Genomic DNA, 72,089 nt, shown 5'->3' on the forward strand with positions numbered 1-72,089 from the left:
TGCTATTTTAATTTTATTTCTTTATTTTTTTAACTTTATATACTTAATTATTTTGAGAGAGACAGAGACAGTGTGAGTGGGGTAGGGGCAGAGAGAGAGAGAGAGAAACTCCCCAAGCAGGCTCCATGATGCCAGCTCAGAGCCCGAGGCACGACTCAAACTCAAGAAATCCCCAGATCATGACCTGAGCCGAAACCAAAAGTTGGATGCTTAACCGATTGAGCCACCCAGGTCCCCTGCTATTTTAACTTTTATTCCCCTTATTGTTGATATGACCAAGCATTCCTTTAATCTAATTATTGAGACTTCCAGTACCTTCTCTGAGAATTTCATGCTCATATTGTTTGTCCATTTGTGAATTAAGCTATTTTTGTTATTTTTATGAATTTTTATATATTTCAGATATGAATATTTTGTTGGATTTCCAGTTTCTATTTTTTTTATTGATTACTAATTTTATTATACAGGAGTGAGAGAAGATATTTGATCAATCAACTCTGGTTCTCAATTTTTTTGGGTAGTTCTGTTTTGTGCTCTCTTACATAGACAATTTTTACAATGGTCTTGAAAGGATTGTATGCTCACGAACATTGAGTGCAATATTCTATGCATGTTTGTTAGAGCAGGCTTGTTCTGTGTTACTGAAATCATCTATGGTCTGCATAATTTGACTGCTCAATTTTTTGGAGAGAAGTGTGTTACAATTTTAAAAACCATACTTGTTGATTAGTCAATTTCTCATTGAAATTCTGTCAGTTTTTGCTTGACATGTTTTGAAGCTATATTGTGAGATCTCTACTGAAAAAAATTGGGTTATTTCTAAATACTTACTATTACCAATCATGCTACACTGAACAGTCATACACCTAAATTCTCGGACATACATGTATGTATATCCATAGGGTTAAATCCTAGAAGGAACCAGATCAAAGCATATGTGTGCATTTTTAATAATCAGAGAGACTTTACCAAGTGATCCTTCCTACAGTTTAAACTGAAGAAACCGATTGGAAAAAAAGTGCCTCATTAGAGCTGCATAAATTTTGAGTTAATAATGACTACCATTGGAGAATAAGGACCTTAGTCAAACTTGGTGAAATCTTTAGAAAGTTTTACCTTCCACTTTTTCAACTCCAGCTCTCTTCTCTGCATCTTGATAAGGTGGCTGCCTTTGCTACAGAATCTTAAAATAAATCCATTTCCATTTTCAGAAAACTTTGATTTTGTTCTAATACCTATATATATATATTTTCACCTGTTTCTTTGGCATTCGCGGGTGTCACTGTTATATACTTGGATGAAAAGACTGAACAGTCACATCTGCTATCTTGCGAATCAGAGTATACTTCTCGAAATGAGAGCATTAGAGATAAGCTGCCCCTGCTTTGCCAGCCACTATGAAAAACACATAACAAAAAAGGAGCCCAGAGTCTTTGAAGAATATTCTTGATAAATTTTGCAGGTTCCAATTTTCGTCTTCTTGAAAAATGTTACGATGTTCCCTCTGAATCACCGATAAAGTTGTTACCAGTAAAATTAAGCATACATTTTGTCTACTTGTTAAAGCTAAAATGCAGGCATCCAAACTGTGCACAATGGCTATGTCTTTCTTCAGAAGACACACAGCTGATTTTTTTTCCTTAAAAACAGGATGCAAAAGCGTAGGGAAAGTATCATTGGTTTATTAGTAGATGATACTCACTTTCAGGGAAAATTATTTCTTCCGGGGGAGGCTTCCATGGGTTGAGGAAGAGGCAGGAAGTCAGACTGAGATCATCGGAATCCCGACTTAAGACTTAAAACATGTGTGCTCTTAAATAATCAATTTCTCTCTGCTTTGGTTTCATTACATACAAAATGGGGATAATCAGTTTACCTCAATGGCCAGTGTGTGGTATAAAGTACCTTACACAGTACCTGGCTCATATCAAGACCAGAGAATTTTATTCTGTTGCTGTCAATCATGGAAAATCAGCATCAATAGTGGTGGTCGTATAGCAATTGTCGTGTGACCCCATCTCATCTCATTGGCCAGTTTGATAGACAAAGATGGAATTACTACTCCCCTGTAACAGAAGAAGTGAAATGCGGAAACGTTAAGTCATAGGCCTAAAACCACAACTCTTATTATTTGATAGGTAGACCAGGAAGCTCTAAGCCAGGTGTGCTGGTTGATGCCTAAGACAGAAATAGTTAAACCAGACAAAGTTCACTCAACTAGATGACTTATTTTAATGAACTCAGGCTTACTGGTGGAGGTTCTAATGGCAAGAGAAATGTGAAATTTTTATGATTTCTGATGACACAGTAAAATACACACACACACACACACACTTACACACACACACACACACACACATACACACACAATCTTGGACACATCCTTTAACCACGCTGAGCCTCACATTTCACACTTGGAAAATGAAGGTAATACCTTTACAAAAACCCCACACTCTACCTGGGTGTCTCAGTCCAATTGAGCATCTAACTCTTGATTTTGGCTCAGATCATGAGCCCAAGGTCATGGGATCCAGCCCCACATTGGGTTCTTTTGTACTGTACATAGAGCCTTCTTGAGATTCTCTCTCTCTCTCTCTCTCTCTCTCTCTCTTTCTCTCTCTCTCTCTCAAAAAAAAACAAAAACAAAAACAAAACACACACACACACACACACACACACACACACACACATTCATTGTGAAGGTCTATGTAAGCACCTAGTCTTTGTAAACTCTACGTAAGGACCTAAAACAGGGCAGGCATCGTTTTAACGAGAACAGTGACAGAAACGGTTAACACAGTCACAGTTGCTAGTGATAGTAACCAGAAGTACAGTCACACAAGCAGGAAGCTAGAGGGGCTGGGAGTGAAGGGGCAGCCAATTTCACACCAGCGGTAAACATGGAGCCACACCCCAGAGTCGTCACTGGGTGCCATCTCTGAAATGCCACGTGAACTTCTCTGCGCTTTCAAATTCTTTTCTTCAAGCCCTGCTCCACGCTGTCTATTCCTTGAAGCCTCTTGGATGAATGACGGCTTTTTTTAACCCCACTAATTTTTTCTCAAAGATAATCCATCTTGTTTCCAGCTCTCTATCTGGTATCAGTTAAGCAGAGTGAAGGAGAGTGGAACGGAGTAAAGGAAAAAGGCACAGGTCATTGCTTCTCTCCTGGACTTTACAGTCCTGTCCTCTCAAAAGCATGTGCCTTCCTGTACTCTGCTCTGAGTCACTATTTCCTGCTTACCCTTTAAAAATCATCTTAGGAACCAACTCCACAAACTTGTCTTGATGCCTTACTCCTCTTCTGCTCCAAGTTAGGTGCTTTGATGGTCAGTTTCATGCTTCAATTTGGCTTGGCTACAGTCCTCAGTTATTTGATCAAACACTCTTCTAAAGTGTCGCCATGAAGGTATTTTGTAGATGTGATTAAAGTCGTAATCAATTGACCTTAAGTAAGAAAGATATTCTAGATAATCTGGGTAGGCCTGTTTCAACTAATTAAAAGGCCTTAGCAGCCCAGAGCTGGGACTTCTCTGTGAAAGACATTAGGCATTAGTACTCTCAAATTATAATTCTTCCTAGTGTAATTACTTTTTGGATGCCTAATAGGTAAACTCTCTTTAATAGGAAAACACCTGCCACATAGTAAACCCTCAGTATGGGTTTGCCTAATTAAATTCAATGTCCGATGGCGCGCCTGGGTGGCTCAGTCAGTTGAACCTCCGACTTCGGCTTTCATGGTCTCACGGTTCGTGAGTTCAAGCCCTGCATCGGTCTCTGGGCTGACAGCTCAGAGCCTGGAGCCTGCTTCGGATTCTGTGTCTCCCTCTGTCTGCCCTTCCGCTGCTTGCACTCTGTCTCTCGCATTGTCTCAAAAATAAATAAACATTAAAAAAAGAAAAAAAAAGAAAAAGAAATAAATAAATTAATTAATTAAATGTCTGATGACAACCCGATTTTTGGTGTCCTCACATGATAGAAGGAGGAGGGGAATGCTCTGGGGTCTCTTATATGAAGACACTAATCCCATTCATGAGATGTCTGCCCTCACGACCTAATCACCTCCCAAAGGCCCAACTTCCTAATAATATCATCAAACTGGGGGTTAGGATTTCAACGTATGGACTTGGGGGGATGTAAGCACTTAGTCCTTGGTGCTCACCTCTCTTTCTGCAAAAATGTAATGATTATAGTGCCTACCACATAGAGTTGTTTTGGGTGATAGAGAAGTGCATAAAAATCCCTTAGCATACTGTCACATATTAAGAACTTAATAGATATTTTCTAGTCTTGTTCTTGCTACTTGAAATTCAGAATAACTCTTTTTAGACTTTTCTTGAGACATGTCCAATTAAATATCCAAAAACAATTAGTCTTCATAACTCTTCCTCACTCCTGGGGCTGGAATGCCTCTGGGAGTAGCAAGCGAGTTTGGCCGTGGTGCCTGCTGACCTAAAGCTCTGAGACGGGCAGCTGATGACTAACAAGGTGTAGATTTCTCTTCTAGACCTTTCTCACATATAGATGCATCCAGAACTCGATGAAATCTCAAGTCAGTATCTTTGACTTTTCATAAAAATACCAAATTCATACAAGATTATGCAATGCCTTGCTCGCTCAACTCTTCTCTGAAAAAGCCAGAAAGGAAAGGCACTGCGACCAAGGGTACCCACATCTGTGTGGCCCTATCCCATATTAATATAACTTATGTATACCTTGATCCTCATAGCAATCTTATAAAGCATGTAGAACATTTGCAGTCTCCCTTGGACAGTTCACGAAACAAATTATTTGCATATCGATCTATCAACTGCGTAAAGGAATTAAGAATCCATGCAGCCTAGATAAAACATTGGGGACACTTCCTACTTACAGATTTTGTTTACTAGTGTCTCTGCCCTGCGAACCTAGATCTTATGTACTCGAAATTATTATTGGGCTTCAAAAATATAGGGACAAAATATTTCCCTTTTTTTGTGTGCGAGTTCCAACCCCAACATTATGAGTTGTCCCTTGTTGAGCAATCCACTTTACATTTTCTGAGCCTCAATTTTTTTGACCATAAGGTTAGGGATAGTAATACCTCCTTAGAAGATTGTGACAATTGCTAGTAATAACACAGAAAGCGGTTCATAGAACCCTTCCATGAAATGTCAGCGACATCCTTTACTTTCAAGAGGCCATTGTATGATGTAAGGACAACAGACTGGCCAAAATGCTTGTTTCCCCAACCAGATTCAATAGGGATATATAGGCATATCAAGCAAAATAGCCAAACAGTAAAGGGAGAAAGATTGTGGGCCATCTTCTATGTTCTTCAGTGACCAGCATGGTCACTGGGTCATTTTTACTTTACCAACTTTCATCTGTGATTAAGGAAAGCAAAATGTACTTCTGTTGTACTTTCATCAAAATATCAGTACCTACTCATAAGGTCTGTATTCTGCTGAACACAGGGTTGTCCTTCAGGAATATCATTAAGAAGAGAGTTATAAAATAGTAAAAATCATCAAATTTACAAATTTCACTTATTTCCTCTATCTCCTTTTTTTTTCAATATATGAAGTTTATTGTCAAATTGGTTTCCATACAACACCCAGTGCTCATCCCAAAAGGCGCCCTCCTCAATACCCATCACCCACCCTCCCCTCCCTCCCACCCCCCATCAACCCTCAGTTTGTTCTCAGTTTTTCTATCTCCTAAATTATAACCCTTTTTCTCAAAAGACGGATGCCTTGATATATTATTCATAAAAACAGATAAAACATACTTAACCCTTCTCTGCTTAACGATATGACCAACACTGCCACTTGCCGAATTTACTTCTCTGCCTTATACCCAACCCCAACTCTGAGCTCTAAATAACTTAATAAAAATGATTTAAAATGTAAGTTAATGCTATTTATTTCCCAGAACCAACAGCATACTTTATGTCTCTCAGCTGGTGTAACATATCAAAAATTCTGATAAAATTCTTAGGATCCTAAAACATCTTTATGAGATAGAATATTGGGCACTTTTATTAGTCATTATGTCTCAGGCACTTTGGTTTTGTCTCATTTTGGAAAGAACAGAGCACTCATAGAAGGACTCCCAGACAGAGGCTGTTACTTCTCTCAGCGGCAAAAAGAGAAGTTACCACCCTGACATTAAAGCTACCAACTCTGTTTACTTCTATGATTGCAGGAAGCTCAGACACTCACTCCTTCTGTTTCTTATCTTCACCCTTACCCCAATCTCCACACTTGACCATGCGTTCCACCAATGGACCTGATCTCCCCCACCTCCCATACCCTTCCACTGTCTCCTCGGATAGCTACCAACCGTCGTTTAAAAAACTGAAATTAAAAACCTCAATCTTAACTTCTTTGAAGTTTCTATTAACTTTCTTTATTTTTTTCTTTTTTATTTTTTTACTGGACTGAATGTGGGCCATCCCATGAAGATATCGCTTGCCTTGAGACCTTCTCAAGTGGAGAATGATTTTTCTCACCCCCCAAATATCTCAAAGTCATTTCCCGTTTCATTTCCAAGCCATTTATCATCTTTTTCCCATAAAAAAATCTTAGCTCTTAGATTTTCAGGTTGTAACAATCACTGTCCTTCCTTTTAAAAAAATGTTTGGGGTGCCTGGGTGGCTCAGTCGGTTAAGCGTCCGACTTCGGCTCAGGTCATGATCTCACGGTTCGTGGGTTCGAGCCCCGCATCAGGCTCTGTGCTGACAGCTCGGAGCCTAGAGCCTGGAGCCTGTTTCAGATTCTGTGTCTCCCTCTCTCTCTGACCCTCCCCCGTTCATGCTCTGTCTCTCTCTGTCTCAAAAATAAATAAACGTTAAAAAAAAATGTCATTTCCTCACCTCCTGACATTCCTCTCATTACTTTTAAGATGTTAAGATGCTCATCATCTCTGTCTCCACCCCTTATCTCATCACTTCCCTGAAGACACTTGAGATACTCTTGGATCATCCATCCCTGACTCTGATCGCTTTTTTTCTTCATTTTCACATTTACAGTTATCTTTGCCTCCATCCCAATTCAGCCTTCAGTTACCATCACCGATGTCATCCTCAATATTTGTGCCTTTATAAACTGCAGCTTACTGATTCAAGAAACTCCACTCAAAAACTCCATCTTTTCCTCTACTGCCCAATCATTAATTCAAATGTTATTAAGGTAAAATTTTATACATCACAATATGTAGATCTTAAATATTTAGCTCATGTAAGTTAGGAAAATGAACATCCTTTTTTTTCCCACTTGGCCATCATTTTTTCTGGGTTTCAAGTCATTGTAATTTAATTTAATGTCTGGTTGTATTTCTCCTCCGTGAAAGTCTTATATTACATTCCTGATACTTCATTGTTTTGTTTTTCATATATGGGTCTTTAATCTCCTTGGCCCTGAGTTTTATGCATGGGATGTGCAGATACCCAATTTTCGCAGCATAATTTTTTATAGTGCTATAATTATCTTTTTACGGGGGTAAAATACATATGACATAAAATTTACCATTTTAATCATTCTTCAGGGTTCGGTTCAGGGGCATTAAGTGCATTTACATTGTTGTGCAACCATCACCACTGCCCATCTCCAGAACTTCTACATCTTCCCAACCTGAAAAAGTACCAGTGGACCCTAACTTCCCATATTTTCCTCCCACCAGCCCTTGGCAATCACCATTCTGCTTCCTGTCCATATGGATTTGATTCCTCTAAGTATTCCATTGGAGCAGAACCATATAATGCTTGTCCTTTTGTGTCTGGCTTCTTTCGCTTAGCGTTCACGCTGTAGAATGTATCAAAATTTTCTTCCTCGTTAAGGCTGAATAGCATGCTGTTGTATTTTTATACTACAGTTTGGTTTTTTTTTTATCCATTCTTCTGCCACTGGGCATTTGGGTTGTTTCTACCTTTTGGTCACTGGGAACAATGCTGCTAGGAACCTTGGCGTTCAAATATCCATCACCTTTTATTACGTGTTAATATACATGTATGGGTGTGATTCTAGATGTCAATTATATTGCATTGACCTATCAATCCCTTGACTAATATCATACGTTTTAAAAAATCTTGCAAAAATAAGTCTTTGTATTTAGTGGAGAAAGTTCTTTCACCTTCTTGTTCTTCTGGAAAAATGGTCCAAAAAATTAGCCTTTCTCATTTTCACATAAATTTTACTATCATCTTATAAGGTCCTTCCCCCAAAAATATTGACGACACTGATTTTGCTGGGATTACATTATACCTATCAGTTAACCTGAGTAGAATTTAATTAAGTGATTGAGTCTTCAAATGCATGAATGTGGTGTGTTACTTATTTAGTGATTCTATAGATCTTTAATAAAGTTCTGTTATGTTCTCTGTAGAGGTTTTGCATATTATTGGACTTATTCCTAGATAGTCACTATTTTTGTTGCAACTGTTAAGAAAATGGTTTTCGCTTTTATTTCTACCTAACATTTTGCTGTTGTATTGAAATTCAATACATTGTTGTACCTATTGCAAAAATTGGAAAAAGATGCACCTAATTGATTTTGTACCTGTGGCTACTGCTAAGCTCTATGAGAAGTTATCGATTCTTTTGTATTTTCTATATTAACGATATGTAACTTGAAAATAATGAGAAATTTGTTTCTCCATTTTTTTTATTATTTTACTTTCTATTTGTTTTCCTCCCTCGCTCTAATGGCCAGGATCTCTAGGTCAATGTTAAATATTTATCCTCAAAGGGAAAATTTCACAGCATTAGCATTATTTATTATGTATGTTTCAGGTTTTTTGAATACATCTTTCCTCAGTTTAAACAATTTCCTTTCTTTAGTTGTCTAAAATTTTTAAACATAAATAAATGTTTAATTTTACCAAATATATTTACTTATTGATTGAATAAGATTTTTGTCCTTTCACCTAATTGCTTTCTAATAATTGCTTTTGTAATGTTAAATTAAACCTATCTTTCTGCAACAAATCCGTTTTCATCATGATACATTAATCTTTTATATATATGAGATTATATATATATAATAATATATACAGAGAAAAGAGATATATAAGAGAAAAGTAATATATATTACTTATATATCTATTACTTTTCTCTGTATATATTATGATATATACAACCACACAGTCTCTTTTTAAATTAATTAATTTATTTATTTTGAGAGAGAGAGAGAGCAAGAGAGAGAGAGAATCCCAAGCAGGCGCCACACTGCCAGCACATAGCTCTGACGCGGGGCTCAAGCTCACGAATTGTGAAATCATGGCCTGAGCTGAAACCAAGAGTCAGACGCTTAACCAGCTGAGCCACCTAGGCACCCCGTTAACCACACGGCCTTAATGATCCCATCAACTGTCTCTACAAACACTAATGTAGGATTCACAGTAGAAGAGAAAGTTGAGAACTATGGGGATGCCACATATATCACCCTAAATAAGAAGACAGTACTTTGCTGTATGAGAATAGGGCTTTATATGATCTCTGGAATAAAAAGCATCTTTGGAATCTGTTATCTGCACGCTTATTTCTTTAAGTGCTGCTTCTACTCATTCATGTAGAATATGGAGTCTGACTCATCCCTAAATTCTATAATCTTAGCTTTGAACTTCACCACTCGCCCTTTATAGACTGGCCATACCCATAGACTTTGGTAAAAGTTCCTTATTATTGGAATTTTTTGATGTTTGGTCCTTCGTATTTGGTCATTTTTAATTCTCATATTATCATATTTGATGTATTTCTACAAATTACTCCATACTGGAATACAATGCAGTCGAGGATGGGAAATATTCTTCTGCACTATGCCATCAACAAATATTTACTGGATTCCCAGAAGGGCTGGGAACCACAGTCAAAATGAAATACTTTAAGATATCCTTCATGTGTTTCTCCAGTTAGAAGGAAAAAGTTATATTCTCACATGTACACCTTGACACAAGAAAACAAGAGTCCAGTGAATGGAACAGATGAGTGTTTCTAAACATGGCTGGTCATCAAAATCATTGGGGTAGTCTCAATTTCAAACGTCTGGGTCCAGCCCCCAAAGACTGTGCAGTAGGATTGCACGAAGCATAGGATTGTATGTATGATTTTAAAATAATTTTTGAATACATCGGCTACACATCCAACATGAAATTTAAAAACCACAAAAGAATAATCAAATGAAAGTTTTTCTCATATCCTGTTCCTTTGCTTGTCTTCTCAGAAGCAACCACTCATAAAAATGTCTTAGTCCTTCTGGACTGTCTCTCTGTCTCTGTCTCTGTCTCTGTCTCTATCTCTGTCTCTCTCTTTTACAAAAGCATGCATTATATACACATTGTTCTATATTTTGCTTTTTCACTGAATAGAACTTGAGATCGCTTTATATCCTCAGGAAAAAAATTATCTAGACAAAGCATGTCAATATTGAGACCATTCCTTTTACATCCAAGTAATTGAGAAACAAATTGCCATGCTAGAATGATTCTCTTTTAAAAAAAAAAAACTAGAAATATCAAAGTATGTCAGTTTTTAAATTTTGACTGCAAACTACTTGTATACTTTAGGAGTTTTCAGCAACAGCAAAATGCTATAGCCAATACAGCTGTGACCATTCAGTCTTGGGTACGAGGTTGGATATGAAAACGACAAATAGCGCGGAGACCTTCCCACTAAACGTGAAGTTATTCACTACCTGTTTATTTTTTAGAATTCCCATAAGGACCCTTTTATTAGTTATAACACAATTGTTTGCAGCCAAAGCAGAAAGGATACAAAACTACGTTTACATCAAGAGAAGAAAACCTGGACTATTTGAAAAAGAATATAAAATGAATCAAAGCAATATTTAACCTGAAAAGAAAAACGTGGAAGATCATGCACTCTTCTACATTGAAGACAGTGGTCAATGAAAACCGAATTCCATTCCTTTCTGGTTGGCACAATCTAGTTGTCTTAGTCTTTTAAGTTTTGAAATTAAATTCCATTTCATCTGAGAGGCAAATAATGGTGTTATTGTTATTACCTCCGACTTTAGACCCAGTTTTTACGGTAAAATGAAGAATTAGGAATCATATCAAGGGAACTGGCAGGAACTCCAGCTTGATTTATATGAACTTACCTTCAGCATCCCAACTGACAGGGAAGATGGAGGAAATGTAATGCTTTTAACAAGAAAGACATGTGCATGGCATGCAGAATACTTCTTTTTTCTGCCAGAGTTTTAATTTTCTTTTCTATAAATTTGCAATGTTGGACTAGATCAGAAAACCTTGGCTCATGCCCCAAATCCAGCTTGCCACCTGCATTTGTATACTTGTATATAAAGTTTTATTGGACCACAGCCACATCCATTTGTTAACATATTGGTTATGGCTGCTTTTGTTCCATTTGTTAACATATTGTTTATGGCTGCTTTTGTTCCACAACGTCAAAGTTGAATAGTTGCCATGAGACTATATGGCTGCAAAGCTAAGAATATTTGCAGGAGTAGGGGTGCCTGGGTAATTCAGTCAGTTGAGCATCTGACTTCAGCCCAGGTCATGATCTCATGGTTCGTGAGTTCAAGCCCCGAGTTGGGCTTTGCGCTGACTTTGCAGAGCCTGCTTTGGATGATCTCTCTCCCTCACTCTGTGCCCCTCCCTGGCTCACACACAAGTTCTCTCTCTCTCAAAAGTAAACAAACATTTTTAAAAAATGTATATAAAGGAAAGAATATTTGCATAAGTTTACAAATCCTTGAACTTGATAATAATGACTAATAAAACTTCACATTGGTGGAGCACCTCCTCTATGCTAAAAACTTCATATGCTTTACTTCACTTACATTTGTAAAAATGTTGGAGACGGATGCCGAACTTTGAGTAGTCCCTAAACTCACTTGGGGGAACTGATCTAAACTCAGGTTCAATAACTTTAAAGTCCTCATTCTTAAACAATAAACGCCCATCTAGTTCTAAAGACCAGATATATTTGCGGAATGTGTATAGCCTATGACAAGATATGAAGGACGTGAGAGGTAAAATGTAGATTTATCAAATAGGCTATTTGAGGACAGGCATGATATCTTCCTTTTTGTTTCCCTAGTAACTGTCGCAGAACTGTTATATAGTTAGCACATACTAAAAATTGTATGAATGCATCAACTCTGCAGGCTTGAGGGAAATTAATATTGTATAAGATGGGGAGAGGCAACATAAAACCATGATAGAAGTCAGATATATTGTGGAATATTCCTGTAAAGGACATAAGAAAAGTAGCATGTTCTATTTCAAGCAGGAAAGATCAAAGTTGAAACTAGCCTTAATACCTTTGAGTGAGGGAGCAGATCAGAGTGGAATGAAACTTGGACCCAGCTGAAGAAGATGTCTTCCAAAGTACAGCTTGAAATTCCAGTTTCTTCTCCAAGGCATGGAATACTTATTGTCATCAATCTAGAGAGAGCTGTCAATACAAGTTGTAACTCTTTCTGCACACTTTCTTCTGTGAGCAGACTTCCTAGACGAGGGGTTCACTGTCTAGCTGGAAAATATCATGATTATTCCTCTGGTCACACCTCATTCAAAACACATCATTCAAAACATTCGCTTGAATAATTCCTAACTTCCTGTAGTGGGTCTCTAACCAGCCCAGCCCAAGAAAAGTTAGGTCCTAGCCAGCAATATAAGTGATGTCACCTAAGTGTCAACACAAAGCGAGCAAACATTTTAAAATTTCTAAAAGAGAGAGAGAGAGAGAAATAAAGAGAAAGAAAAAAAGAAAGAAAGATAGAGGGAGAGTTTTATTTAAGTGGGGACAGCTCCCCAAATACAACCTTCACAAAGAGTGCTCCAGAGAAGGAATGCTTAATACAGGATTATCCACGTTTTTTTGTTACATCAAGCATTCGGAATCATCTGGCCAAGGACATTTCATACAATTACAAACTTTATCTTCTGCTTTTTGCATCTGTAAGGTTGCAGGCTTCAGAATATTCTCTTTATTTGAAATGTTTCCTTTAGGTTATTTGCTAACAAGGCAGATGTATAGTGGGTGCTCGGTGAAGAAATAGAGCCCATGCTTTGAAGTTTGGTGAAGTCATTCTGATCTTGATAAGAGTATAGCTTCCCTGGGAGCCCAGGAGAAGAGCCCACAGACATTAAAAGTTGAAAATTTCCTTTACTGCAAGTATCATGTATCAGGGTGGGAAATCGCCAAGACAACCCAGAGAATCTAGGGATGGCCAAGATTGGCCCAGTATTTCCTTTCATGCAGCCTCCAGGTTTACCCACCTATCACCTTTAAACGTTTTAAACCTTCATGAATGGAAGGTGTCTGTCCCTATCTGCAACAGTCACCCTTCGGTGACTTGAAAACTGTTTACCCTTTATTCCTGACACACAACTCAGCTCGATTCTTTTATACCGAGGGGCATATGTTATGAACACATTGTTATGGAAGGTAGAGACCATTTATTCTCTTCTGTCCAATCTCCAGAATTTTCTCTTATGTCTAGTAGTTAACACAGGAATGAAGGCCAATGGTCACTGAACTGCTATGAATGCTGGAAGGAGGAACGACTATTGAGGGCCCTGTCAGCCCATGATGACATCCTAGGATCATAAAGCCTATTGTTTTAAAGGCAGGATGGGCTATGCTTATCAACTATTATACATGTGGAGTGAAGATAGAGCCAGAGCAAATAAACAGCAAGCAAACAAACAAACAAAAAAAAAAAAAAACAGAGCCATGTAAATGATTGACCTAAGAAGCCAGAATACAAGTGACAAACAATGACTCCCCACAGGGTCATACATTGAAATGGTGGAGGGGCACCTGGGTGGCTCAGTTAAGCGGTCAGATCTTGATTTGGGCTTAGGTCATGATCTCACAGTCGTGAGATCAAGTCCTGAGTAGGGCTCTGTGCTGGGTGTAGAGCCTGCTTGAGATCCTCTGTCTCCCTCTCTCTGCTCCTCCCCACTCACTCACTCCCTTGTTCTCTGAAAAAGAAAAGTTAAAAATAAAAAATAAATGGGGATATGAAAGGCTTTCATTCCTAATATCCTGAGACAATGGAGGTCCTGGATTTCACAAAATAAAGCACAGTCAGTTACAATATATACACTTGGATGAAAACCACATCTCATAATGGAAGAAGTTCTAGATTAGTTTTAAATCTTCACATATACCTGAAACATCTTCAAAATGGATTTCCTTTCTGGTCGTTCCCTCTTAAAACCACATACCATCCCAATATTTTCAGGCTCCTTAAAACAAAATGGCATTGTTCGTCCCCTACACTCAATTTTGAGAGCTGAGACCACCTTCATCCACACAGCTTTAACTGTTGGGATGGAGATCTGAAGCCACTTGTGTCAACATGGCATTCCTCTTTGTTCCAGGAGATTCCTGGCCAGGAAGATAAGACTGTAAACCAATAAATAACATTACCATTGGTGCCAGGACTTTTCTAAAAGCCAAAACATTTGAATGAATAGTTTGCTCATCTGAACAAGCAGCCCTGCTGTGGGAACAACGGGTTGTTCGTTTAGCCAAACAGCTCACTTATCAAACATCTGTTTATTTATCAAAACTCCCTGCAAGATGCTTGCTTCGCTGTGCCCACCAAAGCGAACATACTATATCAAGAACTTGACCCAATCCCAGTAAGATATGTGCTTTGAAAGACCTGCCTTGAAGTACTCCTACCAAACTCCTACCAAAGTCTACGCCTGGCCTCTCCTTCCCGAGACGCTACCAAGACTACCGAAGTCATGCTCTATCTCATAGTAGGTTTAATCGGCCTAGCTTTGTTTGAAGAACAAGGTTTGCCGGTGGTCTTTTGCGGAATTGATAGTCAATCCGCATCTATATCCAACTGTCAGCTGCAGTGTCTCCTGATCTTTAAATGGATAAACCCCAGGGGCGCCTGGGTGGCTCAGTCGGTTAAGTGGCCAACTTCGGCTCAGGTCATGATCTCGCGGTCCGTGAGTTCGAGCCCCGCGTCGGGCTCTGTGCTGACAGCTCAGAGCCTGGAGCCTGTTTCCGATTCTGTGTCTCCCTCTCTCTCTGCCCCTCCCTGTTCATGCTCTGTCTCTCTCTGTCTCAAAAATAAATAAACGTTAAAAAAAAAAAAAAAAAACTAAATGGATAAACCCCAGTAATCATGGAAAGAATACAGAAGGACACATGTCTGGAGAAATATGTATGGGAAACTTACAGAACCCTCAAGCATTTTAAGATAGCTCGTCAAAAACAAATAAGACCACAATTTTATCTATGGTCCAAAGGGAGTTTGTTGATATATGTATTTACTATGATAATACTACATATACTAATAGTATACTATACTATACTATACTATACTATATACTATATATACTATACTATATATACTAATATAATCATTAATCATGAATCATTAAATACCTTTAAAAGACTATTGTGAGATTTTCTGATTCACATTCCAGATTCTTCAATAAGAAGTAATAACATCTGAAGAGATAGAAAAAAAGAGAAAGAGATAGCCCAAGCACAACTTTGTAATGTACATTATGTTATTTCAAATGAGTTCTTCAACCCTTAATCCCACCCTCTCAAGCCTCTTCCTTCTTCTCTTGGTAAATGATTTAATTGACATTCTAGTATTCCGCAATGCTGCCCATGTTATTTCAGGACTTTGAATCCCTGATGTTGGCTCCGTTGTGTCAGCAAGAAAATTTCCTTCCTTCCTCTGTTCTTTCCTTTTCTGCCTTGCCTTGCCTTTCTCTTCCTTCCTTCCTTCATCTTCCTTCCTTCCTTCATCTTTCTTTCTTTCTCTTTCTTTCTTTCTTTCTTTCTTTTTACTTGAATTGCCTCTTCCGTTGGTTGCAGTATATAAATAGTTCTAATGATGCGGTGTGATTCTATATCTATGATTACCTGGAGATGTTGTGTCAAATATACAGCATTATAAATGATACACTGAGAGACACCCAGGGGGCTCAGTTGGTCAAGCATCCAGCTCTTGATCTCAGCTCAGTTATTGATCTCAGGGTTGTGAGTTCAAGCCCCATGTTGGGCTCCACACCCAATATGGAGCCTACTTAAAAAATAAATAAGGAGGGGTACCTGGGTGTCTCAGCAGGTTAAGCGTCTGTTGATTTCTACTCACTTCATGATCTCATGGTTCATGGGTTCTAGCCCCACATCAGACTCTGCGCCGACAGCACAGAGCCTGTTTAAGATTCGGTCTCCTTCTCTCTGACCCTGCCCACCCCACCTCAAAATAAATAAAAATTGTAAAATAAGTAAATAATACATTTACAGAGGCATTTTAAATTTTTTTCTGCTCATTTTTGTGTCATTTGATCTCACCATCCACTATTACTCTCCTACTCTCCTGGTAGTCGCATGTTCTGAGTCTAAGAGTTCTTATTCATGACTAACGAATTGATCGATTATTCATTTAAGTCTTCCTACCCGATCCAAACTATGGAATTAACTGTGTCTTACTTGCAGCTGTTCAAAAGAACGGTCCATAAAAGCATCTCGGCGTTAAAAGTCTACTTGCTTTGTCGCGTTTTAACAGTGGGTTTTATTATTTTCAGGCACGGTGAGGCCAACATATCAAGAGAAGCTTACCATTGAAAACACAGCTTGTTAGTCACAGTGCCCCAGAGAAGGGAGCAGGCCATGCCACACAGGGCCACAAGAAGAACAGGAGACAGAAGGAATGAAGGGAAAGTATCTGTGGAAGCCCTTATTGCGGTCCCACGGGAAAGTTTTCGCACAGCAGGGAAGCAGGCGTGGGATCAGTTCGTTTGAATCATTTCTGGGTATAGCTCTTCTGGTGCACAGCAGCTATCTCTAGTTGTCTGCTGCCTGGCCTTGGGATAATGAGGGCAGAGAAATATTGCCTCCTGCAGCGCAAAAGCCATCTGGAAGAGGTCGTTCAGAATATAGACTCTGGGTTGGTCTGCATATGAAAGTAATGCTGGGGCATTCATTTGCCATCCCCAAGAATTTTGAGGCAGCCTCTCCAAGTCAGTGAGGGCTCAGATGCCAGATCATCAAGAATATAGGTAATAAAAACGTAGAGTTAACACATTGTATTGAATTACAATTTGCATATGGTAAAATTCACTAAGCTTAAGCATACAGCCTAATACATTGTTTATATTTGGATACACTCATGTAATCACCCCCCAGATCAATGTTAAATCATTGCCATTGCTCCAAAAGATTCTGTTGAGTCTCCTTCCGCTTAATACCTGCCTCTCCCAGCAAGGAAGGCGATATTGTGACTTCGATTAGAATTCCCTGATCTTGAACCCCATAGAAACAGAATTGTACATTATGAACCTTTTTATGTCTATTTTCTTTCATTCAAATTCTCTTTCTGGGGTTTATCCATACGGTTGCACTTACCAAGTTTGTTACTTTTTAGTATTGTGGAGTCTTCTTAATATGAATATAATGAAACGTGTCTATTTACTCTGTAATAATTGAGTTGCCATGAAGATTCCTGTACATGTCTTTCACGGACACGTGTACTCATTTCTCTTGTGCATACCTAGGAGTAGAAGTGATGAATCATGGGACTGGTATTGTCTCTAGTTTTAGTGCATACCACCAAAACGTTTTCCAAAAGTTAAAATAATTAACCATCCAATCAACATTATATGCGAATTTCCATTTCTCTGCATCCTTGACAACATTTGTAATTGACAGTCTTCTTAATTTTACCATCCTGTTGGTTGTGCAGTGGTTCCCAATCATGGTTTTCACTTCCATTTCCCTGATGGGCAATAATATTGAACACTTTTACATATGATTATAGGTACCTCTTCAAGATCTTTGCCACGCTTCATGTTGAATTCTCTGTATTTTTCTTATTTAATTAGTAGAATATCTTTATGTATTCCAGACATCAGTCCTTTGTCAGATAAATATTTTGAAAATATTTCCTCCCAGTCTGAAACTTGTCTTTTACCTTCCTTAATGATATATTTTGATAAACAGAAGACCACTTTCTCATCTTTAAACTTTCACTATTAATGCTCTTTTGTTTTTAGTAATTTTCACGAATCCCAGGATTAGGAAGATATGTCTTCTTCCAATAGCTTTATTATTTTACTTTTCAGTGATTGGTCTGTGAGTCACATTAAATTGATATTTGCGAATGATGTGGAATAGACTCAGTATCACCAAAACTTTCTTGCTTATGTTCGCAATGCAAATGAACAATTTCTTCTTGAATTAATTGTGAATTCGACTGTAAACCTCTTTGTGTTACCATAATCAATAGTTTCTATGATTAGAGGAAGCCAAGTTTTAGAATTTTGTAATCACAATTTATGCATGCAATTCAGAACAAACCCAACAAATAAATTCATGAAAATGAAGCCAATAACCTAAATTTATGATTCAGATACGCTGAGACATCTAATTTACCAAGCTTAAACCCTGCTCCTTCTTAAAAGTTCCTTTTGGAGTTCTTTAATGCAGTTGTCTACATTAGCTCAAAGTTTTGTTTTGTTTTACAACATTTGTTTTTAGAAAAAGTACTGTGTAAGCCCCAAATCCATATACTTTCTTCAACATGGTCAAGAAATATGCATCTCATTTACTTTATGCTTTATTTATAATCAAACAGCCCCCTAAAGGTTCCCCCTTAACTGTAATAAGACAAACCTTAGAAAATCTACCTAAATTAACTTGCTAGTGTCTAAGAAAACTACAAAAGTAAAATCATGTTAACACAAGAGAAGGCAAAGTTGTTTTTGATTAGAGAACTTGAGATTTATCTAGTAAGCTCCCCCTGACATCGAGAGGTGAATATGATGACTTCTGCATTCCAAGAATCTTTGGTAAGGACTAAATGTGGTTCATGAGAATAATACAACCACAAAAGAAACCTACATGGCAACTGTTTTCTCGTAATCCTTCATTCTTCAGCACATATCTATTGAACATTTAATATTTCTCTGGGACTATAAAGCTCAACAAAAAAGCCATGGTCCTAAACATTCATGGAGCTTCTAGTGCAGTTGGATAAATAGGTCAAATCACAGACTGGGGGGAAAAAAAGTAACTGCATATTATAATAAGGCGAGGGGAGAGAAAATGCTTACACAGAGAAGAAGGGGCCAGATGAACTTTCAGGTTAACGGTAGATGAGCAGAAAAGGTCTCTTCAAGGAAGTATAGAGCATCTAGAGAAAAACTAAGCCAGCTTTACAAACCATGCAGGCCACCTCGTGTGCAAAGTGCTCACAGAGACAGGTGAGAGAGCAAACTGACATGAGTTAGGTCTATTACTTTGCTTATGTTTCTGCCTTCGGAAGTAGAGGAAAGAAGACTAGAACCTACGAGCAGATTCCCAAACTACTGCAAGTGAAACCCCAAGATAACCTGCCCGTGGTTCTCAACAAGAGAACCAGATATGCCAATGTCGCCAAGAACCCTCTAAGCTTGCTTGTCCCTCAATATTAATAGATAAAATAGAATTCATTTCCAGCGGGCCGTGGAGACCCAGCCCATAGCCTGAGAGAAAATGTCCAGAGGTCCAGAGAGAATGTTTGCCCTTGTGGGCTTGGATTTGCCCTTGGACTTGGACATGGATTTGATTATTTTAACCTTTGCCACTGATGTGGTTCATTGTCCTTAATGTGTTCCATGCAAGAGTATGACATATTCTTCAGACTGACAAAGTCTTGGTTTGCTCCACAAGATAATTCTACTTCTTCAAGAGATTCTGCAACATGCTCAGCTAATATAAAAAGAGCTTTGATAGCTGGCACACTGCATTATCATCTAAACAGTTCATATTTACAGCGTATAGACATTTTCCTCCTGTAGAGAAAACACCAAATTTTCCTTTCTCTTTGATTAGGCATAAAGTAGAAAAATAAACACTTCTAAGGAATATTTTTTAAACTTTTTCAGGTTTTTTCTGTGAATTTTCTCTACTTCTTCTCTCAGAATTAAATAGAAAACAACACAAATATTTTCCATGAAGACTCTGGATTCTTTTCGCCAAAGATACCCTGAACTTAATGCTTTTCAGGATGTTGAGATATATAAACTAGGATCTCTGTTGACTAGATCTCATGCCCCTGGGATCAAAACGCAACAGAACTTTTACAAAACCTGCTTGGGAAGATGGCATCTTGGTGTCCAATATCCAGCTATAACAGATAGAAAGAATGCTAGATTTCCCTTCCACTCCCCATTTCTTTCTTCAAGGGTAGAACTTTGAAGAAGTATCATTAAATAGATACTCTTCTTTTAGAAATGATACTCTCAGCAAAGACTTCAAATCACTCTTTGAGAATGAAAACCAAGTGTCTCAGAGAATGCAAGAAGAGATTTTGGAAAACGTGTCTATGGAGCTAATGTCAGCCTGTTAAATTGCTTAGTCCTATCCTGGTTGGAGATTATATAATATTATATACAATCATATTATATATATGAATATATAATCATTATTATATATGAATATACATTATATATGATTATATGATTATTGTGTTACAGGATTATATATATGATATACATATAGATTATATATGATTATATATATATATATATACAAGATTATATATAGAATATAAAATATATGGAGAGGGAGAAAGAGAGAGAGAGACACTCAGTTATGTGCTGAATTGTTTCCCCTCAAAATTCATACATTGGAGTCCTAACCCCAAGTACTCAGAATGTAACTGTTTTTGGACATAAGATTTTTAAAGAGGTAATTAAGGTTAAATAAGGTCCCTAGGGTACACCCTAACCCAATATGACTAGTATTCTTGTAAGAAGAAGAGGAGATTAGGACACACACACAGAGGAAAGACCAGGCACCATATGAAGACACAGCAAGGAAAGAGCTATCTGCAAGCCTAGGAGAGAAAAAGAGAAGAAACTAGCTTAGCTGACACTTTGATCTTGAACTTCTAGCTTCCAGAATTGCAAAAAAAAATGAATTCCTATTGTTTAAGCCACCAGTCTGTGATAGCTTTTATGGTGATCCTAGTAGACTTTTTTTTTTTTTTAGATGTATATACACTGTGGAGGTATACATATCTCTCTCCAATACAAACACAACTTACACAATATCTACACACACTGTTTTCTAAAGGTGGTGGTGTTTGTGCGAAACTTATGGGAGATATCAATTATGTTTACAGCAGCCCCTATTTCTTACAGAATATCTGGTAGATACTCTGGAATTTTTAGATCTTTGGTAGTTTTTCTAGATACTGTTTGAAAATTGAATAATTCATTTTTATTATTATTTTTTTTCTTTTTTAGATCAGTTCTCTATATCCTATCTTATAACACTCAGATAAAGGAAACCAGCTAACCCATTTGACATTCTTCTGGGACTATACTCAGCAAATCCAGAAGTTCAATGACAATATTATCTACTTTTTACATTCCTATAGGTGACAATATTTGAGGTTTTTAAGTTGCTATGTAACAAGGGTCTCCTTGCCCCCAGGTTCCAATAACATTTTGCTCGGTCTTCATTAAGCCCTCACCAATGGCCTTCTTGAGGCCTGTCAGTCGTCCACTACCAAACTCAAGACCTTCCAGGTTCCGCTACCATGAATCTCGAAGCCACGTGTCTTCGGTTTTTCTTACGGCAGCATGATGCTTCTGATATCAAATCGTGTCCCCTTTGCTACTTCTGCATTCAAAACCCTCTCCAACTGTAATGGAAGAAAATAACAATTTCATTATGCTCACCGATTCTGTGGGTGGGTCATTCAAACAGCACAGTGGGGATGACTTACATTCCAAGGGATCTGGGGTCTCCATTGGAGATGGAGTCTTCTCCAATTGAGTCTTCCGGGGACGGAAGACTCAAACAGCTGAGAGTTCTAATAACTGTGACTAAAGGATCCATTTCCATGGTGCCTTAATTGTTGATATCTGGTCCCGGAACTGGGGTTATTAGAAGGCTTAGCTGAGCTCAGACTGTCTTGTCACCTAGAGTGTTTGCACGAAAACCATCTCCCTATGGCTTGGGCTTCCCATGGCGTGGTGACCAGGATCCAAAAGGGAGCACCCAAGAGGCACCTTCTAGAGAGAGAATGTTCTAGAAGAACCAGATGGAAGTTTCTGGTCTTTTATGATCCCACCTCATCAGTCACATAGCATTATTCTTACCCTAATTCATTGGTCAAAGCATTCATGAGCCCACTCAAACTCAAGAAAACAAAAATTTAGATCACCAGTCAGCAGTCTGGGCAAGGCAAAAAACTGGGGTCATGTTTTAAAACTGCCACATGGTTTCTTAAATTCCTTACGCCACAAGTCATTTCTCTTACTAATATTCATATAATTTGATATTTCTGATATGGGGAATACATTTTTTTTTAATCTGTTCATGACCAGTTTGAAAATGTACCCAGTTAATCTATAATGATCAGTAGTTAATTAAGCCAGGAATCAATGCCTGCTTTGTAGGTGAGAAAAATAAAAGAAGCAAGCTGAAGTGATTTATCCATGGTAGAATTCTGGGTGGTGAGAATAGAAAGTAGAATTCCTTACCTGTGGGGCGCCTGGGTGGCGCAGTCGGTTGAGCGGCCGACTTTGGCTCAGGTCGTGATCTCGTGGCTTGTGAGTTCAAGCCCCATGTCGGGCTCTGTGCTGACAGCTCATAAAGATACTGTGCTGACAGTATCATAAAGATGCCAATTCTACAAAAATTGATCTATAAAATCAATAAGATTTCAAACAACTTCCTCAAAATGGTTTTTATGGATTCTGTGTCTCCCTCTCTCTCTCTGCCCCTCCCCTGCTCATACTCTCTCTCTCTCTCAAAAATGAATAAGCTTAAAAGAATTAAAAAAGGGTTAGAGTGGGAGAGAGAGCCAAAGCATAACAGACTCTTAAAAACTGAGAACAAACTGAGGGTCGATGGGGGGTGGGAGGGAGGGGAGGGTAGGTGATGGGCATTGAAGAGGGCATCTTTTGGGATGAGCACTGGGTGTTGTATGGAAACCAATTTGACAATAAATTTCATATAATAAAAAATAAAAAATAAATAAATAAATAAATAAACACTAAAAAAAAACTAAAAAAATTAAAAAAGAAAAAAAAAAGAATTCCTATTCTTCTCCTCCTCCAAAACATCCAGTGCTATAGTAAATACGTTGACTGATCATACCACTAATTTCTAGTTTAATGGCATTGTTTTTAAAAATTCTGTAACTATTTTTTTTCTTTTCATAATAAATTGGGTCATATGAAAAAACATAAACATGTGGGCTTTCAGAGCAAATAGACGTCATTTCAACAACTTACAAGTTACCCTTTTGCATGTTATGCCATTATGAATGTTTGCATGTTATTCCCATCCTTAATGCTTATTCCATCTATAAAATGTGAATCATAATAATAATAATACATCTTCTATAGTAGTGGTGTGGAAATTAGAAATAATATATGTAACATATTAAGCAATAAGTAAGTGCTTAGGAAATAATTACTTCTATTCTTTAAAAAAAATGCTTTGAGGTCAAATTATTTTATTTTGCCCTGTGGAGTGCATGCGTATACCGTAATTACTGAGTTCATTCAGCTTATTTTATTCCTTCGTTATCATGCAATACAGTGACTAAAGCATGATTTTGAAATCAAACTGCCTAGGAATTGGTTTTGAAATCAAACTCGTGGCTCTAATAGTCAGAGACTGTGTGACAAGTTACTTAATACCACTGAGTTAGAGTCTTCATAAAAGTGTTATTATCTAGGAGTTAAATAAAATATCTCTCTAAACAAGACATTACAATTTTCAATAGTTTAAAGCATTTATTGGCAAATGATAAAGATATAGTGGTGCTCTTGCTGAAGATAAATAGATATATTTGTCCACCAAAAGGCCCCTGTCCTCGAAGAACACAATTCCTGGGCATGTCTAAAGCAAATTAGATACTTTGATTAAGATTAAAATTCCTTTGGCGAAGGAGTGGACAGTTCAATTGGGAATGGGAATGAGAAAAAGGACACCGAGTAGGAGACCAGGAAATCTGGGTTTTGACGTAGTTCTGCCACTTATAGACTCCCCAGTCCTGAGTAACTCACTTTGCTGCTCTGGGCCTCAGTTTCTTCATCTGTAAAATGGGTATCATAGTATCGCCAGATTTATTTCACCAAAAGTTATGAGGCCCAGATGAGATTGTCGAGAGAAATATGCCTTGAAAATCCTAAGTCGCCACAAAAATATAACTTACATTTTTTAAAAGTTATCGTTTGTGCCCGAATAGAGAAAACAAAGCTCATTAAAGCAAGTGCATTGTTTTTGTGCAAAGGTATTTACACTTGGTTCACAATATGATCTTGTTTATACCAAGAGCATTTTCAGACTGGAGGGAGGATACTAATTAACTATCTGCAAAAATGAAAGGGTAGACTTTGCATTTTATTATAGAAACTCTGCAATTTAAACCTCCACAAGTACATTTATGTTAAATTCCTACCAGCATTGTGTTCTCTGATTTTCTGCTCACCGATTGTGGATTGTAGCTACACAATTAAGATAAATGTGTAAATGCATACTGTTCAGAAATAGTTTATTTCTCATTTAAGGCATGGTGTAGTGTGACTTTCATTTTCTTTTGGATATAGCTATTAAATTTGGATTACCCCTTGTGTTACTGAGAGGAAAAGTTTTTTTTTTACTAGACGAGAGGCGTATTAAGCTACAGAAAAACATAATAGCACGTCCATGTAAGAGAATTTTCCAAGTTCTTATTTTCCATTAACTAACTAAATAAACAAATAACGATACTTCCTCATACAGAATTAAATAAATAAATAAATAACGATAAATAACGTTAAATAAATTAAATAAATAAATAAATAAATAAATAAATAAATAACGATACTTCCTCATATAAAATTCACCCAGCACGTAGTCATGAAACATGCTGCAAGTGTCTCCACAAAGCCCTAAATTCTCCAATTTTGGACAAAAATGATGATTCACAAATACATGGTGAAACGATCATCCTAATTAATATTTTGGATAGATGATTATGTGCCAAGCACTGTTTCATTCCCATGCCTTCACTCAGTGAATCCCCAAAACAAACCTACAAGGTGTGCAATATTAAGATCCGACTTCTACTGATCAAGAAATGGAGTTTAGAGCGTGTCTCTGTCAAGGTTCATCACAGAAAACAAACAGAAGCACTCCTGGTGTTTCCAGCAGAAACTTAAAAGAACATCCTGCTAAACGATGTCATAGGTTAAAAAAAAAGAAATACTAATGGACATTTTAAATACTAATGGTCCATTTAAATAAAATGGACATGTTTAACAGCAAACATGACATATTAAAATATGTGGGATGTTGGGGCGCCTGGGTGGCTCAGTCGGTTAAGCGTCCGACTTCGCTCAGGTCATGATCTCGCAGTTCGTGAGTTCGAGCCCCGCGTCCGTCTCTGTGCTGACAGCTCAGAGCCTGGAGCCTGCTTCAGATTCTGTGTCTCCTTCTCTCTCTGACCCTCCCCCGTTCATGCTCTGTCTCTCTCTGTCTCAAAAATAAATAAACATTAAAAAAAATTTTTTTAATAAAACATGTGGGATGCAACTATATGGTTGTTTGAAGGCATCTAGAGCCTTAAATACTTGCATGAGAAATTTCAAAAGCTTCAAAATTAACGAGCTAAGCATTCACACTGAGAAGTTACGTGGTCTACCCTAAACCACAGAATACAAGGAAAGAGATAACAAATATGAAAAACAGAAATTTATATTTTGAGAGGCGCCTGGGGGGCTCAGTCAGTTAAGCATCTAACTCTTGACTGCAGTTCGTGAGATCCAGCCCCAAACTGGACTCTGCTCTAATAACATGGAGCTCCTTGGGATTCTCTCTCTCCCTCTCTCTCTCTGCTCCTCACCTGCCCACACGCTTGTGTTTTCTTTCTTTCTCTCTCTCTCAAAATAAATAAATAAATAAACATTACAAAAAAGAAATTTATATTTTTTAAAAAGTTGGTTCTTTTCACAATTATATAAAAGAAATTAACCCCTATTAATTGTTTGAAAGAAGTAGAAGCAATGTAATGAATGAGAAGGGGATATAATCACATATAATGCAAAGAATAAAAAAATGAAAGAATAGTGTTGTCAACTCTGCTATTCCGGCAGGGAAGGGGACGTTATTCATCAAGAAGAAATTAAAATCGTAACTAGCTGTATAATAATGAAACCAAAACAGTGGTCAAAAAGCTTTCTGGGAGCGCCTGGGTGGCTCAGTCGGTGAAGAGGCCAACTTTGGCTCAGGTCATGATCTCGTGGTCCGTGAGTTTGAGCCCCTCATCGGGTTCTGTGCTGACAGCTTTGAGCCTGGAGCCTGCTTCAGATGCTATGTTTCCATCTTTCTGCCACTTCCCCACTCATCCTCTGTCTCTTTCTCTCTCAAACATAGAAATAAAGATTGAAAAAACGTTAAAAAAAATCTTTCTTTAAACTTAAAGCCAACCCCATTGGTTTTAAAGGACAAGTTCTACCAAACTTTCAATAAATTTCTGGACCTATGTTCCTAGACTAATTTCTGTACCTATATTCCTAGGCAGAATTGGATTTGAATTGACAAGTAATCCCTCAAATCAAACTATAAGCCCAATATAATGCAGATACATAAACAGCAAATCATTATCGGCCTATTTCACTCATAAATACAGAACCAAAATTTCTGAAACACAAAACAAAACAAAAAGAAAAGAAAAAGAAATCCAATCGGGCATTGAGAAGCAATACACTATTACCAAACTGGTTTTATTACAGGTGGGCAGAAATAATTTACATTATAAAATCCATGAGTGTAATTTTCCATTGTAACAGATTAAAAGAGAATATTACATAATGGTCTCAATAGATAAAGAAACTTGATACAATGCAAAACCCATTCATGGCAACAAGCTCTTAGTAAATTAGGAATAGAAAGGAACACCTGATCTGATAAAAAGTATCTATAAAAAAACATACCTTATTCTAAAGCATTTGCTTTAAAATCAAGAACAAGGCAAGGAAGCACATTTACCACAAATTCTAATCAACAATAAGTCGACTGTTCTAGCTACTACAATTAAGCAAGAAAAAAAATTGTCACGAGAATTAGACAGGGTAACATAAAACTGTCAGTAGTTGTAGATATTATCATTTATCTATGAATCCCAGAAAATACACAGAAAAAAAATGTTGAAATAATAGCAGCAGTTAGCGAAGTAGATGGATATAATCTTAACACAAAAGTCAAATACATTTCTATTCTCCAGCAGCACCAATCTAGAAAACATATTTAAAGACAGGACTCCACTTACATCAAATAAATATCAAATACATAAAAATAAATCCAAAAAATAATGCCCCAGAAAACTATAAAACTTTATGACAAGGTATTAAAAATTACCCAAATGAAAAGAGATATAAGCCATGTTTATGGATAGGAAGACAGGACCATAAAGATGCCAATTCTCCAAAAATTGATCTATAAGATCAATAAAATTTCAAACAGCTTCCTCAAAATGATTTTTATGGGACTTTAGCAGGATCTTTATAAAATCGTATGGAAAATAAAGGGTCAAGCCTAGCCAGGACACTTCTGAAGGGGAGCAAGGAGCAAATCTTACCATATATCAAGGCTGATTATGAAACCATGGTATCATGGATACATAAAACAACCATGATCTTTGGTATGACAGATATATTATGTAAGATCAGTGAGGAAAGCAGAAATTGGCCAATAAGTAAAGCAGGAAAAGAAATGATTTATTCATTTGGGAAAAGAATGAAATTGGATCCCTCCCTACAATACGCAAAAACCCATTCCATTAGAAGTAGAACTTAAATATCAAAAATAAAATAAAAAATATAAGTTACAACTGTTTAATCTTTGGGATATGGAAAAACTTCTCACGATGTTTACTGCAAAACTTTTAATGGATAAATTATGTTACATTAAAATTAATAATTTTTGTTTGAAAAAGAAAACGAGTTTTTTTTTTAAGAAATTGAAAATACAGTTCACAAACATACACAGTGATTTACATTGTACAAAATGGACCAAAGTCAATGTCAAGAAGGTATGGTACAATATAAATTAGTACTAATAACAAAATTATAGAAAAATGGGAAAATAAATGTTAAATATCTCACAGAATAGGAAATGTGCGACCAATATACACTTGAAGATCTGTTCATTATATCGGAACTATGAAAATTAAGACCACAATGAGACGGCTTTACATTGCTACAATTCACAAAAATTAAAATGTCTGAACACTACAAGGGTTAGAGTGGATCCTCGGCATCTCGAATTTTGTAATGGTAGGAGCATAAGTAAGCACAACCACTTTAGAAGAGGTTAGACTTCGTAGTCTGATATTGAATACCCATAAGCCCGCGGTTCAGCGATTAAACTCCTATTGTATACACAAGAGCATCTGTTACACAGCTACAATAGAAGATCCATTCCAGAATATCCATAGCAGTACTGCCCATGATACCAAAAACCTAGAAGTATCCCAGTTGTCCATGGGAGACTGTATAAGTAAAATGGGCTATAATCAAATGATAGAATCTTATATTGCAGCGGAAATGTATTAACTACAATGGCATGCAGAAAACTAAATGAACCTCAGTCATATATTAAGTGAAATTCTAAGTCTCAAGTGACTACATGAAGCATTGTATACCTTATCTTAAAAGCTAAAAAGAATGAAAACAGACAAACGGTTTTAGGAATGACTATAGGGGCAATAAAAATGAAAGCAAGGCATGAATTCAAGAGTCAGAACAAGGGGTTGACAAGAGGATAAAAGGAAAGAAGTAGCCCATGCACTTGGATATAGATCATTCTCAAGGTCTTAGCTTCTGTTTTGCATGGCAGGTGCACACATACTTATTACATCATTAAAAATAAGGAACTAAATACAGTAAAACCTTGGATTGCAAGAAACTGGTTCTGTGAGTGTTCCACAAGATGAGCAAACATTTCTAATAAATTGTAACTTGATAAACGAGCGACGTCTTGCAGTACGAGTAGTCCGTGATTCCCAAATGTCACATGATCCTAATCATAAGAGCCAACGGTTCTGGAAATGGTTCTTGAAATATACGAGTGCTTTGGACTACAAGCATGTTTCCAGAATAAATTTTGCTCGCAAACCAAGGTTTTACTGCATATAAATAAATGTGGGGCATACTGACTAAAGAGTGTATCAGAGAATCAAGAAAGAAAAAAATAAGAAAATTGTGCTTGGTCCCAAATACTCAGCAGAAACTCTCCTTTATGAGACCACATGAACAGCCAGAATTAGAACAGCATAGCAAATAACAATCACAAAACATTAATCGTGATCTAGATCTGTTCAAAAGCTATTTCAATTTCTAAGGAATTTTGCCAGAAAAGTTTTTCTCCCTGGGCGCAGCAGCCCCCTCAGCTGCCACACGCACTTCAAAGGATCCCAGCTTATGACAATTTAAATAATATATACACAAAAAGTAAAGCAAAGCATGAAAATTTTAAGGCATCTGAAATCATTTTTCAGGTTGCAAAGCATAATAAAATAATCTAAGAAATGATTACATGACACCATGGGGGTAAATGAAGCCTAGCTAATGAATTCTGATGTCTCTATCCTTTCTTAGCTCTCTATCAGAAATTCTGCATTTTCAAAAGTTAAATAAAGGAGAATTGAAGCTAAGACCTCAGCAAAATTCTCTTCTTGGGTAAATGGATTGGCTCCTGAATAGATACCTGACATGAAACAAAAAAGTCAAGTCGCATTTTTCAAGACGTATTCCCTTTTTCTTTTAGATAAAGGAAACATCGCTGTTTATTTCATCAAGTTCATCAGCATCTGAGAATGTGTTACCGAGTGACAAGAAAGCTGTCACTGGGAAAATAATCCTACTCCTTTACTTCACATGATGCAACCTACTGTGTTATCTTCTCCAAGGGAGTGAAATGGTAACGCCATGGGAACCTAAGCAGCATTTATATATGGAAACAGGGCGACTATTTCAGGAGTGAAGTAAACCTGCTCGGAAGGGTCAGCAAGCAATTTAAAGCCTCTCTTTATCACGGTATGCTGGTAAAAGGTAAGTTTAAAACCGCCTTTCAGATTAGCAAATAGCACATAACATGTAAGCATGTACAGGTGGAGAACGCTCAGAGGTTCATCCTGGTCTCTCATCTACACACTCTATATGGATAGGAAAAGTACCTTTCAAGTTTCTGTGAGGAAAAGAAGAATCGCAGTCTGATATGGAAGCGTGATGTCTATGGCTATAAATTGATGTCATCAACAATGAAGACTCAGAAGAATAAATAGTATGATTTAAGACCATCCATCCACATATACCCCCAAAGTGATTGTATCCGTTTCCTACTGCTGCCATAACAAATTGCCACAAACTTAGTGGCTTAAAACAAGAGAAAGTTATTGCCTCACAGTCCTGGAATCTCAAAGTATGAAATCAACATGTCAGCACGATTGATTCCTACTAGAGACCCTAAGGACCTGTCCCATGCTTCTCTCCCAACTTCTGATCATGGCTGGCAATCCTTGACACAACCATTATTCCAGTCCCTGCCTCCACTGGCACATGGAGATCTCTCCTGGGTTTCGTCACATAGCATCCTCCTTACCAATCTGTCTCTGTGTCCCTCCTCTTCTTATGAGACACCAATTATATTGGATTAGCATATTGGACTATAGTACACCCTAATTGAGTAGGACCTCGTCTTTTTTTTTCCTTAATGGTTTTATTTATTTTTGAGACAGAGAGAGACAGAGCATGAGCAGGGGAGGGGCAGAGAGAGAGGGAGACAACAGAATCCGAAGCAGGCTCCAGGCTCTGAGCTGTCAGCACAGAGCCCGAGGCGGGGCTCAAACTCACGGAGTGTGAGATCATGACTTGAGCTGAAGTCTGACGTTTAACCAACTGAGCCACCCAGGCGCCCGGAGTATGACCTCATCTTAACTTGATTAGTTCAACTTATATTTTCAAATAAGGTCACATTCACAGGTACCACCTTAACATATCCTTTGGCGGGGGGGACAAAATTCAACGCACAAATTGATCAGTGGGTAAGTTTGAGGAAAAAAGTAAGGTCCCTTCTCTGCCTTTTTACTCTGGGAACAAACCATCTGGTTAAACATTCTAGGAATTAATAAGTTTCCAACTTCAAAGACCAGTAATAAATCCATGTGCCCACAGGGGCTAAAAAGGTCACACTGGTGAGTGAAATGGACTGGTTAATTTACTTATTTCATTCACTTTAAAAAGTGATTTTACTGAAATTTTAGCCCTCACCTCCTTGTATAAATCATTAAACTTTTTATCATGCATCATTTCCATATGCATTTGCCATGTAATTTTCATAATTCTCATTAGGGTTTGTTTTACATAGGCATCTTGCATTGATTTTTTTTGCATGAGACACGGTTTATTTATTGAAAATGTAGAAACACACTTAACTTCGTAAAGAAATATGTTTTCTTCCGTTTTTATTAAAACACTCAGTGTAGCACACATTTTCCAACCTTTGATAGAGACATAGGTAGAAAACTATGTTTCTGCAAAAAGGCAAATGACAGTGAAAGCATAATGATACGCAGTGGCTGGCCAATGACTTCAGTTATGGGCAGAGTAGGTATAATGAGGACAGTGGACTGTGGCCCCTGTCCAAATGGGGATGAAGCCAAGCAGCTCCAACCAATTAGTGCCAGACAAGCACTCAAGGGAAGTCCTGAATGCAGACAATCCAGGTAAGTTTTTTCAAGAGAAGCTAGAAATCTAGTTCTGATTTTCCCTGAGAAACCGGAAGTCCAGATTTTTATGAGAAATCTCCGTTTTTTTTAAGGAGGTTGATTTATAAAAGCCAAACAAAACAAATCTGTGAATTCAAATTCAATTCAGTTCTCAGCCCTTATCGATTATGACCTTTGAATCCACAGGACAACCATTTGAATGAATGGTTTTCCCTTTAGAAAGATGGACTTCCCCACCTCCTCTCCCATCTCACTGCTACCTCCCCTTGTTCCCCCATGTTCTTTCCTTCTGCCCTCTCCCACACACACACAACAATGACTAAGTTCAAATAGAATTTGAAGAGCTGAGCCCAGGTGATCAGCTCATGAAATGAAATCTTAATTATCACTGCTTAACTCATAGAAGAAAATAAGTCTGTGGATAGGAGAATCTAAATCTGAAGATTTTCTTCCACAAACTAGTCAATGCCTTTTACCACTGACAAAATACCTGATCGTGTATAGTTTGACAGCTGTAGGTATCTGCACCCATGTTTATGGAAGGTTGTAATTTTCCATTGCATATATAAAATGTAGGCATTTTTTTAAAGCTAATACACAGGTTTTAATGGCTATTCATCACTTTTTAACTCTCCCCTTTTGTCTTCCGAAACCCTACTTTCACAAGACAAAGACAAAGAAAAGGGATCTCTTACTAAGAAGATATAAGAATGACTAATGTGCCCCAGTAGAAGCTGAAAATGCCAAATTCTCACTTTCCCAGTCTCTTTGGAACCTAGCATTTAGCATATTGCCTACACTTCACCCATCAGATGCACCTGCCCTGACTTTGAAACTCAAGTTAGGATCACAACTTAGCAAGGTCTGTGCAAAAAAGAGTGCCCAAAGAGAGACCATCTTGCACAGATCCATCTTGCAGAGGAAGCAGGGGTAATAATGGTTCTCGTTGTAATGATTAATGTTCAGCATGAGAACTCATGATGTTAGCTTGGATACCTACACTTAGGAGTAGTGTTCAGTGACAAAGCCCAGCCAGTCCTCTCGTTCCATGCCATACTTCACGGAGGAACCTCACTGTGGAAGCTCCCTGCTCGATTCTCCACCTGTCCCAAAGATTTAGGAAGATATTTTGTATCTTATAAGTTCCCTTTCTGTTTCAAAGAACCAGACTTGGTTTCTGTTGCTTGCGACTAAATTGCTTAATTTATATAAAAAATTAAATATGTCCATAGTTATAGTATTTTTCTCATGATGCTTAAGAGTTTTACCTCATGAACAACTATCCAAACCACTGTTCCAAAAGAGTTCTCTCTTGTCTAGCAAAAGAACAGGACACACGATGAAAAGCTAAAGATGGCTCATGTCTGGGAAAAGACAAGGGCCCCAAGGAAGGGTCCTCACCCCGTTTTTATTAGGATCAGAAGGCTTACGAACATGGTGATGGACGTGCACAAAGAGACAATGAATCTGTGAACATTCACTTGCAGATATGAGGGAAAGGGGGTCTTGAAGATATTTGGGGTTGGGGGTTTGGGTTAATACAAAGCAAAATCCTGATGCCGGGCAGTGGGGAGGAAGGTTGTATACAGCAGATAAGAGGCACCACCTCTGTTTATCTTAGCTAGCCTGGGGGATGAGACAGGTAGGACATGTGACCTCAGGGTTAACAAGGCACCTTTTGTCCTGTTAATCATCTCACCTCTGGGCTGCTTTACCTGTAGTGCAGGTGTCTATAGCCCAATTTACCTGTTTACCTAACTTGGTCCTTCCTTCCTGTGAAAGCAGCTTTCTGCTACAGTACTAAATTGGGGTGTGTTTCCACCCTGAATATCTAATCTTGGTTATTTCATAGACCTATGTATTGGGTGCCTTTGCACCCCCCCCCCCCATTCTTGGTTGCCTTGTCTTGTTTACCCAAACTCGGGTGTGAGCATCCTATGGCTTTGTACTTCTTTATGCTTTGTTAACCCACTGGTGTTAGCCCGGGGGATTTCTAAGCTTATTCCCCACACAAGTGCCTTAGTCTCTGTGCCTCAGTCTCCCCATATATAAAGGGAAAAATAATAATTAACACTTATCTCATGGGATTGTTGTGAGGATTAATTGTTCGAGACATAATGATCGTTCAATAACTATTGCTTGTAGACACGATTTCCCCCTCCGATCTACATCACACGGTTAGATGGGAATCACTCTTGGTATAGCCACGCTGTTTGGATGAGTGGGAAAGAAATGGATAAAGCCAGAGAGGAAATCCAAGACCCTGGAGCTAGAGCACTTGGGGTTCCGATTGCTTACGAAAGCAACCAGCTGACACTGCAGTCAGATTTCCCAAAAGTCGGAAGTCCTAAGAGAGAAATTACAAACAATAGCTGTCTCTTTAATGCTTCTCTTTGAATTCTTAAAAAAAAAAAAAATTCAGGAAGTCTCACCATTTCCATTTCTACAGTTTTGTTTTTTGTTTTTTGTTTTCAAGTCAGCCATCCTCACAAAGGCTCTTACGGTATGTATCAGTGAATAAAACTGGAAACGATCCCTGTCCATGGAGCTCGTATTACAGAATGAAATACAGAAATACATGGATAACAAAATAATAGGTCAGTAAATATTATGGTATATTTGGAGTGGTGTTAGGGGGAAATAATAGAGCAAGGTAAGGGGGGATCTAGAGTGCTCAGGGTAGAAGTCGCAGCAAATCTCAATTTTAAAAGAGGGATCAGGGTTGGGTATAACCTTTTAGAAAGGTGATATCTGAGTCAAGTTAAAGGAGATCAGGGAAGGGGCACCTGGATATCTCAGTGAGTTAAGTGACAGACTCTTGGTTTCAGCTCAGGTTATGATCTCATGTTTTGTGGATTTGAGCCCGGAGTCAGGCTCTGCCCTGACAGCACAGATCCTTCTTGGGATAGTCTCCCTCCCTCTCTGTCTCTACCCTTCCCCCACTTGCTCTCTCTCTCAAAATAAGTAAATAAATACTTTAAAAGAGAGAGAGATCAGTGAATTAGCTGTGTGTGGATATCTATGGGAAGAGCATTCCAGGTAGAGGAAACAGCTATTGCAAAGGTCCTAAGGAAGGCACATGCCTAGCGTCTTGAAAGAACAGCGGGAGTTTAGTGCAGACCTCACCAGAGGGGGTCACCGTGATCACTCGGCATTATTTGGGGGTAGGGCCTTGCAGCTGCTACAATGACCAATGTTCACTCTGAGTACGATGAGAAGCCCTTGGACAATTTTGAGGAATGAAGCCACGTAATATAATTTATGTTCTAAAAGCATCATTCGGGCTACTCTGTTGGCAATAAACTATGGAAGGAGCAAAGGCACGTACATAAGCAAGGACACCTCTTAGAAGCCTATCCTAGTAACCCAAGAGGGCGATGACAATGTCTTATCATAAGACAGTAACAGTACATGGTAAGAATTGGTCGCATTCTGTTTCTAAGTTGAAGGTAGAGTCCGTAAGATTGCCTGGTACTAAATCTTCCCTACGTCTTGTCAATCTACCTTTTCCGTTTTGTCATGCCTCACACTCTCACCCACTGTCCCTCCCACTACGCTGATGCCAGGAAGGGCTTTCCACACTCAGATGCTATCATCATACTTCTTTAAATTACCTCCCACGGCTCTCCATAAATATCATAAAAGAAACTCCTTGAGGTAGCTCATAAGACCTTTCCTGACCTGGCACCTGTCCATATCCCCAATCTCCCTTCCCTCAGTTCCTCCAGTAGCGTCCTCTTTGTTCACTCAGAGGACGCCACATGGCTTGCACTGCCCTGAATTTGTCTTACTGTTTCTCACATGTCCCTGCCCTCACACCTATTATTCCTCTTCCCATATGCCTTTCCCCTGCACTCCGCCTGACTGGCTTTTCCCATTGATCACTTAATCCACTGTTTAATGAAGAAAAGAGACTTTAGAAAAGCAACAAAAGAAAAGTCACTATAAATAATTGATTGAGAAAGTTTTCCTAACAACAAACTGCAGAACACCCACTGCATTTATGAAAAGCTGTGAGCATAATTAGATTCCTGAGTTCGCTTGATATGATTAAGAAAGATGAAGATTTCTTACGTGCAGAGGTTTCAGTTAATTATGAGTCAGCAAAGACAATACAGCAGAAGGGAATTCATAAAACCGTTATTTTTATAAATTAAGGGATATGGGGAGCCGGGGTGGCTCAGTCAGTTGAACGTTCGACTTTGGCTCAGGTCGTGATCTCATGGTTCGTGACTTTGAGCCCCCTCACCTGACTCACTGCTGTTGGCATGGAGCATGCTTCAGATCCTCTGTGTCTTCTCTCTCTACCCCTTCCCCACCCATTCTCTCTCTTTCTCTCTCTCTCAGAAATAAATTAAAAAAAAAAAATTAAAACCCAGGAAATAAAATAAGGGCTATTCCTTGGTTTCATTTAGTCACTGAGCGACCTTTGATGCTCCCCTAAAGCTTTCTCAAATAGTTTATCCACTGAGAAGATAGACCCTCCACCTATAACCTGAATTGAAGAGGAATTTAGAAAAATATCTGATCACCGTTTAAATAGGGAAGTGATATAGCCTAATTTGTTTTTATTTTTTTTTAAAGATTATACTGCTCCCTTTGTATCGTGTGGCAAAAAAAAGCAAGGAGTTGAAGAGGTGAAAAAGCAAGATTTGAAACAAGGAGTCCAGTTAGAAAGCTACCACAGAAGTTCACGTAAGAAACGTGGGGCCTTCAATTGGGATCACAGTTCTAAAGAGGGTGAGAAGCAGTCGAGTTCAGGTTCTATGTCGGAAGTAGGGTAGCTACGTTCCACTTGTGAAGGATTGGTCATGCTTAGATGCAAAAGTATAAGAGGAATCAAGAGTAGCTCCTGGCTCTTGTTTGAAGCAATAATGTAGGGACAGTGACTGGTGTCGTATGAGGCATTGGGAAATCTCTGTGAAATCAAATATCTGCTCATACACCAGCGTTTCCCCCTCTGCCTAATTCTTTGGATTCCTCCATTACCTCACTAGAATCAGTGTCTGCTACCTTCCACTGTAACATCTAGTATAATGTCCCATCTGCCAGATTAGACTTTTCCCCAACCTCTGAAATTGCCCTGTTAGTGCCCAGTGTAATCAGTAGCTAGACATAATTTCAGAGTATGAGCTCCCCAATATGTCCAATCATTAACTAGACAAGTCCAGTCCATAATCTAATGCATAAAGACTATTAAAAAAAAAAAAAGAAGAAGAAGAAGAAGAAGAATTCAAACCATCTACAAGGGTTTTCCAAATTTACATAATTATCAAAATAACTTGTTAAAATTCAGATTCCAGGACTTATCCCTGATCTACTGAATCAGAATTTCCCAGAGAGGAACCTATAAAGCTATTCCTTGTCTTTTTTTCTGAAAAACAAATTCCCCAAGCTATACCAACAGTGAACTAAGGTTGGGAAACACAGATCCAGACTCAAACCCTCATTACAAAAGAGGGAACAAAAAGCTCAAAGGAGTTAAGTAATTTCCCAAAGAAGCCATTTGCTTCCCACCAGTGAAAAAGAAATTTGCTTTTTGCTCTTTTTTTTCACTTTCCTCATTTCCCTTCCAATATATAAAGTTACATGTTTTTGATCAATCTCTGAGACGTCTGCTAATGCTTCCTAATCATGTCTCTGAGGAAAAGCGACCTTGGAAGCCTAAAACAGTCTCAGAAACTGTTCTATCCCTTCCTCCTGAAAAACTCACCTTGAAACAGTGGCAGCCACACCTCTCTAGGAAAATTATTTCTTCTTAATTGGGACCATCTAGAGAGGCTTGGAACCATAGATACTCTCTTTGCCAACTTAAAAAAAAAAGGCATCCCTTTGTCCTTATTATTTTCAAGATGATACATGGGATCTAACAGCTTTTGCACACCATGAGGCTCTCATTGACATCAATAGGCATTATGCATGTAAAAGGGCAGCAGGAGCGGCTCATTATCTCCAACCCAAGCAGAGAAAAATGCAATAATCATCGTTCTCTGCCTTTCTGGAAGCTTTTAACTGGTGTTGGAAACATAAGTAACCTTAGTACTTTGGGTTAGGAAGAGTAATACCTTTTTCAGGTGGCAGATGGGGCCCAATGCCTGCTTACAGAGCACAAAGTATGGGGGTAAAGAAGCCATTGAATGGGAGAAACTATTCTTATCTCTAAAACTGGATGATTGCTTTGGCTTTGTGAAGAACAGGGACTCCCCATTAATACTTCCCAATACGCCCAAACTGTTAGATAGGGAGGACGTTATGAGGACTTTATGTGTCTGCAGGGGCGAGAAGTATCTGTATCAAAAAGAAAGGATGACCAGAGAAAATGTGGCACCCACTCCAAAAGCATAATTAAGTCACTATGTTCATGAGGAATCTTTTACTCTTTTCCCAGTCGAAGACACTGCTGTAGAATTGATGAAGTTTCCCATCAGAGAGCTCACAAATCCAGTTGAGGTCTCAATTATCTGCTCCAATAAGAGAACCCTGGCACCGATCATTTAAAACAGAAAAGGCACGTACCCGGATCAAAGCCTTGGTTTGCCTTCCCTCTGAGAGGCAGTATCATCATCACGTTGAGTCCTTCTCTTTTCCTGTTCCAATTCTGACACCACCAAGAGAAGAGAGTCATCGATAAAGCTTCCTTTGCCGAATTAAAAATTATAAGAAAAATTGCAATTTCTTCCTCCTCTCCACTTGGATGGTCTCTTGAGCTGCCTACTAATGGTCTTTTTTTTATTTTCCTTTGCTCTATCTCACTCTTTTTCCTTAAGATCCTTTTTAGATCACCTGGGTATCATCCGTTCAAAAAAGTGCTCTTTTAATTGAGAACTTGATTTCAGGGGGAAGATGTATAATGGATACCTGTCAGGGTCAGCCACCCAACCATTGATGTCAGCATACTCCTTCCAAGCTAGACTGAATCAGACCAGTCATTCCATCAAGCACGATAAACAACAAAATCGATATTAAGAAAACGGAGCTGAAAAAGATCTCGATTTGTCTTAGCAATTCAATGAGAACAGAGCTTCAGGTTTTGCCTTTGCATTCTAAACCACAGTGAATATTCTGGTGTGTGTGTGTGTGTGTGTGTGTGTGTGTGTGTGTATTTGGGGGGTGGGTTTCCTTGCTGCTGGTAAGAAAGCTTTTCTTTGGTTTCATTTTGTTTTGTTTTTTAGCTTCTGAAACACACTTTGGCCACAACTCTTTCAAAAGTAGTGAAAGGCAAGAGGAGGCTTGACTCATTCTTGTTCTCCAGGGTGATCTCCAGAGCTCTGATTCACCACTGATTCACTACCATCCCAGCTAGTGTCTCCGTTGGAAGCCCAGGCCACTCAGCTGCACACTCATTCATGTACTCGCAGCTGACATCTCTCACCCCCTGCTGCAAATTTGCGTTTCCACCCTCCTAATTCAAGATTGAACAATTGTATACAAAGCAATTGCACACCTGTGTACGAAGAGAGAACTAGAAGCCAAGTAGCTTGCCTTCTCAGGTAGGTGGAAAGTAGGAGAATAAAAGCCACGAATGAACGTAAGTATTCTTTTTATGCTTTAAGCTGTGCATCAAACTTATTTACCAAACTACCTCTCTTTCTAACAAACCGTTCTAACCCCCTGAGCTACATTATTCCTTGAGGTCAAGGACCATGACTGTTACTTGTTCGAATGACTCTCAGACCCTAGCCCAATGCCAGTCACACAGTAACGGTCAAGAAAGTCTTATTAGCGGGCAGAAAATGTGACAGGGTTTAAAAATCAGATACTTAAAAGCATTGTTTTACAAACAGTAAAATAGTTTCAGAACAATGACATGTAATCTCTAAAGTTATCTGCATAACCAACTGTTGCCTGAGGCAGAACTGAAATATAGGAATTAAATCCATGAAAATCCATGGTTTTCATGTTCCAAGAATCTGACCTTATAAACCCAGGCAACTAGATTCTCAGGATGATGAGGATACAGGAGCTGCAGTGTTCCACAATTTCAGCCACACCAACCAATGTTTCCTGTAAGAGAAGCAGGGCAAAAATTCAATTGAACCACCATTTATTGAGCTCCTTGCCTCCAAAAGGTATACTGAGTATAAAACTCAGTGTTAGGCATTTGAAATAAAATACAGCTAAATGTGTTGACTCACCCATAGTTCACAAAAATGATAACCCACTTGCCATACGTAAACCACTTACCTAATAAATAGATATAAGTGCTTAATAAATGCTAAACTGTAAGCAAGTACTCTTTAATTGATTTTTATGAAAAATAGGTAGTTCCTCAAGGGACAAATTATTTTTATTCATCCACTGATTTATTCATTTATTCCAAAAATATATATTGGGCATCACATATTTCCCAGGCACTCTCCCAGACAATTATAATACAAAACTGAATAAGTCCAGGTCCTTCTGCTCTGTGACATTACAGATAAACAGCAAGAGACATATACATACACACAAAGTTAGGACAATAGAATGGAAAAGATGTTATGGCAGAAATCTCTGTTCAATGGGGGGGGGGGGGGGCATTAGCATGAAGCTCGTAGTCAAAGACAAGAGAGAAGTCGGTTCCAAGAGCATTTTAAGCTGGAAGACAGTCACTGAACAGCTGAAGGTGAGATATGTTCCATATGGAAAGAAAAAGTGTAAATCAGGGTACTAAAATCTGGCATGACATAGATGAAAATGTGGGAAAAGAAAGAGGTGGAGTGGGGGAGAGTCACAGGAACAGGAAGAGGTGGAGTGGGGGAGAGTCACAGGAATGGACAGGAAAAAAACAGATCAGAATCTTTAGGCAAACAATAAAGATTTTGAACTTCATCCTGTGGATAGTGGAAACCATTGAAAGTTATCTAGCAGAGAAAAGACTTGGTCAAATTTTGGGGAGATGTGACAAAGCAAAGACATCTAGATGATGCCTGAAGTTGTCGATTAGTAACAGACTTTGATATATGCAGTACAGGTTTGATATGGAAGCAAGAAGAAAGTATAGTGTACAGAATCTGATAACAAATTTGATTTTGGACTTTGTGGTAAACAAAATAATGGCTCTGCAAGATGTCTATGCCTTTATCTCTATAACTTATGAATACATCACCTTACATGACAAGAGGGACTTTGCAGGCGTTAATAAGGTCATGGAACTTAAAATGGGGAGAGTATTCTGGATCATCTAGGTGGGCACAATCTAATTGCATGAGTCCTTAAAAAACATAGAATCTTTCCAAGCTTCCTTCCTAAGGTCAGAGAGAGATGAAATGAAAGGAGAGGTGATTCAAAGTGTGAGAGGGTTTCAACCTTCCATTTCTGGCTTTGAAGATAGAGAAAGGGGGCTATGAGCCATGGAATATGAGCAGCTTCTAAAAGCTGGGAATGTGCCCCAGCTGATAGCCAGCAAGTAAGCAGGATTTCAATCACATAACCACAAGAAATTAAGTTCTTGTCAAAAGAATGAATAAGGAAACAGATCCTTTTCTAGAGCCTTCAGAAAGAAACAGTCGTGCTGGCACCTTGATTTTCACCTGGGGAGGTCAATGTCAAACTTCTAACCTAAAGAACTACAAAATAATACATGTATGTCGTTGAAGGAACACAACATACTCAAAACTCAGTTTGTGGTAACTTGTTATGGCAACAATAGAAAACAAATACAGATTTGAAGACAAAAAGAAGAATGCCCATATGGGAAGAGGGAGGCAAAGGAAAAGGATCTTCCAGAGAGATTGAAAACAGAGAGGTAAAGAGGAGTCAGGAGAAGTCATAGAACCAAGGAAGAAAAGAACTCCAAGAAGGGGTGATCCAAATTGATGACGGCAAGAGGTCAAGTAATAGTAGCCTGGAAGCCTTTGCAAAAACCAATCTTCAAATCTGTGAGCAGAATCTTTAAAGGATTAAATCAGAAGGTGAAAATAATGCTGTCCTTCAACACCCCCCCCACCTCCCCCCACCCCCCCCACCCCCCCCCACCCCCCCCCCCCCCCCCGTCCCCACCCCTGGAGCCTGTGCCCAGTAGGCTGACATCCTATAAATAAGTCACTCATTTGCAAGACAGGGTTTGACCCTAATTTAAATCAAGAAAGGAAATGCCCAGGGGCCCCTGGTTGGCTCAGCCGGTGAAGCAACTGACTTCAGCTCATGGTTGGTGAGTTCAAGCTGAATCCCATGTCAGGCTCTGTGCTGAGGATTCAGAGCCTGCTTCAGATTCGGTGTCTCCTTCTCTCTCTTGCCCCTCCCCGCTTGCACTCTATCTCTCTCTGTCACTCAAAAATGAATGAAAACATTAAAAAATTTTGATAAAAGAAAGGAAATGTCCATAGAACAAGTAAAGGCGTGAAATATGGTTTCTGTCTTCCTTCTGACATCATGTTTCACGAACATGTGCCCTATCAAGTTAAGCTTGTTATTTTCAAAGCACTTAAAATACTATTTGCAAGGATAAAAAGGGTAGTGATTTTCTTTATTCCATGGGATTGTCATGACAGGACATGTGGCTACCAAGGAGTTCAAAAACTCTAGTTATCATTCCACTTCTCCTGAATGCATACAAACCGTTGAATTACCAGTTACTTTTTTCATTAAATGCAGTTTCTTTCAACCTACATTCTTCACAAATATACTTGTGGGAACCTGTGTTACTCATCTTTGTAGTCGTGGAACCTAATAGCAACATAGTAGGTCAGGAAGATTTCTTTCCTGACTGCACTGGCGAATACATGAAGCTTGTGATCAACTGGTAAAGTCATCATATCCAAAACACAATTTATCACAAGACTTTCAAAGACTCCCATTACCATGTGTAATATTCATAGTATCTGAACTTAATTCTGTTAAAACTCCTACAAAAAAAAAAAAACACCCTTAAATTAGAGCAGAGATAATATTCAAAGTACTACGTGCTCCCATATGCTTCACAGAGCTTTGTTCCAGAAAAGAACGGTTCTCAGAAGGTACCTTATCCTGACAAGACCGGTTTATGATGTATGTCCTTGACTGTATTCAAATTCACAGAACAGAGTATATATTTTCTTTTCTGAAATAGCAGAGCATTGTCTTGCCCTAAGCCTCCCTGGGAATACTTTGGTGTTATTTGAAAATCATTTTGAGATTCTCTGGGCAGCTTTTTGCAATATTTCCCCAAGTAGGTCAATTTACTCCTTTGTCCACATCATCCTTAGTTGGCTTCTTTCTTTATAGTATGTCCCAGCTATAGTCTCCAGGGCTCTCCCACAGCCCATTGCAACAAAAGCCTACTCTCATCAGTTGAGTTTCTTGGAGTTTCCAGACTGCTGGGGGATTTAGGGACATTTAATCTCACCAAGAGAATGAGAAAACCGAGTCTAAGGAAGTGAGGTGAGTTGCTCAGGGATAAGGCTGATTAGTGGCAGAGCCAGACTCCAATCCTTATCTTCTGACTTGGTGGTAAGTGCTCTTTCCACAACATAGAAAGATGTCTACATTTCTTATAACATCCAGCCACTAGGCACCTGGCACCTTTGGGGACTGGTTCTTTAGGCTCTTTCTCAGAGTATTAGGCTGAGATGTGCAGATTATTATTCAATCATATTACCCCCCGAAGTCAATCCATGATTTCTCCAATTGTGGAGTTGTGTCATTTTTTAAATTTATAATGTAATTATTTCCCTACCCAACTCTTTTCTTTCACCCATACTAAAACCATAGTCTCAAACTTTATCTATCCATTCATTTGTTATTTATTATATTTATTTGTTATTCACTTATTTATATAGCATTTAGATAGATAGATATAGATAGATAGATAGATAGATAGATAGATAGATATAGGCATACATATATATATATATATACATATATATATATAATTTAATTTTTAGCAATTTATTCCTAATAACTAAAAGCAAGGATGAAAACAGAGATGCTTGTGTGTTTGTTTCTTTGCTTAGAGTAGGAGAATCATGTCACCAAGAAGATTTGGTTCCATTCTCTTTATGTGCTATGTTTTTTAGTAGTGCTGGGGACAAGCTTAGAGGCCCATATAAATAGAGAAAGGGGATACTTTAAAATACAAAAGTTTGACCAGGAATTTTACCCTTCTCAAAAAACAATTCTTTTATTTCCTCAATGCAAGTGATATACAAATAGTTTAATTTGATAGTTGTCAGATGAATCCCATTACTTCCTTGTAGTGATAAGAGTTTCCTTGGAGACTGGCAAATTCAGGCTGGGAAACAGATTTTTGACTGACATATAGCCACTTTCTTCTCTTTCAAACGTAGCATTCAGTCCCCTCCTTGCCATAGAGAAGAGAGAACTACTTACAAATAAGAAAGCTTAGATAGATAGATGATAGATAGATAGATAGATAGATAGATAGATAGATAGATGATAGATAGATAGATTGACAGACGTAGATATAATTGTTTCAGGGATTTCTGGCCAAAGATCCAGGTATATGTCTTTCTCTTTCCCATGTTCCAAGTAATCGATCAGTTGGTTCTTTTTAGAATGTAGATCATGAAAGAAGCCCGTGAAGGTGAGCTTCCCAGATTTCCTTTCAGGTACACCTGCTACAAGAAGCATGAGGAGCTGACAGCTCCAGTTACGACAGCTGCAGACATGCCACAGAATTTTATACCTAGACCATGTTCTTTTCCCAGGGGCTTCTCTCTATTACTGAGAGTACCGCTGGGGGGACTAGCGAGGGCCAATTTGCACCCAATGCAGCTTCCCTGATGGGCAGTCTGCCAGGAGATTCTCAGCACCCTGGCCAAAACTCGCAGAATGGCACGGCGATCTGAGACTCCTTCCTAACCATCCCTCCTTCCCTCTTTCCTTTTACAAGAGTCACGCCTGGCTGTGGTTGAGCGTCTCCTGCTCGCCTGCCTCACGTTTTCAGAACCCTCGAAGATAAGTGTCAATCAAAGGAGCTTTTACACAGAAGTAAAATTAATGATGATCAATATCATCCTCACTGGTTTCTAGGAGCTCTCTTGGTAAATTATTTTTTAATTTCATAAGCCTGAGCAGCAATGAACACCATCCCTACCCTGCCCATCTTAGGGAAGAAGAGGACGGAGAAAATCGTCTATAGCCAAGCCTGGTGGATGTGATATGAGTACTGCTTCCTGAGATGGAGGTATCTGGATGATGCACATTGATTACATTCAGTTATGGCTTTTTTATTTTAATTTGGGGGATCTTGAAGGCAGGACTTTCCTGTTGTCTAATACGCATACTGCAAAGGAGCGAGGGTGACTAATTCCTTTACACAAAGAACAAGACACGAGTTTTTAAAAATCCGTGCTTCTCCTTCTTCCCTTTGTCATAATTATGCAAACCACTTTTAAAATAATGAAATGGCCAAAGTCTTGCAGGACTCAAGAAACACCCGTGATGCTCGGGAGGCAGACGATGCACTGAATTGTGCCCTCCCAAAATTCATTTGTTTAAGGACTAGCCCTCCGCGTGACTATATTGGAAACAGGGCCTTTAAGGAAGTGATTGAGGAAGTGATGTAAGGAAGTAAATAAGGTCATAAGAGTAGGGACCTCATCCTATAGTCCTAGTACCCTTGCAAGGAGAGGCAAAGTCACCAGGGCTCTGGCTGTGCCTCCACAATATGAGCACACAGCAAGAAGGTAGCCATCTACAAGCCAAGAAATTCATTTCTCATAATTCTTTTGGGAACTCTGATTTTGAACTTTTCTGCCTCTAGAATTATGAGAAATGAATTTCTGTCATTTGAGCCACCCAGTCTGTGGTATTTTGTTACGACAGCCCAAGCTGACTAATACAACCATTGAGAACAATTATTAAATCTATCTCTTCCTAAGTATTATTATGGGGCAGGTGACCTAGGGTGTCCTGATACAGTGACGTACAAAGATCCCTTTTAAGAAAGAAGAAATGAATTCTCCACATTTGGTTAATTTCCCATTAGATAACTTTTTACTGCTATCATATATTAGTTAAAATATATAACCCAGGGCCATTTTTTTCTTAAATTAATTCAGAAACACCTACAAAGTTCTGTCAAAGCCCAAATAGTATCTCAAAGGAAAATTAATGCAAAAAGAATGAAACGTTCACAAAGAATGCCAAGGTTAGTCCAAGGACCAATGTGTATGCTGGGTAAGGGGAGAGGCACGTAACAACAAGAGACAGAGCTGTACAGATCCAGAGAAGAAAAAGATACCTTAAAAAATTCCACTAATTACCTGCTTGTTTTCTTTTTAATAGAATAATTTTGGAAAATACTGAGGCACCTAAAGTTAATTGGAAGCCCCCTACCCTTTCTGGCAAACATTTTCTCTTAAAATCAATTAAAGCAGGGATTTTATCACTAATAAAGCAAGGACATGTTTTATTTCTTTTCTGCAGTAAGTGTGAATGGGGTTGTTAGAAACTTGAGAATGGGAAGGCCACGTAATTATTGCAAATTAACTCTTGGAAAGACGATGAAGATATATTAAATGAAGTAGATTTCTCCATGTAGAGGCCTTACTAAGCATATATATTAGGATAGCTTTTCTTTTTAAAAAAATTTTTTTTGACATTTATTTATTTTTGAGAGATAGAGAGAGACAGAGCATGGACAGGGGAGGCGCAGAGAGAGAAGGAGACACAGAATCCGAAGCAGGACCTCTCTGACCTCAGCCGTAGCAATCTCTTACTCGGCACATCCCCAAAGGCAAGGGAATTAAAAGCAAAAGTGAATTACTGGGACCTTATGAAGATAAAAAGCTTCTGCACAGTAAAGGAAACAACCAACAAAACTAAAAGGCAACCAACGGAATGGGAAAAGATCTTTGCAAATGACACATCGGACAAAGGGCTAGTATCCAAAATCTATAAAGAGCTCATCAAACTCCACACCCGAAAAACAAATAACCCAGTGAAGAAATGGGCAGAAAACATGAATAGACACTTCTCTAAAGAAGACATCCGGATGCCCAACAGGCACATGAAAAGATGTTCAACGTCGCTCCTTATCAGGGAAATACAAATCAAAACCACACTCAGATATCACCTCACGCCAGTCAGAGTGGCCAAAATGAACAAATCAGGAGACTATAGATGCTGGAGAGGATGTGGAGAAACGGGAACCCTCTTGTACTGTTGGTGGGAATGCAAATTGGTGCAGCCGCTCTGGAAAGCAGTGTGGAGGTTCCTCAGAAAATTAAAAATAGACCTACCCTATGACCCAGCAATAGCACTGCTAGGAATTTACCCAAGGGATACAGGAGTACTGATGCATAGGGGCACTTGTACCCCAATGTTTATAGCAGCACTCTCAACAATAGCCAAATTATGGAAAGAGCCTCAATGTCCATCAACTGATGAATGGATAAAGAAATTGTGGTTTATATACACAATGGAATACTACGTGGCAATGAGAAAAAATGAAATATGGCCTTTTGTAGCAACATGGATGGAACTGGAGAGTGTGATGCTAAGTGAAATAAGCCATACAGAGAAAGACAGATACCATATGGTTTCACTCTTATGTGGATCCTGAGAAACGTAACAGAAACCCATGGGGGAGGGGAAGGAAAAAAAAAAAAAAAAGAGGTTAGAGTGGGAGAGAGCCAAAGCATAAGAGACTGTTAAAAACTGAGAACAAACTGAGGGTTGATGGGGGGTGGGAGGGAGGGCAGGGTGGGTGATGGGTATTGAGGAGGGCACCTTTTGGGATGAGCACTGGGTGTTGTATGGAAACCAATTTGACAGTAAATTTCATATATTAAAAAATAAAAAAATTAAAAAAAAAAAAAAAGAAAAAAAAGAATCCGAAGCAGGCCCCAGGCTCTAAGCCTGACGCGGGGCTTGAACTCCCAAACTGTGAGATCATGACCTGAGCCGAAGTCGGACGCTCAACCAACTGTACCACCCAGGTGCCCCAGGATTGCTTTTCTTAAGCTACGCCCTTCAGAGTCCTCAGCTTTCCTAGAGACATCTCAGGGAACCCCCGGAGAGGGAAGGAGACCCTACTGATGCCTAATGTTCCCCTCTCAGCCCCTTTCTGGTTCTCTGAAATATTTTAACACCAATCGTGATAGGCAACTTAATGCCTCCCCAAAGATGTCCACCTCTTAATCCCCAGATCCTATGAATATGTTACCTTGCGTGACAAAAGGGACTTTTCTGATGTGATTCGTTTAAGGATTTTGAGACAGGAGTTCCTCTTGGATAATGAAATTACCAAGGTCCTCATAGGGGCAAGGAGAAAGGAGGAATGTCAGAGACAGAGAAGGAGATGTGATGGCAAGAAGCAGAGGACCAAGCAATGGAAGGAGGTGTGAGCCAAGGAATGTGGATGCCTCTAGAAGCTGGAAAACCAGGAAACAGATCCCTCCTAGAGCCTCCCAAAGAAATGGAGCCCCGCTGACACGTTCATTGTAGTCCAACAAAATCCATTTTGTTTGTTTTGTTTTGTTTTGTTTTTGTTTTCTTGTTTAATTTTTTTATTATTTAAATCCAAGTTAATTAACAGATAGTGTAATAATGGTTTCAGGAGTAGAATTCAGTGACTGCTCACTTACATGTAACACCCAGTGCTCATCCCAAAAAAGTGCCCTCCTTAGTGCCCATCATCCCATTTAGCCCATCCCCCCACCCACCTGCCCTCCAGCAACCTCAGTTCATCAACAAAACCCATTCGGGATTGTTGACCTCCACCTTGGACTTCTGACCCTCCCAGCTGTAAGACAATAAATATGTGTTGTTTTAAGTCACTAAGTTTGTGACCATTTATTATGGCACCCACAGGAAATTAGTACACTGTTGGACTAACACAAGAACTTCCTCAATTTTAGTATGCACAGTCTTTATCAGAGATGTTTGTTAAATACTAATTTCTAAATTCCACTCCCCCAATATTCTGATGTGGTCTGCTGGTAAGCCTAAGAACCTGCATTTTTAATGCATACATCTCCCACTCCTATGATTCAGATTTCAAGCTGACAACACTAAGTGAAACCAGATTCCCATAAACAGTGTCATAAGATACAGAAAACCATGACGCTAGCAGGAATAATGTTGCCACAAATCCCTCCCTGAGAGTTTCATTAATCATCCCCAGGGAAGATGTACCCAACACTGAACTCTACACGGGGTTACACAGCAAGCTTCTATGTAAACTTCTATCTTGCAACTGTTCATTGTTGTCAGTGCATTTCAATACAATTTATTTGCTTCACCAAAGAAATACTAAGTATAAGGAAGTATGGTAAAGAGTCCAGGTCTTGTGATCAGTAGACCCAGCTCAAACATTCTTCTCGGTCCCTGCCTGAATGTAAAGCACCAGGCGAAGCACTTCTCCTCTCTGGACCTCAGTTTCTCCTTATATAAAATGAGAGTTTTTGACAAAATCATCTCTTTAGTATGTTTAGCAATAATATCTTCTCCTAGAGTCCGTTAAGAAACAATTAAAAGATAGTAGGACTTTCTTTTTTTGCTGTTGTTGTTTTCTTTCATCTTTTTTTTTTTTAATTTTTTTTTAACATTTATTATTATTTTTTGAGACAGAGAGAGAGAGAGACAGAGCATGAACAGGGGAGGGGCAGAGAGAGAGGGAGACACAGAATCTGAAACAGGCTCCAGGCTCTGAGCTGTCAGCACAGAGCCCGACGCGGGGCTCGAACTCACGGACCGTGAGATCATGACCTGAGCCGAAGTCGGACACTTAACCGACCGAGCCACCCAGGCGCCCCTCTTTCATCTTAAATGCATTTTGTTTGCTAAGGACATTTGCTAATGTGTATGAATTTCTTTTCTACTTTCAGGGCCCTATTTTCTTAGGAAAGCAGAAAAAGTCTAATTTCAATGATTATTTCTTTACAGCCACACTCTCCCTCCAAAGTCAATTTAAATAAAGCCTGATGGCTCCCCAGGAGCCCAACCTACTGACAGGCAGGCAAGACATTGAGTGCTGGTGTTTGCCCCCACAGGCTTCAATGTCCTCACCCCAAAGACAATGAGCAGTTCACCAAGCACGACAGCTCAGTCCCTAAAAATGCTTCCAGAGAACGTAGTTTTTTAAAACTGGATTTCTCATTGGAGCCTACACTGGGGATTTGTACACCAGCATCTATGTTTCTTCAGGCGTTTCGCCTGCCAACTTTGTGCTTCAGCCGTTATATGTATAGGACTTGCCTCCCTACCTGCTAAGCTCACCATTTTGAATTTTTCCAAAGCTCGTAAGCCATCCTATTAATCACCTAGCTTCTTCTTTCTCTGGCATTCTCATTCTAGTTCCCTCTTTCTCTGTCTGGCCTCATTCTTATTAGTCCTTTGGTTTGACATCGCTTCTAGAATAAAGTTAGTGACAAGCTTTCTCCATTCTGAATTGTTCAAACCAGACCTGGAACATTTAGCTTACATGGCGGGGTAAGCAAGGAGGTGATCGTCACATCTCACAGAAGGGATTATGATGTACGATGAAGAACATGCACTCTGGGATCAGTAAAGACATTAGTTCAAATTCTGGCTCTGACAACTACTAGCTACACAGCCTTGGGAAAAATGTTCAGCTTCTATGTACCATTGGTTTCTCTCTCTGTAGAGGGAGGATGACGGTACAGAACTTGGATCCTTGTGGCTATTAAAGGTCATATTTGTAAGATAACTGGCACCTATTAAAAGTTCAAAATGGTAGCTTTTATTTTCATTCTTCTTCTTATCAGTGAGCTATGGCATGGGTAAAGCTGAGGGATCCAGAACATCTAGACTCAAAATCACATCCTATAAGGACTTATATTGTCAGAAATATTTGGCACACACGTGGCCTCAAATATACGGGGGAAAAAAAAAGGATTGCGTGTATTTTGTCTATCCACTAAGAACAGAGCAAAAGTCAATGGAGGGATTTCTCCTGAGCATAATAAATAATTTCCTGGCCACCAGTGCTGTGTAGAAATGGAGTGGATTCCCTTGAGAGGTAGTGAGTGTCCCATGGCCAAAGGACTCTGAGAGGATCCTGGTTAGCCCTTTGTTAGGAATATAATATAAAAGACTCAAACATGGGATGAACTATTGGATTTTTATGACATTTAAAACACCTTCTAAGATTGAAATTCTATGGTTCTGTGATCATTACCCGCCCCAAAAGAGGAGACAGAAGGAAAATTTTAAAAGGTGAAAGAAAAGCCAATCAATTTGGCAATCTTCAAGCAATTCTTGAGAGATAGATGGGCTGAAAGTGTTGACAGCACTAGTAAAACTAAGCACTGGGGACTGAAGATTCTTCATCTTCCCATTTACTGTGGCTCTGAAATGTGCTTTTCTCAGCTACCGTCCTATAGGGCCAAATTCATTATGTAAAACCTAAGTGAGTGGATACATTGGGAGAGACGCTTTAAAATGTAAACTCAATGGCAAAGCCCATCATATGAAATTATCTTTACTTAATTAGCTAAAAGCTTAAAGATAGTTAAAACAGGTAAACCATCTTCTCTCCAGCTGAGAGATCATAAAAATGGATAGGAAGAATGTTAACAAGCATCCAAGGATCTGTAAAATGTCAGGACTAATGAGCTACTGAGTTTTAAGGAAGTACACATACAAACGTTTTGAAGTCTTCATGAAGGTTAGTTGATGGCCCTCTCACTAGTTTGCTCTTTTTCTCTCCCTCCTTCCAAATGATTCAAGAACATCTCATAGAAACAAGAAATTAGCAGTCTTCTAATTGAAAAGAAATTATCATAGGAACTTGAGAAAACACTTATGAGGACAATTCAACAGAAGCGTTTAAAACAAACCTGATAATACACGCATGTACATGTACCTGCACATAGTGCATGCATGCGTGCACTTACACACACACACACACACGCACACACGCACACGCACACAAAACACACTAATATCCTGCCGTAAAACTAGCGAAGTTAGGTGTTGGGCTTCTTCCCTGAGGCTAATGCTAGGATAAACTTTCACTGCGTAATTCAAATAACTTTTCAAGAAATAGCAGTCCACAGTTTGCAAAAGGCTCTCATGACTATCCTAATCAATCCTCACTCCAGCCCCTTTGCACCAAGCGCGGCGGAATTTGAGGACTGGCTATATTCTTCATATCACCCCACAGCATCTGTGACCAACACGCATATAAAAGCCAACATGCACCACTGAGAAAACAAAGTCTAATTATCTAAAGACGCTGTTGATTTTTTGTTTGTTTGTTTCAGACAATGATTATATCTAAGTGCTATCCACACTTAGAATATTCATTAAAAGACATGAGATAGGTCACGAATCCAAAGCATTTAGCAATACACATTCCAGGGCTTTTCTGTCACTCAAAGATGTGTATATACTTTTGAAGGCAGAATTTGATTCTTTACAGGTTCCAGTTAAACAAATGACAATGGCTCCAGTGTGCAGCTTCGGTGATAAGTTGTACATTTCGTTTCCAAAGGACTTTAAAAAGACTGTGTATGTAATCAACACGAAATAAAATCTAGCCATTATCCCCCCCACCCCCATTCTATCAGCCAACGGTACTATAAATAGCACCTAAGAAAAGGACCGGAGCAAAGCCTTCTGACCAGGGAACAGTTGAGCAGGGCCCCCAGTCATCTGAATTCTATTTAAGAGATTAAATTGAAACCAATTTAATCCTTAAACAAGGAACTAACATCAGACCTTAACAGAGATAACAAGATACGGTGATAAATAGCGTCAGAGGTGACCACTAAACCTAAGAGGACTGGAAAAGGCTCAGAGTCATTCAATTTGCCGCTTTCCAAGTAAATCACTAACGGCCACACGCTGGCTCTCTCGGAGCCGTGTTTGGCTTGACTCATAACTCAACCTGTGGAGCCGAACAGCATAATTAATGGCACCTTGGAAGGACCTAGAGCCGCCCACACCTGCAGACCAATCACCCACTGCTCGCTCATGGAACATGGAACGAGCCGCCAGCTTAATGCTTTCCTCCAACGTGCTTTCCCTTTCAAACCAGAATTTTGTGTGGCATCGCACTAAACCTTTATTACTACTACGTGTACTAACATCCAAGACTTACTGAGCACATCTCAAGGGTAGGAATCAAAGCTCAGCGTGGCGTGGAAAGGAGAGACTTTAAGATTTACCCAGGCGTCTAGGGTTATCAAAAAGCAAGATGGCAGGGCAGGAACAACCGAGACAGGCGTCGTATCCGTTGTTTTTCTTTTTTTTTAGGATGAAAGAAAACCCAGTAGGAAAAGCCGCCCTGAGTCTGGGCGAGCTATGAGCAGCAGCTGTTTGTCAACGGCAGCTGAATGTATGGAAGAGCTGGGGACACGCAGGAAAGCGGGCCGCCTGCTAACGGTCCTAATGCTCCAGAACGCATTTTGTTTGTGTGAAGGAATTTACAACCCAGTGATTCAACACGGCAAAGCTTATACTTATCTCTTTGCAACTCATGCCAGCTCCTGGCGTTTTCCCATTCCCTAACTCAGACGTCAAGAGAAAAGGGGAAGAAAGGTCCAATAATAAGAGCTTGAAGACAAACCACTATATTTAGATATAGATATAACCCTCTGTCTATATAAGTAGTGTCCGTGAGGCACAGAGCTGCTTAATCTTTCTCTCTTTGTGCGTTTCCAAATCCCATCTCGTTTTGCATCCGCTGTGCTTTGCACCAATGCCAGTCCCCTCCAATTCAGCCTTGATGTCAAGTGACAAGAAGAAATACTCCCACTTGAAGTCTTTCCCTTCCAGCCTTTTCGCTTAAAGTCTCCTTCAAACAAAGACTTGGCCTCTAATACCCGGCTTGAGACCACTTGCTCACATAACACATAGCCTGGTAGTTTAAAAAAAAAAAAAAAGGCAATGCCTCAGTTCCCCCCATGATGTAAATGAGAGACTTGCCGCTCAATCGGGGTCCCCCAGTGAAGCCACCCGCTGCGTGGGGAGCTACTGGATTTCCATCTGGGTGTCTCATGCCTTTGGTGGCTATTGTTTAAATAAACATTACCCTGTATTGCTTTTAAAAAAAAAAAAAAATTCAATACATGTTGATGCCTGGTTAAAAGGAAAGCAAATTGCAGTATTAAAAGACTAGTATTTTCAGAGTCTTGTGATGTAAATTGCTAATTTAAAACCCAAAATATTGTTAAAGTGTCTTTATTTAATAGCAGGTGATTGCAAGCTGTAATTTGCAAGCTGTAGATGCAGATGGTAATGTTTTTCCTCCCTTTTCAGCAGCGTAGTACAGTATTTACTGCAGATCTCTGCAGACATGGAACAGCCAACTGTGGAAAAAAAAAAAAAAAAAAAAAAACCACTCTGTGAGAGGATAAAGCACAAAGTTCATAAGATGAAGAAGGCTGTTAAGACCTGCTCGTGTCTCAGCCACGGCAGAGTCCTCTCCCCACCCCGAGCCCACAAGGGGGCTTGTTCACTAAAAAAAGCTGTAGGTGCTGTGCACTGGTCTCTCAGGTTCCTGCTAAGGTTCATCTATGTGAGTGGGAAACTGATTTAATCTGGGCTTCATTTGTTTTTTCTTTGGCTAGACAGAACTCGCGGAAGAGGGGGGATATGGGGATAGGGTTGCCAGATAAAATGCGCGACGCCCGGTATATCCCAAAGTTCACGGGACATAGTCACGCTACCAAATTATTTGCTGCGTATCTGAATTTCACCTTCAACTGGGAGTCCTGTACCTTTATTTGCTAAATCCTGCACCCCTCCGTGGGGAGCAAGGGTGAGTAAATAAAAACAATGTCCTGTTCAGGCAAAGGAGATGGGACTTGGCATTTACTGAGCACCGTGCTAACGACTTGCCTTCTGCTGTCCCATGCCATCGTGGCAACAATTTTCCAGGTAGATGTTGTTGTTAGCCATATTTCCAAGAGCCATAACTGTGTCTCAGAGACCTTCGGCGACTTTCCTAAGGTCCTAGAGTTCACAACAACCCTGGATTTGGTGACCAAGGTCTCTACGGCTTTAAAGCCTGAGTTCTTTCCATAAAACGATGCCAATGCCTCAGACTTGTTAACTCACCCCCCTGACGCTTAGGATACCTGCACAAACTCCGATGCCCTTCTCTTATTCTCCCAACCCCTGCACCCCTGCAAAAATCAAACCAACCTCAAACACATCTGTCCTCACCAATTATCCACTTCCTCCTATTCTCAGCCCAGTGGCAGAGAAAAACACAGTTTGCTCTTGCTGTATTTTGTTTTGAAGAGGAACAACAGCTCTTTCCCCATTCATGTTATCCCAGCAAAGTCCTGTTAATTTGTATATTATTTTCTTTGAGTGTAGACTATTACCAGAAGATGGGGGGAGGCTGGCCTTCTTTGAGCCTTTGGCCCTCAGGCAATTCGGGTGGAATTTCCAAAGTGGTAAGGCAGGACCAGAGCAGGAACAGGGAAGAAGGGGTTGCTGATTGTATACTCAGTAGTTACACCTCCCTTCCTTCCTGTGGCCCAAGTCCTACTTGGCTCGGTGGTTCAGCCCCCTTCCCTGTGACTCACCAGTAAGTCCTGACTGGGCTCCAGTGATTCTCAACAGGGAAACTATTGTTAAGTGAGCACCGTGATTTTTCATTTTAAGGGACTGACCTCAACATCGCCATTTCTTGTGCCTGCACGCTGGGTCCTAAATACCTCACACGGGTGTGTCGGCGTTTAGTAATCCACCAACATCCTTGTACATTTCCCAATCCTTCCACTGGGGGAGGGGCACCTGGCCCAAATGAGAGCTGCCGGGGACACTGGGTGACCCCTTAACCTCGGTAGTCATCGGTGTAGTGGACAGGGGCACCGGTCCCGGCCAATGACACGCGGGCAAAAGTTTGCTGGCGGGGGGGGGGCTCCTGGGAAAGGTTTCTTCACATCGTACAAGAGACTCAAGGAGGGAATCGGTCCCCTTCAGCCGCCAGCCGTAGTTATGCCCGTATGTGATGTCCGCAGCTGCGCGAGCAACTTTTCACCCGCGGAGGCAAACGCCCAGAATGAGGACAAAGACGGAAAAGTCCTGGGCCCATGACGACGGCAAACCGTGAAGCCGCCCTCGCTCGGGTCTCCTTCAGGAAGAAACCGAGTTGCCTTGTGGTTTGCGTCACTCGAGCGGCGGGCACTCAGGCCACTTGCCTCGCGGTGTGCCCAGACTGTCACGTGATACGAGGTTGCCGGACTCCGGAAGGGAGGCTCAGGAAAGAGCAGTGGGGGAGGCTAGAGGGACGCGAGGTGCTGGAAACAGACCCGGCACGTCTGGTGCAATTAAAAGGGGGAGGGAGTGGAATCCGAGACGTGGAATTTGGGGCCTCACTGTATCACTCAGTCATTCTGTGAGCTCAGATTTCTGTCCTAAAAACTATCAGGATTACATTTGCAAAAATGAGCTCACAGCCTTGTGGGTCACCCTGAACCTGCCTGCGGGCGTGATTTCTTCACCTGCGCGCGTGCCTGGAAGTTTTAATTCTGCTACAGATGCCACCGCAAGCTGTTGCTTTACATCCGGGCCGCTCGTGTCACCTGCCTATTTCCTGGGCCCTTTGAGTTCAGGACGCCCATTGAAACCCCTCCCTCCCCACCTTGCCGTGAGATGCCCATACTGTGTTATAAGACTCCGGTATGAATGTCATTCGGACCAACAATCAGCCCTAGGATCTCTGTTGTTTCTACGACTCTTTTTTGTCTGCACCAAATGAATTTTATTCTAACTAAAATACCAAAGATCAATTCTGAAACATCTACGGTGACAATGACCGATTTTCACTTGCAAGGAGCACGTCGTCTACCTTTTAACCACAGAATGCACAAACACTAACCTTGCACATTCCGTTCCATTCTGTTCAACTCCTTATTAACATTTATCTGCAGAAAAATAAAAATTACTTCCCCTCATCTGCTTAGAGGTATTATATAAACCACTGAAATGCGGTATTCTCTAGCGCCATCTAGGGGATTTCGGGCCAAGGGAAAAGAAATTGCTCAGCTGAAAGACAAAAACAAGCCCTGAGAAATCAGCTATGACTCGCCAAGTAATTTCTTTTACAGGTCCGATAGTGTTTAGGTAATCTTTTATTTTACAGTTTGGATAGCTGAGCAAGATCACACATGGCGCTGCATCTGGAGAAGGCGTAAATGAGGAAAATGTATGACACTGTGCCCGTGCTTTGCAGCCTAATATTTCACAAGCATAACCCTGAGAGAGAAAAAATAAAAACTTTCCCCCATTTAAATCAATGTCTCTTTCCAAAACCAAATCAAGCAGGATTTGTTAATGTTTTCTAAATGTGCTTTCTGGGTACCCAGGGCCCACATATTCCTCCTGTGCACGTCGGGATGCCAGCAAGTGCCCTTTAAGCTAAAGAGAAAACCCAAGAACGCGCGATACTTTTCCAGGACCTCGCCTCCACCCCCAGTCCTGAGGACAACACCCAGCAGAGAGAAGTCACTCCAAGGTATTTGGTGTATCAAACTGAGCTCAGTGGGCTCTCGATGGCGTTAACCCATGAAGGTCCACCTCTTCACGACCCGCATGTGACCTGACTGCAGTGGTTTCTGTGAACCCAGGTAGCACATTTCTGGCAAAGTTTACTTGTGTGATGATTCTGTACTAGGCTCTTTTCCCACAGGCTGATGCACCGGATCCTTCACCCAAAGTCTCTGATCTCTATAAGTACTTAATTCCCATTTGATAGATATGAAAACTGATGACGAAGGTAAGTAGAATGTCTTTTCCAAGGTAACACAATAGGAAATGCATAAACAGGGTTTCAAATCCTCACGACCCTCGACCCCGGAGTAAGCCTGCTTCCTCCCCTAAAGTGGAATTTCAAAGACAGCATTTAGCTAAGACTACTAAGTATCTTACAAACTATTTCAACCAAGGGGAAAATAAGCATTAGACTGAACCACACGAAACTCTTAATAGTCAACCACTTTTGACCCTAACAGGAAGAACACTTACGTGGGATTTATGATGGTATGTTCCCAAATTCAAAACCACTTCCATTTAAAGCTAGGAGAAGAAAAGAGTAGCTTTTGTTACCTACCATTTTGTGTATCTTAAGTTTTTAGGGGTCTCTTAGCTACTGCAGACATCAATGAATTTAGCTGAATTACCTCCAACAGTGCAACTTCCTCATGTACGCTTGTGTGCCTGTCAAGGCCAAGGTCCCTAAACATCACCACCGGGCTATATTGATCTTGTGTATCCCACAAGTATTTCGTGACAATAGGCACTGATAAGGCAGTTCCAATACCCTGTGTTCAGAACCACTTTGTTCCACGTCTGGCTTGAATAGACGTTCTTTCCCAGTTGGTTCATTCTGGGTAGACTAAGTCTCCATGCCTTAGTCAACAGAGGAGGTTGGAATAGATGATGGGTGGGTAGATATTTTAGAATGTTATCTAATAATGATTTATAGTACCTTATCGTTTTACAAAAACAAAAAGCATTAGGTGTTTAACAGCTGCTCTCAAGCAACCCTCATGTAACTTTCAATGGCCCTTGCAAAGGCCATGTCTAACCTGAAAGTAAAGATGATCAAGGCTTATTGGTTCCCGATCCAATACAGCTCATGAATTCTGCTGAAGATGCAGTGAAAGGCTAGTTGGTTTTAGACAAAGACTTTATAATTTACTTGTACTTTGTCCCAAAATATCTTCCATTTTTGCCTTTCTAATGTAACAGGGACAAACGTGATTAATGTATGAGTATATATAACCTATTTTTCTTTGCTCAAACCAGACCCCATCTACCCACTAAGAAATCATTTCTCAGAGTTGTCAAAGAAAAGGGGGACAGAGGCGGGAAAACAGGACCCACAGAAATGGATGTGGCGAAGCATTTCTTGGAAAACTGAAAGATAGTAAAGAAAAGAAAAGTTGGTCATGAATAGATACTGTGGCAAGCGAGGAGGAGAGAAGTGAGGGAAAAGAATTTAAGAAATCCTGTCATGGAAGATGAAGGGCAGCCCCTTGACATTGCTCAAATAAAACCATAATTATTTTTGTTGCCTTTAGAATGCTGAGCTATATTCATTTAACTATGACCCTGCAGTAAGACTGGGCTTCGTGGAACCCCAGGTTTTATTCAGATTATGCTAACATAGTGCACAAAGGAAAATTAGTAATATAAATTGTTTGTGTGTGATTGGTCCACCCTATCTCCCGTGGAGCCCTGGGACTAACTGCACAATTTGATCTCTGATTTTTCTTGCCAGCTCATCTACACAGAGTCCTGACAATCCATGTCTCTACTGCCCTCAGGTTCTCCTCACTTCAAGTAGCTCCTCGTAATCAATTCTGAATTTCTCCAAAGAGGAAGAGGTTGTAGGCCCCACATGCACAAAGAGTCAAATGACAGTTGGGATTAGACTTTCAGATTCTACCCAACAGAAGGCCCTTGGTCCCTCATTTAACAGTACTTCAACATGACTGCAAACATCCAAGATGCTCCCTAAATCCAAATTCCCAGAATCGTGTCTTCAATATGGCGATACCCAGACACTCAGCAGTGGAAGGCTCAGTGATTTTCTTGAGACCCTTATTTATTCCTGCCTTAAGGAAGTTCTTTGTGTGTGTGTGTGTGTTGTTGTTTTTGTGGGGGTTTTTTTTGATGTATTTTTGTGTTTTCTGTTGACATAGCCTGAAAGAGAGGCGCTGAGGATGATCTCAGGACCAATTTTAATTCTTCGCAACAGCTTAATATTACTTTATTATCACAATTTTTATATCACTATTTTTGGAAATCAACTGACTTCACCAAGTCCCAATTTTGTAAAGTTTACAAACAAGGATATTGCAACATCCCTTCTTCCAGTATTGTTTTCTGTATCCTATCAGGTACTTTGAGAGGCACATTAACTACTTCTGACCATGACAAAATTATGACACCTTATGCGTTTAGGTATTCAATGTATAGTATTATGTTATATGTTTTTGATATAATGTGTTCAATCGTGACATCTGAGATGTTGGAAGTACACTGTATTGGAATTAAAATACCTAGGCTGGTTCAAATTCTAGTCTGCCTACCACTACTAGAATCTGACTCTGTGCGCTTAAGTAAGCAACTTAACTTTCCGGAGACTCATTACTTTATCAACAAATAAACATGACTGTTATATTAATAAATGTAGGATAGCGACTGAGACAAACACCTTAAAACTTCAGTGCCTTAAAACAATGCAAAATTATTTCAGGATGAGTATTTAGCCTGCAGCATTCCACACAGTGATTCATAGACCCAGGCTCCTTCTCTCTTATGGATCTGTCATACCGTTTATTATCTGTAAAAGGCCTGACAGCAAATATTTTAGGCTTTACAGGCCATATGTTACAACAACTTAACTCTGCCATTATAGCACAAAAAAAGAGCCACTGACAATATGTAAATAAATCAACATGGCTGAGTTCAATATAACTTTTTATGTACAAACAGGTGGCAGGCCAGATTGGACCCAATAGCCATGGTTTTATGACCCCTACACTATGTTATTGAATATTTTTTCTGGATTCTTTGCAACCAACTGGTTAATGGGAGGAAGTCAAAGTATGAGTGAGGAATGGGTAAGAGTTTTTAATGGACCAGGTTTGACAATGGCATAAACCACTTCTGCTCATTCCATGGGCCAGAACATGGACATACCTAACTCCAAAGAAGTCTGGAAAATCTCTTGCATTTGTCCAGGAGGAAAAGAAAATAGGGTGTTATACACTCATAACATTCTTTGCCAAAAACACTTTTTTCAATGGTTGTAGAGAGACTCATATGAGATAATGAGTATGCAAAACGGTTTTGTAAATTATAATCTGCTATGCAAATGTAGAGTGCTATTTTTATTATAATTACTATATGTAATGTCTCTATGAATACCTTACCACCAGGGAGTGGTAGCCCCTCAGAAAGAAGAGAGTTTATGGATATAAAAGGCACTTATAATTTTTGGATCAAGCAGATTCTGCAAATTACGTTTTATGAGCCAGGGCCATCAGGACCCTTTCCTCCAGCTTGGGTGCCTTGAAATGCCCTGAAATGTCTTCTTCCTCCATGGTAGTGACAAGCTTTGTATGCATAGAGGCAATTATTAAAGCACTTTTCAGGTTATCTCAACAGTCAGATTATTTGCTGTAAAATTGAAGTTTATTTCTGATACTGTTCAATGCCAGAAACAATGAGTTGGAAATACAAAAATGAAGCCATCCATAGTATTAACTAATTAACTAGAAATCCATGCTTCACATTCTCCAAGAGTAAAATACTGTTCCGGAGAGATAGGACACATCAGAAAGTATGTAAGCCAAGATAAAAACAATTCTCAATGTGATCCTTTCAATCTGGTTTTGAAGGTCTCACTTCTAACCCATTTAATGTTTGAGATCGGGTCATGGTATTTTTTTTCCACGGCCTTTTCACAGAGCAGCATGAGCAGCACAATTATTCCACTAATTTTGGAAGTTCTCTTCTGTTTGTGTCTTTTAAATGATGGGATTAAACATGGAGAAAATGAAAATGCAAAAGATTAGAATTAATGATATCAAATAGGGGATAAAGCAGGGATGGCTTATTTATTTATTTAATTTCTAGCAAAGTGACAAATTGAAGGGACTTCTATAAGGCAATTAACCATCCAGCATTTGTTATTTCAAACAAAGCAAGTGAATTGGATGTTTAAAGCGGTTTATAAAGACCTCACCGTGTGTGGGAGGTGGAGCACAGGGGCACTGGCAGACTGTTTTGTTGGCTGACAGGGATGATGGCACCTTGCTGGGAGCGGTGACCTGGGTAGCTTCCTATGTTTCCGTACTGTATATGGTCTCCCCACTTCAAAATAACTGGGCTCACATGAGGCCCAATTGGTTCAAGCCAATCCCAGTTTACCCCTATTCCTCGTCATAATTATTAATAATGTCCTCATTCGCTCGCCAATGTGTCCCCAGTTTAGACAATATATTATATGGACTCCCTGTCCATGGATATGTGCTCATGGCTCGATAAGCAGGACTTGGGAAGATGGCACTCATTCCACCTCTGAACAGCCACACTCAAAAGACTAAAAACAGTAAAATGCACTAACCGCTGAGTCCAAAGAAAGCGACAGGATCCAAAGGCCCAAAACTGAAGCATTCATCGGTTGTAGCCATTTCTCTCCTTGACATCTGGAAAGAGAACTCCTTAACAACAGGAAAAGGGACAATCGGTGCTGATTTGTGAGCTGTCATTGCCTGAAAGAGGAGGTGAACAACTATTTGAGGGTATGTATGAGCTTTGGTCACCATTGCTAAAAACCTAGACTTTGTCACCTTAAATAATGTGTCCAAATTCATAAAACTCTGGTGTTCTTCATCTTTATAAGTAACAAAAATGTTTCTATTTGTCACTTTGCCTTATTTTTTTTTTAATCCTTTCCTTATTTTGCCTAGGGGAAAATTTAGGGGTATGTGTTGTCTCATGACTAGTTCTAAACTTTATCAATCACAATGATAAAATTTCATATAACAAGAAGTCAGAGGGAGCTTAGGCGACATCCAATCCTACACTCTTCAAGATGTAATCTCCGGAATCAATGGCTTCCCTCAAAGCATTCGTTGATTTGAAGGTGGTGAGGCCTCTGTCTTAGTTCCTAACCCCTTGACTGGTGTTCCTACCTCCTATAGCTAAGCTCTTACAAACACTAACAATACTCACCCCAACCTGGCTTCCAGTGCCTGCATTAGCTTCTAGAAGCATTAATAGTGGAGGGGTGTTCTTTTCGCCAGAAGACTTAGGAAAGAGGAAATGAGTTTAGCTTTCAGCTAGAGAAAGATGACTCCTTACTTAAGTTATTCTCTCTAATATTAGTCATAGTTAGAAAATTCTTGGTTCCTCCTGAGCTGGCACCAGTCAAGAGCAAATAATATTCTTCCCCTTATCCTAAACTTTCTCAAAAGCCATCTCTTTCATCATTAGCCAGAATAATTCTCTCTGACCTTCAAGTAATGATCTTTTTTCCCCCATTTGTTAGCTGTTTAAGCCCCCAGAGCCTGACTTAGTGTCTCCTCCTGTTGGTGTTCTGTATGTATTTGTAAATAAATAAGTTAATGAAGGAATGAAGAAATTCACCACGGTAACATGCAGCGGAAATATGAGTCTATTGGGTGACAAACAGCAATGTGTCTCATCGTGGATTGATCTCTTTTCACTACTGGGGCTATGATTGAGTTGAGGAATCGCTGGAGTGCAGGTGCCTAGAAAGAAGGACCACGAACTGCCTTAGAAAAAGAGCCAAGCTGAGCCAATTTAGAAAAGAAGTTTGCAGAAAAGTCATTGACGCTACAAAAACAGTGAGAATATTAGTATTGCAGAACAACAGCAAAAAAGTGTAAGAGGTAAATGGCTTCTTAGGGTGAGCAGCAGTAATTGGTGTCTAGAAAAGATGGATACTGATGGCAAACAACAGAAATACGAATTCTAAGTGGCTTCAGTAATCGGATAATATATTTTCTGTCATAACTGGTAGTCCAAGGTAAGCAGACTCCCGGGTTGGATGAAAATATCATCATGGGTTTGTAATGCCCTGATGGCACTTTTCTCTCTGAACCTGAGCAAACTTAATTCTTAGAGGCAGATCTAAGATCTGCTTTACCAGCCATGAAACTTTTCCAAGAAGCTCTCAGAACCTCTTCTCTTCACGTATCACTGATTGGATCCCATGTCTTTTCCTAGCATATTACGCACAAGGCAAATGGGAATCCCTAGGATTTATAACTCCTAGGAGTTATGATCAGCTCATGCTAAGGCATATGGCTGCATGGGGAGGAGGGAATACCTAAAAAAAAAATATATATATATATATATATATATATATATATATATATATGTGTGTGTGTGTGTGTGTGTGTGTGTGTACACTAGGGAGAAGGAAGAGAAGGGAACTGCTATGTGAGCAATCTAGGTTAGCTCCAAGACATGTGATGATTCCAATAATAACAAAAGAAATATCTTACATGGGCACGGTACTTAATAGTATACAAACCCTTCCAAATCTCTGAACTAGATAAATAACTATTAGCCCATCTTTCCAGATAAGGAAACTGAGGTTCAGCTGACTGATATAGAGAGGTATATAGTCAGGAAGCAGCAGTCATATGCGGGGAGTCGAACCATTGGTGAAAATTTGTCTGGTTCCCTAAAATAGAAATTCTAAGTCACAGAGTTTTGAAAGAAATTTTCCAAGTAAATGCTTGATACACTGTGAAGCTGTAAGTTAAATACGTTTTGTTTGTCATAATCACATTCTCTTTGCTACATCATGTATTCATTTGTTTATTCATTCATTTATTCAATAGCTTATTATGTGCACAATAAACCGCCAAGTACTCAGGACTAAAAGGAGGAGAAAATATTTCACCTATGCCTGCATTTCTGAGTTCACAACACAGCAGGCAAGATGAAAAGGTGAGCATTGCCCGTATTTCCTAATTCTAAAATGTCATTATGGGAAAACATGGAAATGACATTGAGAGAGAGGAGGGGAGAAAAAAAGAAATGCAAAATTAAATGCACATATTGATTGCAAATACATATAAATTTCAGAGTTATACTAACCTGGAGGAAGAGGCTGTCAAGAAGAGAAGAGATTTGCCAACCACAGCACAAATGTTACAATAAGATGTATAATCCACACAATGCCTTGTGTTTCCACAAAATGAGGGGATGATTCATCCCCCAAAGGGGAAGTGGGGATGATGTGATAGAGGAAGTAACATATGACATTTGAGTACTGAAAAAATGAGTTGGAGATTTCCAGATAGAAGAAAATCCAAGAAGAAGGAACAACGCACTAAGACATGGGGGCAGGAAGCAACATTGGATAATCAATTCGTTGTGGCTTAAGGACAGAATCTTCCTCATGTCTAACAGAGAGAAACACAATAAAAGAGAGCGGAAGGGGTGCAGCGAGAGAGAGAGAGAGGGGGAGATTGAGTGAGATCTGGGTAAACATACAATGCAATCCCGCATGAAATATTCAGCTTCTGAATTATTTATCGGGCTACTGGAACCAAACTCCTCAGGATGGAGTCCCTATCCCACCACTGTCTGGCCTAACCACCCATGTCACTTCACTCTACCAAGCCTCATTCCCATCCTCTGTAAAAGTGTAGAGTACCCATGCCTGCTTCTTAGGAGGAGCTCTCGGGATTCAGCGTCATGCTGCCCATGAGGCACAGGGCTCAATGCTTGGTGTGTGGCAGGCATCTAATAAATGGTAGCAGGCTAAGAAAAATGAGAACATTAACTCCACCTTCCAGTCCCGACACTTAAAGGGGCGTCTTTGTTAGGTGCTAGACATACTCTGCAGGCAGTAGAGACAGCGTGGTAGAGACAGAGAGGCTGGGACCCCAAATGTAGAAACAGTCCAGTGTACCTCATTTCTGCAACCTCTTCCGGAGATAAGAGACCCTCTTCCGGGTGGGGGAGAATCTGAGGAAGACCACAGCGCCAATGGCAGAGGACAAAGAAGAGAGGCTACACGACCGGGTGTTTCCTGGGGGTGCCGGGGCAGTAAGGGAATCTCCTTTGAGGTGTGGGATGATTTCAAAAGAAAGACACTGGCGTTCACTTTTCACCTGAAGATGTCTGAAAAAGGGGAGTTCACCAATGAATTCCCCCTCCGTGGGGCATGAGGGAACCAGATGGAGACATGCCTCATCAAAAGAAGGGACCCCATCCCGCTCCTTACGTTCTGGAGACATTCCAGGGCATTCGGTGTTTCTAGGCCCCTAAAAGGAGAAGACGGAGGCAAGTGGAGGTGTCATCCTGACACGGCTGTGACAGCTGTCCAGAAGATGGCACTTAGAGCTGGCAGGACCTGATGCGGGAAGTGACAGCCCTTCCTCACCAGGAAGCAGAAGTAAAACTGAACGCTGATGGACATGGCTGGATGGGGGGTGGGGGTGTGCACCACCTAATTCAAGACCGCCATCCCAACTGTGAGCTGAGACCTTACACCAGCCCAGATGGAGCGGGGGGATGCCTCCCTGACACCTGCTAGACGCCCCCCTTGTTGCGCCCGGCTTTCAACAACTCCTGCAGTGGGGACCAACCCAACCCAATGGCAACCCGGGGAAGGAACCAAACTGGCAAACTCCTTCCCACTAACTCAGATCATCTTAGGGAGGCAGAGAGGAAGGGCGGAGCTTGGGATCTCGCTGAATATCAACTCCAAAGACACTAAGCTTTAAACCAGTAGAACTCTGTAGCCCAGGTTTATGTTTTCCGCCATCGTCTTAGTCTGTTGGGGCTGTAATAACAGAACGCCATTGACTGAGGGGCTTATAAACAACAGAGACTTATTTCTCACAGTTCCAGAGGCTTGCAAATCCAAGAACAAGGTGCCAACAGATCCGGTGTCTGGAAAAGGCCCACTTCTTGACTTGTAGAAGACTGTCTTCTGTTGTATCCCCACACAGCAGAAAACAGAGAATGGGCAAGCAAGCTCTCCTCTCTTCGGAGAGCAGCACTAATCCCATTCATGAAGGTTCCACCCCCATGGCCTAATTACCTCCTAAAGACCCCGCCTCCTAATACCATCACATTCGGGGTCAGATTTCCAACATACGGATTTCTGGGCGGGGAACCAAACAGTCTATAACATGCATTAATATGGCACGATTCATGAGATACAGTGAGTTCATTCATAAAAACCCGAAGCTGTATGCATTCTACCTGTTCCCAGTACTTGAGAGGATTAGGCAGCCAGAGCTAACGTTTACTTGAACGCATGATTTTGCCAGGTATTAGGTTAAGCATTTACATTGGCTGTCAAATTTGATCCCGCTACGTATGTAGGTGATACTGTTATTTCTATTTCACAGATGAGAAACTGACGTAAAAATCCTGTGCTCTTACTGTACGCATGAAAACTAGAGGGGATGGTTAAAAACTATGGAGTAACAGACTATTTCATCCTGTTGGATGAAGGAGCAAATGTCGCCTTGTTCAGAGATGGGTACGAATACCCCCTGATAGCTCATGAAACACTACCCGGTACAAACATACATTCCCCCAAGTCCACAAGCCCTGCCCATCTGGATCAGATCGCAGTGGTGCTCCCAGGCAGCTTGGGAAGGAGATTTAGCCAATATCCGTCTTTTTCCTCTCCCTAAGCTTCCGCTCTGGATCCCAGCTTCCAGGCTCACCAGCCGTGTGATCTTATAACCATGTAAACTGAGTCACTTAACTTGTCTGTGCCTCCATGTACGCATGTGTCCAAGAAGGTGAACAGTCCCCAGGTTTTGGTGTCATGACAGCTTCATCCTCTCAGCTACCCAATCATTTAGAAAGAAAAACTCGGGGCGCCTGGGTGGCTCAGTCGGTTGGGCGACCGACTTCGGCTCAGGTCATGATCTCGCGTTTGTGAGTTCGAGCCCCACGTCAGGCTCTGTGCTGACGGCTCGGAGCCTGGAGCCTGCTTCGGATTCTGTGTCTCCCCCCTCTCTCCAACCCTCCCCTGCTCACGCTCTGTGTCTCTCTGTCTCTCAATAATAAATAAATATTTAAAAAAATTTAGAAAAAAAAACTCCCAAGTGCCTGGGTGGCTCAGTAGGTAAAGTGTCTGACTTGGTTTCGGCTCAGGTCATGATATCATGGTTTGTGAGATCGAGCCCTGCATGAGCCTCCACACTGACAGCACAGAGCCTGCTTGGGATTCTCTCTCTCCCTCCCTCCATGCCTCTAGCCCACTCATGTGCTCTCACTGTCTCTCTCCAAATAAACAAATAAACCTGAAAAAAATAAAAAGAAAAAAAAAGGAAAAGAAAGCAAAATTCCTCTCTCTGATAAAAGCATAGGCAAGAATTTCCATGTTTTTCTGTCCCAGGGAAAAACAGCCTCTTGCAAATCAAAGCACCTTGAAAGACACAAAGGAATCCATTTCTAACAAAAAGACATAAATTCCCTACACAATGGGTTATTATCCTGATTAAGATATTTCATGGGTCCAATCCTTTCTCTAATCCAGTGAAAGTAACACTTGAACTCTTTATTTCTGTCTCAGCTCTTTTCAGAGAGGATGCGGGGTTGCCGCGAAACAAAGGCAACAGACAATGTGAGATCAATTAAGGAAAAGAAAGAGAAAATCACAAATCGTGAAGGAAATGGAATCAACTCACTCTCCCCAAAGGTCATCCAGACCTAAGGGGCCCAAACATCAGACCTGGAGCTCACGATTGCATTTGCTACGGCAGAAGTATTTGTAGTGTTTCTAGGGATTTATACTTTTTACACTCCACCTACATTTTTTTCTGTGTTTCTCCCAGCACCCGGAATCCAATGAGGCGATTACACTCCCTGGTGAACAGAGAAGAAAACCGAGGCCCTGAAAAACGAAGCCATCAGACCCAGCCAGGTGTCTTGTCCCATCCTCCTCTGTCTCACCACAGTTGGACAGTACTTTCCAGTACGGGGTAGCATTTTGAAGCAGCAAACGACGTTAGACGACATCTAGTCCAGTTCTGAGAGAGCTCTCCTGAATCATGTGTGCATGCCAATGCTCATAGAAATGCTATGAAATGTAATAAAATGACAGTGACATTTAGGATGACCAGGGGCGCATGCTTGACGACACAGCTGGCCGCTTTCCTTCAGGTTTGAGATGGGCCCTTTTATGACACAGAAGCAACTGGAAGTTTGTATCAGAGTATGACCCAGGACCATTGCGGTTTGCTCATTGACAGCCTCGAGATTCACATCATTATCACTGAAAAGCCATGAATTAGGCGTTTTTAAGAGCTCTCCCTGGTTAAATAATGCTTAGCAACATCATCTTCCAGAAGCACTTCCCTTCCAGTTGTGATTAGCCTTTTCTCATGATTCTGCTCAGCTAGGCTTTTTAGTGTTTTTTAATTGCGTATTTTATGATATTTTAATTTTATGTTTCTTCATTATTAATCATCTTTATTATATTTTAATTGTAGATGCAGCATCCTCAACAGGGAGAGGGAACACTTCACAAATAAGAATATTAATTTATATGTCTTAAAATAATAATCAGGGTTTTAATAAAATTATTTCCCTTAATAGGTCTCTGCGGACTGCAAATCCCCCACCGCTTCGTGAACCAGCGAGATATGACGTGAGTATCATTAAGAACTGTGCCCACTTCTCACCAAAAAGTTTCAAGCAACAATAGTAAATCTTCAGAATATTTACCTAATGGCAAGATTAGGTAAATGCCATTACCTAATGGGGCCTCTTAAAAGCAGTCTAAGAGCTGCAGACAGAGGATAAAAACTGAATGTATCCTACCTCATTCTGGCGTCTCCCAAACCGCTTTGTACCTGACTTGCTCCCATAGCAGGAAAAGGCTACCTGTCAACACACAACTCTATCAAGCCTCTGGAGTTTCAGGGCCATTCAAGATGCACGCCTGAAGTGATAATACTGACTACTGGTGACGCTGGCTTGCATCTAAGGATGCCATGGGGTTCTGGAAAGATCAAGTAAGACTCAGGTTCTCAATACAAGGAGAGGACTGCTTGGGTCCAGTGCTATAAATGGGGAAATTGAAGAACAAGGAGAGGAAGCCACTGTCGGATGCTTTTTGGCCACTGCACAGAGGCTCATGGAGAAATAGGGAGACTGAGCATACCTGGCCCTTCACTAAACTCAGACTGCCTAGGTGGCTCTTGGATCTGACCTTGAGTTCTCCTACTTCTAGGTTATGAACGCAGGAAAGAAGCTGTATGTGTTCCTTTGAATGAATGTACTTTTTCGTATTGCCGTCGAAGTTTACTTTTCAATATCATCCTTCGCTGTTTGGGTTTCCTGTTATTGACCGCTTAAATAACTTTCCTCCGTGTTGTAATCAGCAGCAATAATTTTTGGAGTTGACATTTCTTCTTCCAGGAAGAGGATACTACAGCCAGTATGGAATTAACCTAAAATTCTTCCAGCATCATTTTAAAATAGTGCGTTTATAATGACTTTGTGGGCATATCTGTTACCATAGGTTTTCCATGTGTTCTTGTAAGTCTTGCTAATTTTCTTTTTTTTTAAATTTTTTTTTTTTTACTAATGTTTATTTATTTTTGACAGAGAGAGACAGAGCATGAGCGGGGGAGGGGCAGAGAGAGAGAGGGAGACAGAATCCGAAGCAGGGTCCAGGCTCCGGGCTGTCAGCACAGAGCCCGTCGCGGGGCTCGAACTCACAAACTGCTAGATCATGACCTGAACCGAAGTCGGACACTCAGCTGACTGAGCCACCCTGGGGCCCCAGCCTTGCGAATTTTATTAAAGCGGAATCTATAAAAATTCTCCAAGAGGAAAGAAATAAAATTGCCAGTAAATCCTCCCATGTAGCTGGGAGGGGTTTTTTTGTTTGTTTGTTTTGTTTCGTTTTAATTAACTGTTAAATCAGCTCCATTCACATTACTTTAGCGTTGCCCTTTGGGGTCTCTGGGAATATGCCAACCCACTTAGGAAAATCACTGTCGTCATTCTATTTATGAGGCCAAAGTTTATTAGAGCATGGCTACTAAAAGTGGCCAGAAGAAAGAAAAGCAGCTCCCATGAACTTTCAACGAATGCTTTTTTTTGTACCACCCGCCTCCCACCTCCAGTACACGTGTAGGTACTTGCCCCTTGCAGGATAATTACAGCTCCAGACTTTTTTTTTTTTAATGTTTATTTATTTTTGAGACAGAGAGAGACAGAGCATGAATGGGGGAGGGTCAGAGAGAGGGAGACACAGAATCTGAAACAGGCTCCAGGCTCTGAGCGGTCAGCACAGAGCCCGACGCGGGGCTCGAACTCGCAGACCGCGAGATCATGACCTGAGCCGAAGTCGGCTGCTTAACTGACTGAGCCACCCAGGCGCCCTAGCTCCAGACATTTTTAGAAGAGCATGTATCTGTAACTAATTATGAGAATGAGTGTCTCTCATTCTCTTCATGACCCATTCAAAAAAAAAAAAAAAAAAATCACCCTACACCTCCAGTTACAAAGTCCAATCCCCATGATGTCTTTGCACCCAGCCCAAGAAAAGGAACCGCGGAAACTAAAAGAAAAAACGTCTCAGATCCCTCAGCTCCCCGTTGTCACTTTACCGACCAAGAAGGAAGGTCCAGCAAGGATGTCCATGGGTCCAAAGGTGATTTTAGCACCATAGCCAACTAAGGAGTAAGTCTGGCAATAGCAGAACCCGCCTCGAAGAGCAGGGATTAAACGCGGGAAGTAAAATTCTCTTTAGCAAGGTGGTGACAGGGAAGGACAGTGCTAAAACTCATGGAGGTTAATTTTTTTTTTTCTTTCCACGGATCAACCATAAACTCTTAGAGGAAACTGGTTAACCAACATTTCTTTACAAATGACAGATAGAAACAGAGATGACAGCGACATATGGCCTGAATTCTGAGAGAATTAAGTCACTGAGTCAACAAAGTAAAAGATGCAAGGTATGTAAAAGATGCCTTAGAGATAAAAAAAAAAAATGACTTGGGGTAAACCAGCAAGCCAATCAAAATTGATGTTATGCAATAGAAGTTACTAGCTTATCTGAAGAATGAGGGAGCCGAGGAGACAGGATAAAGAAGGGGCCTGTTGGAGCCTAGGAAAGCAGACTCACAGAACCTAGTGTTGCCAGAAAAGAGGGGCCCTGGCTCACGGCCTTGAGCCCTCTAATCCCTTTGTGTCCTTCTTGTGGAAAGATACCCTGGGCTATCTTAGCCCACTGTCATTAAACATTTATGTCCTGAAACTGACTTCCTTGGTTCTAGTTCTGTGTTCATCAGGCAACCTTCCAATTTTCAATTCATTTCCAGAATAGATTCGCCAGCATTCTAGTCTAGTTATATTGGTGGTTAAATTTATCTCGGTAAGTCACTCAAATTGGCAAGCCAGTTTCTCGCTTGTGAGTTTGTCTAATGTAAATGATCGGAATCTAGTTTACAGAAACAACTGGAAAAATAGTAAAATATACCTGAGTAGTTTAGGCCTGGATGCCTAACGATGCTTTTCCATTTTCCCCCTGTCATAGTGTGCCTCCCTCTCCACCCCCACCCCCCCACCGCCGCCATCATTGATTTCCCACTGTCTCTCCACCTCCATCATACCTCGGTCCCCATGTCCGCCAACCCCTTCCAGTTGATTTCCGCAGCTTCAGTCCGACCACACGGCTTAGATTATTCTTACCTCCCCCTCCCCCAGTTGAGATCTCCAGTATACAATGATGATCGAGACCCCTCACATCTGTGCAGCCTCCAGGATAATCCCCAACCCTGCTTTAGTCCCATGAGAAACATCCATCAGATAACAGACGACTCCGCCTTTAGGCAAGAAGTAGTCAAGGTAACAAATTAGACTGAGATCCTAACGTCTAGTCATTTTGTTGCTTTTTCTTCACCTCTCCTCCAGACTGACTCCTAATACTTTCCTTCAACCCTCGAGAGAAATCTCCTGGCTTCCGCCCC

At 40.1% G+C, this 72,089-nt stretch overlaps 1 long non-coding RNA gene across 1 annotated transcript; it reads right to left on the minus strand.

Moving 5' to 3' along the window:
- Nucleotides 1-1,922: 1,922 nt before the first annotated feature.
- On the minus strand, nt 1,923-21,760 carry LOC109269786 (uncharacterized). Its single transcript, XR_002081267.2, has 3 exons — nt 21,686-21,760; nt 12,286-12,419; nt 1,923-2,066 (listed from the first exon to the last, which is right to left on the minus strand). It is a non-coding gene; the product is annotated as an uncharacterized LOC109269786 (long non-coding RNA).
- Between the last annotated feature and the right edge of the window lie 50,329 nt (nt 21,761-72,089).

Source organism: Panthera pardus, unplaced genomic scaffold, assembly GCF_024362965.1.
Source record: "Panthera pardus isolate Hobbes unplaced genomic scaffold, ASM2436296v1 HiC_scaffold_13, whole genome shotgun sequence".
Classification (NCBI taxonomy): domain Eukaryota; kingdom Metazoa; phylum Chordata; class Mammalia; order Carnivora; family Felidae; genus Panthera; species Panthera pardus.